Source organism: Rhinichthys klamathensis, unplaced genomic scaffold, assembly GCF_029890125.1.
Source record: "Rhinichthys klamathensis goyatoka isolate OS25496 unplaced genomic scaffold, OSU_Roscu_1.1 h1tg000838l_1, whole genome shotgun sequence".
Lineage (NCBI taxonomy): Eukaryota > Metazoa > Chordata > Actinopteri > Cypriniformes > Leuciscidae > Rhinichthys > Rhinichthys klamathensis.
The window spans coordinates 130,954-203,042 of record NW_026607216.1 but is presented as its reverse complement, the minus strand read 5'-3'; the positions used below and the strand labels follow the sequence as shown (position 1 = coordinate 203,042).

Genomic DNA, 72,089 nt, shown 5'->3' with positions numbered 1-72,089 from the left:
CTTCCACTATAGGTAACACTTCTTTCAATAGTTTAGTTGGTATAGGATCTAATAAACATGTTGTTGTTTTAGATGAAGTGATAAGTTTATTTAACTCTTTTTGTTCTATGGTTGTAAAGCATTGTAATTGTTCTTGCAGGGTGATAATTGCGGCTGAATTATAAGGCGCGAGCAAAGATTGAGCGTTATTGTACCATGGTGCTATACTTTTTTCTCTGACCTTTTTTAATCTAATGGGTGCAACAATATGGTGTGAGCGAGTAGTAAATTCCTCTACGGCACCTGTCAAAATGATTGATGACAGGTGGGCGTGGCTATCCTTTGATCTTCCCCCGCCCCTTCCCGCCCCTTCCTGTCCCGGCCCTTGTCCCGCCCCTTCCGGTTCCTCCCCTTCCGGTTACCTTTGACCTAGTTCCGCCCTTCCTGTTACCTGTGACCTAGTTCCGCCCCTTCCTGTTACAGCTTCTGTCAAAATGATGGATGATGACCTTTATCTAGTTCCGCCCCTTGCAGTTAAAAAGTTTCTGTCAAAATGATGAACTGTTTGAAGTTTGTTTGATCTAGTTCCGCCCCTTCCTGTTACAGCTTCTGTCAAAAATGATGGATTGTTTGAAGTTTGTTTGATCGTTTGAAGCTAGTTTGAGATGTATTGTACTTTGTTGTTACAGTTACAAAGCGATGGATTGTTATTTTTTTAGCGCATCCCCTCGCTATGCCTAAGCTTATCATAGCAGGTGTGTGTGAAAGTGATAAGAAAAACTATGAAAGTTTATCTGACACAAACGTAAAAAATAAATGTATTCAGTGAAGCATTTCCGATTAAAAAACGGAGACATTAAAATTGTATTAGAGTTGAATAATATAAAACATACAGTTTATGTAAAACCTCACCCCAAAAAGTTGAAACAGTTGTTGAACAGTTGTAAACATGTATGAATGATCTCCCTCTGCCTCAAAACATAGGAGCGCGCGTCTGTGTATTTCCCCCTCCCTACCACTCTCACTCCCACATCGCTTGGGACGCTGGAATTTTATCTGACTAAAGTTGAAAAAGCATTGTGTTAATTTTAAATTATATAAAATATATAAAATAAAATATATAATACAAAATAAATGTCTTACTGAACCAATTATTTCAAAATAAATAAATAAATACATCTTACAAGTTTTACAGAGTTGGAAGAAAAATCCCCTGCTAGAGCCGGATCTCTCTGAAAACTATCTCCAATTATATATTTTTTTGGACCGTAGGGAGTTAGGGAGTCGTTTGTGTGTGTGTGTGTGTGTGTGTGTGTGTGTGTGTGTGTGTGCACGTGCACGTATGTTGCAGCGGCAAGGATCTCCTCCCCTCCCTCCACATTGCTGGGGACCTTGAAAGTTTATCTCACACAGAAGTTGAAAAACCATGTTGTTCATTTAAAATCTTACTAAATTACTGAAGTTGAAAAGCATTCTGTTCCTTTAAAAGTGTATAAATTAAAATATATCATATATAAAATAAATAGTTTACTAAATTACTGAAGTTGAAAAGCATTCTGTTTATTTAAAATAAATATTTTACAAATTTACTGTACCAATTATGTTAGATTTAGATAAAAATAAAATCATCTTTTTCATTTTCACCAGGGTTGAAGTAGCTCCTATCACATAGATGTCCATATTGACCATTTAAAGTTGAAAAGAACCCCAGAGTATTTCTCTCTTTCTCACACCAGCGTTTGACAGTTAGAGGGGTGTGTTCAGTGATCAGAATGAGACTGTGAATGTTTTGCTAAATTTATTTTCATAGTGTATAAGCATTAAAAGTTTGAAATAGACCTTTTTAAAAATATGATTTTAATTAAATTCATAAAAAACAAATATGCTATATCGATGGTCTCTGAGGAAAACTTGACTATATTTTTTATTTATCAGGGTGCATGTAAAGAACTTTGAAATTTGCGGCTCTCACAACTTATCACACACATTGTGTGAAATGTTTAATAATTCCTCAAGTAGTATCTGTGAGAAAATCCCCACATATGGCTATAGTGAGAGAGCTACAATGAAGACTTTTAGAAACTGTGATGCCTCAGGCCGAGCCCCATTGATAGCCTGCTTATAAGCTCCTTCCGATCACCAGCACATCTTCAGAGAAATACGTTGCTTTACAATAATGTTAGCTTCAGGATATAGGGTGACAGAGCAGATGAGCCTCTGTGCATCATGTAATGTTAGTCTGCTAACGCCTTTCCAGAGCCAAAGTTTTGTTCGTACTAAATTTCAAAGCATTATCGTAAAAGTTTAAATATGATCTTTTAAAAATGAAAAGATTGTTTAAATTAAATCTTTATAGTTTTAATACATTCGTATGTTTTAGAAGATTACTGTAATGATTTTGTTTAACGGTGACCTAAAGTATAATTGTTATTAATATAGCCATAATGATTTTTGAACTGTAACAGCATATTCTACCCCATACACGACCATCACAGAAAACTACATTTTTACATTGTTTTTTACATACTGTTTTGCACTGGTTCCATAAAATCAAATAAAGTATATAACTCAATGTATAATGACAAATGTATTCAAACAATTTAACCTTAGTTTTAGCTAAATTAATATATATATATATATATATATATATATATATATATATAAATTATATATATAAATATAAAATAACTCGCACTCACAATAGCTTCACACCCTCACAGAGACGAGAGGAGTGACAGTCCAGATGAGCCTCTGGGGTCACAATGCCCCAGCATATGCAATGCTAGTCTGCTTTTCAGAGGTTTATTCATATTAAACTCGTTTAAAAGCATAATCTTAAAAGTTTAAATGAGATCTTTTAAAATTGAAAAAAAACTGTTTAAATCAAATCTTTAAAGTTTTATTAAAATCGTATCTTCTATTTATCTTCTTCGAAGACTTCTGTATGATATAAATTATTTTCATAAAGCTATTATTTTTACTAAACATTGTTTGTTCAAAAAATAAAAAATGTTATAAATCAAGAACTGTGCTTTGGCGTCTTAGATCTTATTTCAAATAGTTTTTGTCCATGCGACATGAAACATGTTGTCAAAGTTTGTCACAAAGTTTTTGTTTTAAAAGAAATCCCAGGACTCTACATTGCTCTTATTTAGATTAAGTTGTATCATTTAGAAAATCACCACACATCTTCAGAGACGCAATGTGCCTCTGTGCTCCATGACGCAGCATAAGTTTGTCTTGAGTGAATATTTAATTTTACTCGTCTTAATTCAAAGCATGTTCTTACTTTTTCTGCGGTAGCTACGACCTATTGTACGTATAAGATATATCATATTTACTTTTCTTGCATCTCTCAAACTATCCTTATTCATTGTGGAAGCACACAGGGTGAAACCCTTCACTGAGAATATACTATCGGTTATCTACTCAAAATATATGTAGAAGTTTAAAATGTTAGCATTTGTTGATGCGACAGGCCACATGAACAGACTTTGGGGAGAGCTGATGATACTATAGCAGGAAACATGCCCCTTTGACCTCCTCCATTTTTGTAGGCTTTTTTGTTAAATACCCCATAGCTTAGTCCTTAAAAGGTACGCTGTGTAGGAATTTCCCCATCTAGCGGTGAAATTGTATTTTGCATTCAAACGCATAGTGCTCTCTAGCGCTTCGCTTTTTCAAATGCATGTTGCAACTACGGTAACCGCTATGTGCCAAGAAGCTACGACATGTCGTCCAATTGCGCTTCATCGAGTTTAACTATACACGTTCTACCGTTATGTTGCCTATATAATGAATTACACAACCACGGAATGAAAAAGCTTGTAATTAAGACCATAACACTGACTTAACTGTCGACGAGAAAGCAGGACTTCAGTGTCCCTTTCAAAGTCTTTCTCCTTCATTACCTCTATCCACCTGGGAAAAGCTATCCCGATATTTACCGTCGTTTTGAATTTGCCGGACACGTTTCACTTTAAATAAATTTTTTAAGCTTTATCATGGCTACGAGGATTGCATTATGAAGTGCCGTGCAATCTTTCAAATTTGCCGGGGGAGTGGCAAGCGCCTCTCACTGACTTTCTTGTGTCCGTTTCAGATGGTTTCAGTCAGCCGGCTCTAAACGAAAACGTGTTGAGGTAGCCTAGTGCTTTTTGTCCCTCTCCGCTATTATAGTTCCCTTTCGAGGGAACTCGAACTGTGACGACACTAGGGGAACGCCCTTCAGCGTAGCGCGTCTGAATTTATGAATGAAACCGAATCCAATCCTATTGGCGTTGCGTGATGACGTAGCGTGTGACGGCATACACGGATGTGTACAAAGGCACGCCGGCACAAGCAAAGTCAGCTCTTTTTGCTATTCAGCAAGCGCTCTGTGTATGTGTGGAACAATCTGTCCTATTTGGTGTTGTATGTCCTGTTTAAGTCTGCATTTCAATACAGAATCTAGTAGCTCGGATCTAGCGTTTGCCGAGGCAACGCTTAGATTACGAGTGTACTTTGCAATAAGATTCTGTATCTGGGATCTCGCGTCTGCCGAGGCAGCGCGTAGGTCTTGGTTTGCCTTGCAACACAGAATCTAGTAGCTCGGGTCTCGCGTTTTGCCGAGGCAACGCTTAGATTACGAGTGTACTTTGCAATAAGATTCTGTGTCTGGGATCTCGCGTTTGCCGAGGCTGTCACGGTATACAAATCCATTTGCTTCCTTCTCGTCTCGTGTTATTGTTGTTGCATGAAAGCACGTGTGTGGTGGGCGTGAGTGAGTGTGTGTCATTCCTTGATCCGCTCCAGCTGGTCATCATCTCATCACCAGCTGCAGCCGATCTCATTCACTATTTATGCTCACAGTGTTCTCATCTCCATTGTCAGATCGTTGTTGGATGTGTCCGTGTTCCAGTCTTGTGTTCCTGAGTCTCTCGTCGTGTGTACCTGTGGATTTCGTCTTGTTCATGGATTATCGTCGGTTGGGGATTATCACCGCTTGTGGATCGTTTCTCATCTGTCTTCACTGCACCACTTGGGATTCACCACGCTGACCATCGACGTCCCTGTGTCATCCTCCACGCCCGTGTCTTTCTGTTTAGACTTCCACTTAATAAAGAGTTATTACCTGCTATTGCTTCCTGTTATTCGTTAAGTCATGACAGAACGATCTGACCCAACCATGGAAGCAGCGGGTACGTCAACATTTAGTTTGGAGGACTTTGTGCAACACAGTATGAGAAGAATGGATTCGCAGGAGAAGAATCTGAATGACACGGGTCGTGCGGTTCAAACTTTGGTGACACAGGTGTCCGAGCTGACCCAGCAGATTCTACTTCTTCGAGCTCCCGCTGCGCCACCCACACCAGCCGTTCCCCCCATTCCACCTGAGATCCAAGCGCACAGCGAACCACGCCTACCTGTTCCAGAGAGCTACGCGGGTGAGTCTGCATACTGTAGAGCATTCCTGACCAGATGTGCCATGCATTTTGCTCTACAGCCCAGAACATTTCAAAATGAGCAGGCGAAAGTGGCGTTTGTGTTGACTCTACTGACCGGTAAAGCAGCGCTGTGGGGGACGGCGGTGTGGGAAAATCAAGATCCCTGCTGTGCCTCGTTCCCGGCACTCTCCGCGGAGATGAGACGGGTATTCGATCGTGCCTTCGCGGGGAGAGAGGCCGCTAGGGTGCTGGCCGACCTCCGTCAAGGTGAGAGGTCGGTCTCGGATTTTTCGATCGAGTTCCGAACCCTGGCGGCCGAATGTCAGTGGAACGAGGAGGCGCAGTGGGACATGTTCCTGCATGGGTTGGCTGACCGTGTCCAGAGGGAGATCTACGCCCTGGACCTACCAACATCTCTCAACGGCCTCATCGAACTGGCTCTACGGGTGGACGCTCGGCTGGCTAGGGTCGGGAGCAGAGCTTTGTCCACCCGTTCTACAGGAGGAGTCGAGGAACAACGGTCCAGCGGCAGGGACACGGTCAGCCCAGTCTTCGATCACGAACCCATGCAGGTGGGTCGAGCTCGGCTTTCCAGGGAGGAGAAGGAAAGGCGGAGATCCCAGGGCCTTTGCCTATACTGTGGAGGCACGGGACACTTCGCTTACAACTGCCCGGTAAAAGGCCAAGCCCGATAGTAAGCATGAGGCTACTATCGGGTGGGATCTCCGCCAAGAAGACCTCATCCACATCTACTCTCCTTCCTGTAAGACTGAGATGGTCAGCTCACCAGCACGATTGTCGAGCACTTTTGGATTCCGGGGCTGAAGGTAACTTCATGGACAGCACTTTTGCACACAGATTTCAGATTCCCCTCAAACCACTCACACAAAGGATTGATGTTCACGCACTCAACGGCCAAGAACTCCCCACCATATCATTTATCACGGAAAACATTACCCTCATCACTTCAGGCAATCACTCCGAGACTATTAGTTTTTACATTCTGGATTCACCCCTGGCACCCATTGTTCTTGGACATCCCTGGCTCATCCATCACAACCCCCGAGTGGACTGGCAACATAAAACTATACTGGAGTGGAGCAAGGAATGTCATAAGTCTTGTCTCGTGTCTGCTTGTCCGTCTGTGCCTGTTTGTGTGTTTCAGGAGGAGGTAGGGGATTTGTCTAACGTGCCCGAGGAGTACCACGATCTGAAGGAAGTGTTCAGTAAGTCTCGTGCTGCTTCTCTTCCTCCTCATCGTCCCTATGACTGTGCCATAGATTTAATGCCAGGTAAGTCTCCGCCTAAAGGCAAGCTATACTCACTTTCTGTTCCTGAAAGGGAGGCTATGGAGAAATATATTTCTGATTCTCTGGCAACCAAGTTCATCCGCCCTTCCTCTTCTCCAGCGGGGGCGGGGTTCTTTTTTGTGGGGAAGAAGGACGGGTCTCTGCGACCTTGTATTGATTACCGGGGGTTGAATAACATCACGGTAAAGAATACTTATCCTTTGCCGTTGATGTCTTCAGCTTTCGAGAGGTTGCAGGGAGCGTCCGTCTTCACGAAATTGGACTTGCGTAACGCTTATCATTTGGTTCGCATCAGGGAGGGGGATGAGTGGAAGACTGCTTTTAACACCCCCAGGGGGCACTTTGAATATTTGGTCATGCCTTTTGGGCTGTCCAACGCTCCAGCAGTCTTCCAGGCACTGGTCAATGACGTGTTACGAGACATGATAGATCAGTTCATATATGTTTACCTGGATGACATATTGATATTTTCCTCGTCTCTCCAGGAACATATGCAACACGTCCGACGAGTGCTTCAGAGGTTGTTAGAGAATGGGCTTTTTGTCAAGGCGGAGAAATGCGATTTTCATGCACAGTCTGTTCCTTTCTTAGGATACATCATCTCGTCTGAGGGAATGCGTGTGGACCCTGAGAAGGTTAAGGCTGTGGTAGAATGGCCAAGTCCAGATTCCCGTAAGGCCCTACAGAGGTTTCTGGGGTTCGCCAATTTCTATCGACGTTTCATTCGTAATTTCAGCCAGCTAGCCGCACCTCTGACTGCCTTGACCTCCCCCAGCACTCCGTTCAGGTGGTCAGATACAGCCGAGGCTGTATTTGCCAAACTCAAGAGCCGCTTTGTTTCAGCTCCCATCCTCGTTGCCCCTGACTATTCACGGCAGTTCGTGGTGGAGGTCGATGCGTCAGAGGTGGGGGTAGGAGCAGTCCTGTCCCAGCGTTCTCCCACAGACGACAGGATGCATCCTTGCGCGTTTTTTTCCCATCGGTTATCCTCAGCTGAACGCAATTACGACATTGGTAACAGGGAGTTGTTGGCAGTCAAGTTAGCGTTGGAGGAATGGCGTCATTGGTTAGAGGGCTCTGGGGTACCCTTTATAGTCTGGACTGATCACAAGAATTTAGAATACATCAGAACTGCCAAAAGATTGAACTCCAGGCAGGCTCGGTGGGCACTTTTTTTCGGACGTTTTGATTTTTCTCTCTCGTACCGCCCGGGGTCTAAAAACATCAAACCCGACTCTTTATCTCGCATTTTTGATCCTTCCGAACGCCCGTCTACTCCCGAGTGCATTTTACCGGAGAGTCTATTTGTCTCCACACTCGTATGGGAGGTCGAATCGAAGGTCAAGACGGCCTTAGAAGGGGTAACGCCTCCGCCCGGTTGCCCACCGAATCGCTTATTCGTGCCGGAGGGATTAAGGTCTGACGTCATTCAGTGGGGTCATTGCTCCAACGTGGCTTGTCATCCAGGAGTTTATCGTACTAAGTTTCTAGTCAAGCAACGATTCTGGTGGCCACTCATGGCTCGTGACATTCACAGTTTTGTTTTGGCTTGTTCGGTTTGTGCCACTGGTAAAACTTCCAATCGACCCCCAGATGGGCTCCTTCAACCGCTGCCAGTTCCTTCGAGACCCTGGTCCCATATCGCTCTCGATTTTATCACCGCCCTCCCACCCTCCCAGGGTAACACAGTCGTTTTGACCGTGGTGGACCGGTTCTCGAAGGCGGCTCATTTCATTCCCTTACCCAAATTACCCTCAGTAAGGAGACAGCGTTGACAGTCATTGACCACGTCTTTCGTTTACATGGCCTCCCGATGGACGTGGTCTCTGACAGAGGACCCCAGTTTGTGTCCAAATTTTGGCAAGAATTTTGTAAATTACTGGGGGCGACGGTTAGTTATCCTCAGGGTTTCATCCCCAGAGCAATGGTCAAACCGAGAGAGCCAACCAAGATCTGGAAAGGGTGTTGCGATGTTTAGTTTCCAAGAATCCTTCCTCATGGAGCCAGCAACTTTCCATGGTGGAGTACGCCCACAACACGTTACCAGTGTCGGCCACGGGCCTATCTCCGTTTGAATGTAGTTTAGGTTACCAGCCACCTATTTTTCCCAGTCTGGAATCCGAAGTCGCGGTTCCCTCCGCACACGCCTTAATCCAGAGGTGTCACCGCACTTGGACTAGAGCCCGTGAGACTTTACTCCAAGTGGGGGCGCGCACCAAGGCGAGGGCCGATCGCCACCGGTCTAAGCCTCCCATATACGTCGTCGGTCAAAAAGTGTGGCTTTCTACTAAGAACATTCCTCTCCGTTCCGTCTCTAATAAGCTTGCTCCCAAATTTATTGGCCCATTCTCTGTCACCAAGATCATTAGTCCGGTGGCAGTCCGCCTTAGTTTACCTCCAGCGTACAGGAGGGTACACCCCGTTTTTCACGTTTCCAAAATTAAGCCTGTGTTTCGTTCACACATTAATCCGCCAGTCCCGGTTCCCCCCCCCGCCGCGTCTCGTAAATGGGGATACCACCTATTCGGTTAATCGTATTCTGGATTCGAGGCGGAGGGGACGCGGATTTCAGTACTTGGTGGACTGGGAAGGTTACGGTCCGGAGGAGAGAAGTTGGGTACCTGCTAGAGACATTCTGGATCACTCTCTGATCGATGATTACAATCGACAGGTAAGGAGTTCTGAGAACGTCAGGAGGCGTTCTTAGGAGAAGGGGTACTGTCACGGTATACAAATCCATTTGCTTCCTTCTCGTCTCGTGTTATTGTTGTTGCATGAAAGCACGTGTGTGGTGGGCGTGAGTGAGTGTGTGTCATTCCTTGATCCGCTCCAGCTGATCATCATCTCATCACCAGCTGCAGCCGATCTCATTCACTATTTATGCTCACAGTGTTCTCATCTCCATTGTCAGATCGTTGTTGGATGTGTCCGTGTTCCAGTCTTGTGTTCCTGAGTCTCTCGTCGTGTGTACCTGTGGATTTCGTCTTGTTCGTGGATTATCGTCGGTTGGGGATTATCACCGCTTGTGGATCGTTTCTCATCTGTCTTCACTGCACCACTTGGGATTCACCACGCTGACCATCGACGTCCCTGTGTCATCCTCCACGCCCGTGTCTTTCTGTTTGGACTTCCACTTAATAAAGAGTTATTACCTGCTATTGCTTCCTGTTATTCTTTAAGTCATGACAGAGGCAGCGCGTAGGTCTAGGTTTGCCTTGCAACACAGAATCTAGTAGCTCGGGTCTCGCGTTTTGCCGAGGCAACGCTTAGATTACGAGTGTACTTTGCAATAAGATTCTGTGTCTGGGATCTCGCGTTTGCTGAGGCAGCGCGTGGGTCTAAGGTTTGCCTTGAAATTCAGAATCTAGTAGCTCGGGTCTCGCGTTTGCCGAGGCAGCGCTTAGATTACGAGTGTATTTTTCATTAAGATTCTGTGGCTGGATCTCGCGTTGCTGAGGCAGCACGTAGGTTTTAAGTTGCCTTGCAATACAGAAACTAGTAGTTCGGATCTCGTGTTTGCCGAGGCAGCATAGGTTACGAGTCTACTTTACAGCTTGCTGTGTGGGTGCGAGGCATGAACGATCAGCTCCTGAGGGTGCTGGCTATGTTCATTAAAAAAAAAAAAAAAAAAAACTCGCCGCACACGTGCGTTTCGGGTGTCTCAGCCTCGCGCCTGTTGACTTTCTTCTCGAGAGATGAAAGGCAAATTTATTGTGTATGACTCGTATCTCGCGTTTGCTAAGGCAAGCGCGTTACGGGTCTGCAATAAAATGGACACACGCGATCTGATAATAATACTGTTGTCTTTCTTCTCGAGGGATGAAAGCCAAATTATAACGTCTCGAATCTCGCGTTTGCTGAGGCAGCGTGTAGGTTACGAGATCGTTAAATTAAATATAAAACAGTATTCAGGTGTTTTTTGGCTGCATTTATTTCCTACAGCCTACCATTCAGACCGTGTTTCACTTATCCAGTGGTATGGCTGCATTTAATTCCGAGGAGTTAAAGAAATTAAAAGTCATATCTGACTTTAAAACTTGGTTAGATATTTTTTAGCCTACCATCTGAAGGAGAGTATCGCTCTAGAGGTCCCCCTTAGGAAATATATATATACACTCACCGGCCACTTTATTAGGTACACCTGTCCAACTGCTCGTTAACACTTAATTTCTAAGCAGCCAATCACATGGCGGCAACTCAGTGCATTTAGGCATGTAGACATGGTCAAGACAATCTCCTGCAGTTCAAACCGAGCATCAGTATGGGGAAGAAAGTTGATTTGAGTGACTTTGAACGTGGCATGATTGTTGGTGCCAGAAGGGCTGGTCTGAGTATTTCAGAAACTGCTAATCTACTGGGATTTTCACGCACAACCATCTCTAGGGTTTACAGAGAATGGTCCGAAAAAGAAAAAACATCCAGTGAGCGGCAGTTCTGTGGGCGGAAATGCCTTGTTGATGCCAGAGGTCAGAGGAGAATGGCCAGACTGGTTCGAGCTGATAGAAGGGCAACAGTGACTGAAATAACCACTCGTTACAACCGAGGTATGCAGCAAAGCATTTGTGAAGCCACAACACGCACAACCTTGAGGCGGATGGGCTACAACAGCAGAAGACTCCACCGGGTACCACTCATCTCCACTACAAATAGGAAAAAGAGGCTACAATTTGCAAGAGCTCACCAAAATTGAACAGTTGAAGACTGGAAAAATGTTGCCTGGTCTGATGAGTCTCGATTTCTGTTGAGACATTCAGATGTTAGAGTCAGAATTTGGCGTAAACAGAATGAGAACATGGAACCATCATGCCTTGTTACCACTGTGCAGGCTGGTGGTGGTGGTGTAATGGTGTGGGGGATGTTTTCCTGGCACACTTTAGGCCCCTTAGTGCCAATTGGGCATCGTTTAAATGCCACGGCCTACCTGAGCATTGTTTCTGACCATGTCCATCCCTTTATGGCCACCATGTACCCATCCTCTGATGGCTACTTCCACCATGTCACAAAGCTCTAATCATTTCAAATTGGTTTCTTGAACATGACAATGAGTTCACTGTACTAAAATGGCCTCCACAGTCACCAGATCTCAACCCAATAGAGCATCTTTGGGATGTGGTGGAACGGGAGATTCGCATCATGGATGTGCAGCCGACAAATCTGCGGCAACTGTGTGATGCCATCATGTCAATATGGACCAAACTCCCTGAGGAATGCTTCCAGCACCTTGTTGAATCTATGCCACGAAGAATTGAGGCAGTTCTGAAGGCAAAAGGGGGTCCAACCCGTTACTAGCATGGGGTACCTAATAAAGTGGCCGGTGAGTGTATATATATATATATATATATATATATATTTATATGTGTATATGTATATATTTATATATATTAATATCTGAGCTTGGGACTCTAGGCGGTGCTCTTGCCCAGAGCCTCCTGAGAAGACGGATCTGAGGACCATCCTTCAGTCCAGGAAGGCTAAGGGAAAGAGGTCCTAACGTATATGAGACCTCAGAGGGCGCCCCCCCGAGAGAGAGCGATTGTGGTCCCCTCTCTCGCCGGGCCCTCAGGGAGCTGGCGTCAGTATCCCGCCGTCTTTGACGCTTCGGGACACGCTAGCTCCCAGCGAGCACACACCGGTCTGTCTGCCCCAAAGGCTTGCAGTCAGTCAGTGTTCGGGTTCGCACACTGTGGGTCGTTGCCTTCACCTATGGCCGTGAGGGCTCACTCCACCAGAGGCATGGCGTCCTCTAGAGCCCTCCTTTCAGGTTTTACAGTCTGGACCTTCCCTCTACACCCGGTGCACGAGTGCTTTCGTCCTAGGTTGTGCCTGAAGTCAGTTCACACTAGGATGAGCAGGGTTCGTTGTGGTATAGTGGGTATCTCGTTCCCCTAGTGTCATCACCGACGCAGTTCGAGTTCCCTCGAAAGGGAACGTCTCGGGTTACGTATGTAACCCTTGTTCCCTGAGAAAGGGAACGAGACACTGCGTCGGTTCGCCACACCTCACCCTGCTTGGAGCACTTGCTTCATAGCAAAGAGCTGACTTTGCTTGTGCCGGCGTGCCTTTGTACACATCCGTGTATGCCGTCACACGCTACGTCATCACGCAACGCCAATAGGATTGGATTCGGTTTCATTCATAAATTCAGACGCGCTACGCTGAAGGGCGTTCCCCTAGTGTCGTCACCGACGCAGTTCGAGTTCCCTCGAAAGGGAACTATAATAGCGGAGAGGGACAAAAAGCACTAGGCTACCTTAACACGTTTTCGTTTAGAGCCGGCTGACTGAAACCATCTGAAACGGACACAAGAAGGTCAGTGAGAGGCGCTTGCCACTCCCCCGGCATATTTGAAAGATTGCACGGCACTTCATAATGCAATCCTCGTAGCCATGATAAAGCTTAAAAAATTAATTTAAAGTGAAACGTGTCCGGCAAATTCAAAACGACGGTAAATATCGGGATAGCTTTTCCCAGGTGGATAGAGGTAATGAAGGAGAAAGACTTTGAAAGGGACACTGAAGTCCTGCTTTCTCGTCGACAGTTAAGTCAGTGTTATGGTCTTAATTACAAGCTTTTTCATTCCGTGGTTGTGTAATTCATTATATAGGCAACATAACGGTAGAATGTGTATAGTTAAACTCGATGAAGCGCAATTGGACGACATGTCGTAGCTTCTTGGCACATAGCGGTTACCGTAGTTGCAACATGCATTTGAAAAAGCGAAGCGCTAGAGAGCACTATGCGTTTGAATGCAAAATACAATTTCACCGCTAGATGGGGAAATTCCTACACAGCGTACCTTTTAAGGACTAAGCTATGGGGTATTTAACAAAAAAGCCTACAAAAATGGAGGAGGTCAAAGGGGCATGTTTCCTGCTATAGTATCATCAGCTCTCCCCAAAGTCTGTTCATGTGGCCTGTCGCATCAACAAATGCTAACATTTTAAACTTCTACATATATTTTGAGTAAATAACCGATAGTATATTCTCAGTGAAGGGTTTCACCCTGTGTGCTTCCACAATGAATAAGGATAGTTTGAGAGATGCAAGAAAAGTAAATATGATATATCTTATACGTACAATAGGTCGTAGCTACCGCAGAAAAAGTAAGAACATGCTTTGAATTAAGACGAGTAAAATTAAATATTCACTCAAGACAAACTTATGCTGCGTCATGGAGCACAGAGGCACATTGCGTCTCTGAAGATGTGTGGTGATTTTCTAAATGATACAACTTAATCTAAATAAGAGCAATGTAGAGTCCTGGGATTTCTTTTAAAACAAAAACTTTGTGACAAACTTTGACAACATGTTTCATGTCGCATGGACAAAAACTATTTGAAATAAGATCTAAGACGCCAAAGCACAGTTCTTGATTTATAAAAATTTTAATTTTTGAACAAACAATGTTTAGTAAAAATAATAGCTTTATGAAAATAATTTATATCATACAGAAGTCTTCGAAGAAGATAAATAGAAGATACGATTTTAATAAAACTTTAAAGATTTGATTTAAACAGTTTTTTTTTCAATTTTAAAAGATCTCATTTAAACTTTTAAGATTATGCTTTTAAACGAGTTTAATATGAATAAACCTCTGAAAAGCAGACTAGCATTGCATATGCTGGGGCATTGTGACCCCAGAGGCTCATCTGGACTGTCACTCCTCTCGTCTCTGTGAGGGTGTGAAGCTATTGTGAGTGCGAGTTATTTTATATTTATATATATAATTTTTATATATATATATATATATATATATATATATATTAATTTAGCTAAAACTAAGGTTAAATTGTTTGAATACATTTGTCATTATACATTGAGTTATATACTTTATTTGATTTTATGGAACCAGTGCAAAACAGTATGTAAAAAACAATGTAAAAATGTAGTTTTCTGTGATGGTCGTGTATGGGGTAGAATATGCTGTTACAGTTCAAAAATCATTATGGCTATATTAATAACAATTATACTTTAGGTCACCGTTAAACAAAATCATTACAGTAATCTTCTAAAACATACGAATGTATTAAAACTATAAAGATTTAATTTAAACAATCTTTTCATTTTTAAAAGATCATATTTAAACTTTTACGATTATGCTTTGAAATAAATTTAGTACAAACAAAACTTTGGCTCTGGAAAGGCGTTAGCAGACTAACATTACATGATGCACAGAGGCTCATCTGCTCTGTCACCCTATATCCTGAAGCTAACATTATTGTAAAGCAACGTATTTCTCTGAAGATGTGCTGGTGATCGGAAGGAGCTTATAAGCAGGCTATCAATGGGGCTCGGCCTGAGGCATCACAGTTTCTAAAAGTCTTCATTGTAGCTCTCTCACTATAGCCATATGTGGGGATTTTCTCACAGATACTACTTGAGGAATTATTAAACATTTCACACAATGTGTGTGATAAGTTGTGAGAGCCGCAAACTTCAAAGTTCTTTACATGCACCCTGATAAATAAAAAATATAGTCAAGTTTTCCTCAGAGACCATCGATATAGCATATTTGTTTTTTATGAATTTAATTAAAATCATATTTTTAAAAAGGTCTATTTCAAACTTTTAATGCTTATACACTATGAAAATAAATTTAGCAAAACATTCACAGTCTCATTCTGATCACTGAACACACCCCTCTAACTGTCAAACGCTGGTGTGAGAAAGAGAGAAATACTCTGGGGTTCTTTTCAACTTTAAATGGTCAATATGGACATCTATGTGATAGGAGCTACTTCAACCCTGGTGAAAATGAAAAAGATGATTTTATTTTTATCTAAATCTAACATAATTGGTACAGTACATTTGTAAAATATTTATTTTAAATAAACAGAATGCTTTTCAACTTCAGTAATTTAGTAAACTATTTATTTTATATATGATATATTTTAATTTATACACTTTTAAAGGAACAGAATGCTTTTCAACTTCAGTAATTTAGTAAGATTTTAAATGAACAACATGGTTTTTCAACTTCTGTGTGAGATAAACTTTCAAGGTCCCCAGCAATGTGGAGGGAGGGGAGGAGATCCATGCCGCTGCAACATACGTGCACACACACACACACACACACACACACACACACACACACACACACACACACAAACGACTCCCTAACTCCCTACGGTCCAAAAAAATATATAATTGGAGATAGTTTTCAGAGAGATCCGGCTCTAGCGGGGGATTTTTCTTCCAACTCTGTAAAACTTGTAAGATGTATTTATTTATTTATTTTGAAATAATTGGTTCAGTAAGACATTTATTTTGTATTATATATTTTATTTTATATATTTTATATAATTTAAAATTAACACAATGCTTTTTCAACTTTAGTCAGATAAAATTCCAGCGTCCCAAGCGATGTGGGAGTGAGAGTGGTAGGGAGGGGGAAATACACAGACGCGCGCTCCTATGTTTTGAGGCAGAGGGAGATCATTCATACATGTTTACAACTGTTCAACAACTGTTTCAACTTTTTGGGGTGAGGTTTTACATAAACTGTATGTTTTATATTATTCAACTCTAATACAATTTTAATGTCTCCGTTTTTTAATCGGAAATGCTTCACTGAATACATTTATTTTTTACGTTTGTGTCAGATAAACTTTCATAGTTTTTCTTATCACTTTCACACACACCTGCTATGATAAGCTTAGGCATAGCGAGGGGATGCGCTAAAAAAATAACAATCCATCGCTTTGTAACTGTAACAACAAAGTACAACACATCTCAAACTAGCTTCAAACGATCAAACAAACTTCAAACAATCCATCATTTTTGACAGAAGCTGTAACAGGAAGGGGCGGAACTAGATCAAACAAACTTCAAACAGTTCATCATTTTGACAGAAACTTTTTAACTGCAAGGGGCGGAACTAGATAAAGGTCATCATCCATCATTTTGACAGAAGCTGTAACAGGAAGGGGCGGAACTAGGTCACAGGTAACAGGAAGGGGCGGAACTAGGTCAAAGGTAACCGGAAGGGGAGGAACCGGAAGGGGCGGGACAGGAAGGGGCGGGAAGGGGCGGGGGAAGATCAAAGGATAGCCACGCCCACCTGTCATCAATCATTTTGACAGGTGCCGTAGGGTATTTACTACTTGAGCGATCTAATGTTTAGAAGACCTAGCTTTAGAAATTGTTTTTGTTCACTAATAGCGAGGTTTTTTGTTTTGATAACAATTAGATTTTTTCTTGATCCCGCGGTAGATTTATTATTTGATCTCAGTAAACGAGGAATAGACACAGTTTCTATGCAATGTTTTACACTAGTATTAATATCAATTAAATTGGTGCAGTAGAGACTGTGATTTGGATTTTTGGTTACTAGTCAAACGGTATTTAATATCTTGGAGATGTTATCCGACAGAAGATCTGCCCCGATTCTACTTGGGTGTAAGCCATCAGCGCGGAAGAACCTCGGTCGCTCCCAAAACAGATTCCAATTGAAGCTCTCTAGGCACTGTTCTTGAGCTAATCTGAAGGCCACACGAAGTTTGGAGGTCTGTACCTATTGACTCAAAGTTGGCGACTTCTGCCCACTGTGCGCCTCAGCATGCGCTGACCCCGCTCTGTGATTTTACGTGGCCTATCACTTTGTAGCTGAGTTGCTGTTGTTCCCAATTGCTTCCACTTTGTTATAATAACACTAACAGTTAACTGTGGAATATTTAGTAGTGAGGAAATTTCACGAATGGACTTATTGCACAGGTGGCAACCTATCACGGTACCACCCTTGAATTCACTGAGCTCCTGAGAGCGACTTATTCTTTCACAAATGTTTGTAGAAGCAGTCTGCATGCCTAGGTGCTTGATTTTATACAACTGTGGCCATGGAAGTGATTGAAACACTTGAATTCAATGATTTGGAGGGGTGTCCCAATACTTTTGGCAATATAGTGTAGTTTGCCATGTTTTACATGATCTTATAATTTTTTTAGAGTGTAATGTCATGATTGGTATAGCATTCGATTTATTTATTTATATGAAATGTATAATGTCATGTTTGGTATTGCACATTTATTTATGTATATGAAATGTATAATGCCAGTATTGGTATTGCACATTTATTTACTTATATGAAATGTATAATGTCGTGTTTGTACTGCACTTTTATTTATGTATTTTTTCAATTTTTTTATGAAATGTATATTGCCATAATTGGTATTGCTCTTTTATTTATTCATTTATTTATAATGTCATAATTGATGTTGCACTTTATACATTTCATTAAAATAAATAAATAAATAATATCATTATTGGTATTGTATTTTTATTTTTTTAACTATAAAATGTAATTCCATATTTGGTATTGCACGTTTATTTATTTATTTACTTGTTTATGAAATGTATAATTTCATAATTACTATAGCATATTTTTTTATGAAATGTCTCAATTGGTAACAGCGAATTATATGTTTTTGTGTTTTTTTTATCTCAGCAAAAGAACCACCCACGATGCACCACCAGCTCCTGATGTTGCCACCATTTTTTCCAGAGCAACAGATGTTTGTAGCAGCTCTGCGGGAGTAATTATCCATCCCAGTCATCCTCTCTGTGTAGTACGTGCACGTGTGTGTTGAACTTTCTGTTATGCTTTGACTCAACAACGGTAGGATTTACCAGTAATTATCCAGAAACACACCCCTCTTGCCTCAGCCATTGTCTTGATGTCTCTGCAACATAGCTGTCATTAATCAAACGATTCAACGCAGGCCTGAACTGGTTAACCTGCACCGCCCAGCCCTGGTTACTGAGGAAGTTTTCAATTCCCTCTGGTCAATCACAAGGACACAAGAGTGCAACAATGGGATGGTTCTGAATGGATATTAAAATAAGATGCAACAATTCAGTGGAATCCAGCATGCAATTTTAACTTTTGGTAGGTCTGGACAAAGACTTAAATTCGCTGAGTAGGAAGGCTGGAATTGGAAATTAGACATCACATTAGCTTTAAAGCTGTCACTGAATCCTACACAAGCATAGCACATTGCTATTTTTTTACATCTGACCTAGAGCAAGAGGTCAGACAGTTCCGAAAGGGGCAGCCCATGTTGCATTTGTGTATGAATAGCTGTCTATTCAGTGACTCTTTTACAGTCTCTTGAATACAAGTGTTGGCTCCCTTCTGGACAGCCAGAATGCTGAGTGCTTGCACTTTTGGCAGGCTTGTTAGGCATCTGTGGTCTCCTTTTTTAGAAAGAGGACATTTATTTGTAGATGTCTTGAAAAAAGTGTTACCATTTTACTCACTCTTCAAATTTCAGAGTATACAAATTTATTAAAATCAAATCATTTTAAAGTAAAAATATTTGTAAAAAAAAAAAAAAAAAAATCTGTATTTGTATAGTTATTCAGTCCCCACATTTATAAAGCGTTTTTCAGCAATAACTGTATACTTGGGTCCTTTGTGCTATGAAACATTTCATTAATTTAGATGTGTTTCGGGTCCATTCACTCAGGTGTATATGCTTCAGGTTGCTCGGGTAAGCCAATTTTTAAATAGCACAGTTTCTGAATTGGTGGGGATCAGGGCAGAAACCTGCTCAATATTATGCTTTTTGAAAACTCCAGATGAGTTTTCACATGGAAAAAAAAAGGTGCTGCCTCAAATTTTTAAGTACAATCAACTTGGGTGTTTAAGTCATTTCAGCTTAAATTACATTAAACACTTAAAAATTAGTATACTTGTATAACTTGTTAAAAAAAGTTGAAAATTGTTTAACTTATTTTGATTTGATTTTTTGAGTTAAAGCAAAGAAAAAACATATGTTGTCATAACGTATTGATCATATAATTTGTACAGTGTGGTTCTGGCTTCCTTTGTGTCTTTAGTTCTTTGCACAGGGTGTTGAACATTTTTAGGGACCACTAGGCACCTAATTTACTACATGAATTTACTTATTGATATTATTGTGTACCTTTATTTGTAACAAATTATTTTCAATTGAATAATTCTAATTGATCTTCTTTTAAATGAACTTTAGTTTCATTTTCACAGCTGTCCCAACCCCAAAGATATATAGGCTAATGTGGTACTTACTGTATTTTATTGTTTGCAGAGGTTAATGCCTGTGTGCTCCCTGTCCTTTTTAACACAATGTTGCATTTAAAAAAGTTGTATTAATTGTATCACTTGTATAATATTTATAACCTATTGATTAATAATATTAGTATTTGATAACTAATTTGATTCAGTGCCTTAAAATAATAATAAATAAATCATTATTTGAAACATTTTATTATGCCATTTCATTTACTTTCATTTTATTTATATTGGAGAGAGTAGATTTCAGTCTGAAAAAATGAAACGATGTTAAAAACGTCATCTAACTATTTTAATTTCTGATTGAATGAAAAGCCGCTGACAGCAAGAATGTGCTGGGGATTCACACAATTGCAACTTTTTTTCATCAAATAGCACTTTTGAGCTGTTGGAGACAAATAAATGTAACACTGAATTACCATCACAGGTTACTTCAAAATATATGCCATTTATTTTTCTTTCCAGAAACGAAAGAAAATAAAGGCAGATCTTTTTATTATCTGTTCTGCTGTGTAAACTCTACCACTGTTAATGATTGACAAGTAGAAGCCTAATAATTGACCTTTATCTTCCTAATGAACTGAGATTAATTATAACCTCAAGGTCTTTTCTGGGAACTCACTGACAGTGCTGAGAGCATGAACAGACTTCCCATGAGAAAAACGGTTTGAAAAACAAATAGCTGATAATTAAATTGTTTAGACGACTTAAAACAGCAGTCTCCAGGTGTGAAAGCCATGACTTTGAGCTACTGAATAATATTGGCATGTTTCTCGTTTTTGAATCAATGATTTTTTTTCTTTCAAATTACGTAGCCTACTCCTTTCTTCCGTGTTGGCACGCTATACTGTCAGATCGTTATTGTCTCCAAACGTCTCAGCAGCTCAGTTGTTTCGACATTATAGTTAGGCTACTGGAAAAACAAGCAGCAAATTCCCGGCAAATAATGTCAGAACATCACAACTGCAGCATGAACGTTTGCGTGTCATGCTTGTCGATTTATTTGTGCATTAGTATATGTTTGCACCCGATAAGAAGAAATAGGGGTGAGCGGGTGGTCATGCAAACACACCGCATTACTAGTGTGTGTGAGAAAAGTAAGGCGGCATCGCACCTGCGAGCGCGCGGAGTGGAAAAGGTCAACGTGTTCGCCATTGTCCATTTGACAAGGTTAGTGTGAGTTAGCAATGTATTTGAACCTTTAAGTAGGCTATTTAGTAGGCCTACACCATTCAGGAAAAAACTTAAACTTAATTTCTGTAAGAGTGGAATTTATGTTTAATTCCTCCTCTGTGCACTATGAAGTCCTCTTCAATGCTCTAAATAAGCTACTTTAGTCAAGTAGCCTAGTAAAATTTGAATTACCATCTGAATGTGACATAACAAGAGCATAACCTATAGCCTATTGGGCTTTATCAGATAAACGACTGGCTATTCAGAACCAATATATTTCAGATTACAAGATTTGTGCACGTCATTTGACATTCATCTCTTTATAATTTGCATAAAAAAACACTAGGTTTCGATTCTATTCTTTCAAATGATTTTTTTTTAAAATGGCTATAAGCCTATTTGAAATATTTCTAACGTTGCCATTTTAATTAATAATTGGACTCTGTTATTACTGATATTCAATAAGGCTTACTTGCTAACATAAATCTTAAACATTTTGTTCCTCTAAGAATTTAATTATGCTACATGAGGAAAATCACGTTTAATAAAATAAAATTAAATTATTGTCATAACACGCCGTGTAAACCCAATCTTTATACAGTGAAATAAGAAACCAGTCGAAATCATATCGATAATGTTCGAATGAATAGCTATGTAAACTATTTGTGGGATATTTTGATTGCTGATGCTAGGCTGTAAAAATCCTTTTTCTGTAGGCTATACATTTGATTTCCCTAATCGCTTATTGTTGTTTTTTACGTTGCTGTTTTATTTATATTGTATATTGCCTAGCCGATTGCAAATATTTCGGTAGACACAAATTATTTTTATTAATCCAATTGTTGTGAACACATGTTTGTGGGGCCAATTTGTAATATTTCATATGTGTATCAATCGACCGATAAGTCGTAAGAGATGTGAATTGTATGGCTTGATGTTAAAATAAATTCCTGTGTAGTGAATTAATTAGAATGTATTGGAAGACTCTCAACTATAAGGGCATCCAAATTAACCAATCAGAGAGTGTTTAGGAGGAGCGTGCTAGAGCGCGAGACAGTCAAAAACTGATGCCTGCTCGCGCTCCAAGCAATAGCGTTGCGTCACGGGTATAGAGATGAAAACACTCAGTCATAGTAACAAAATATCCACAACTGTCTTAAAAAAATAGATAATATTATCGACGGACAAAGTAAAAGTTAATTGTAAATGCAGGCCTAGTGTGAAGGAAAAAAAAGGAACTCTTAAACTCATAACCATATTTTTAGCTCCTACCGTACTTTACACTTAAAGTTCGGCTCCATGGATAAGTCGAAGAACTTTCGAATAGACGCTCTGTTGTCAGAGAGCTCTCATCGGATAGTTTGCGAGGATTCCCCGGGACTGTGCAATGAAGACATTGACATCGAGCCCGCAACATGCAAACGGGCACAAAACTCTCCTACTCGCGCTTTTCAGCTTCAGACAGGGGTCATCCCCAAACCAGGCATGCTAAACATTTCTCACCCAGGATTTACGTCACTTTCTCAAGGGTCTATGCAAGGAATGTATCCCTCACCTATGTACTCCATCACGGCTTTTGGAGCGCAACATCCTACCTTCGCGTATTCTGGTTTTGCGCATCCGTACCCGGAGCACCTGAAAGCAGCAGCCGTGGCCGGTTCATTTCCGTTAGAACACTGGCTCCGGGCAGGACTCATAATGCCTCGCCTTGCAGACTACAGCGGTATGTGTGTCCCTTCTGCAGAATTCTTATTAGGATTACTTTCTAAATTGCCTATACTTTAAAAGTATTGTCGAGCCATTGAAAATGTCTAAATTATGCCTCTATAATGTAGCACTATAATGTAATTTTAAAGCATTTTTTTTTCAAGTTTGCTACAAGTTTTTTTTATTATTATTATTTTTTTTTTTAGTTTTCATAGTAAATAATATTACAAATACATTGATAAACCTTTATATATGCAAACATATATTCATGTTCTCTCTGCAAAAAGTGCACTCGCATGCCATAAATATTCTCTAGCATAATTGAATCAGTATTTACTGCTAACGGAACTATAATGTAAGCTTTTTTTTATTTTCAGTCTTTTCATAGCATCATAAATGACAACTCCAATAAAACAGCCTTCATCGAAACGAAAACTATAAAGAAACACTTAAAACAGCCTGAGCTTCATCAATAAAGTTATCTGGTAGCATTTATTGAATTTTCATTAAGTTAATGGTACTCTCTGGTGTTTTATTGTCCCGCTAAAGCAATATCTCCCAGCCCTGTCATCCACAATAAACTGAAGTAAAGCTGTTATCATTATCTATTAGGGGGGAGCAAGAGGTGAATATGTTGTTTGCTGCGTCTGCTTGGTGTCTTCACCGTATGTCTTTGTTTTTTTTTTTTGGCACAAGTCTTACACCTCTTTTATAAACAAACTCTCTTTTCAGGGGCACCTCAATCTGGTTTGATTGGAAAGTGCCGGAGACCACGCACAGCTTTCACCAGCCAGCAACTGCTAGAGCTGGAAAACCAGTTCAAACTCAACAAGTACCTATCACGACCCAAACGCTTCGAGGTGGCCACGTCTCTCATGCTGACTGAGACGCAGGTGAGAAGAAAGCAACACACTCACATGTCTATTCATAACAATTTTCTGTTTTAGTGAATTGATAGCTAATTTATATGAAATCGTACAATCTCAATTGTACGTTTTTGTACAATCTGCTTACGCCCCACTGCTGGTTAGGTTTAGGGGTAGACCTTCATATACTTTTTTTTCTAAAAAAATCATACATTTCATACAAATCACATTGTACGGATTCATATGAAATCGGTAATTCGTAAAATAGTTGTCTAATGAAATTGGATTGGGAGAAATAAGGGATCTGTGGCCACGTCTCTCATGTTGACTGATACACAAGTGAGGAGAAAGCAACACACTCTCACACTGAAAAGTTGCTGCCTTAAATTTTCAAGTACAATCAACTTGGATGTTTAAGTAATTTCAAATTTAATTACATTGAACTGACTTTAAAATTGTTGAATCATGTGTAATTGCTTAACTTATTTTGTTGAGTTAAAGCAATGTAAAAACATATGTTGTCATAACTTATTGATCATATCATTTTTTTTATAGTGCATGGCAATTCAGAACTATTTTATGTTTTAACGAAATGGTAGCAAATTTGTATGAATTTGAATATGTTTCGTACAACATGCCCGGTTAGGTTTAAGGGCTGGACCTTCATGCTTTTAAAAAAAAAAGAAAAACATGCATTTCCATACAAATCACACTGTACGAATCACCACCTTGTAAAATAGTTACACTTTCTCGTGAAATCAGGTTGTAAGAAAGAAGGGATAAGGTGAAAAAACATATTGCGAAGAAAGAAACAACTAAATAATTTTGATAATCATTCCAATAAAAAGCTCTTGAATATTCCCAAAAGCTAATACCAATGGATCAACTTTTATGCAAACGATTTTGATGTTTGTTATGTATTTTCCAGGTGAAGATTTGGTTCCAGAACCGACGGATGAAGTGGAAGCGCAGCCGTAAAGCTAAAGAGCAGGCTGCGCAGCAGGAAACAGATGGCTGTAAGTCAGGAAAACGAGGAAACAAGCCCAAAGACCTCAGTGGCTGCAGTGCACACGATGACGATGAGGATCTGGATGCAGAGGAGGAAGATGAAGAAGAAGAGGAAGAGTTCAGAAAATCCATTAACGTCGGTGTAAGCCTACCTCACCCTTCGGACTTCCTGCAGCACAGCTCCGCGCTGAGCTACAGCTCTCATGGCTCTTACTCTGATGACGACCTGGATGAGATCGGAGGAGACCGAAAGATCAGGCTTGGGTTATGAGGGATTAATGGCAGCTGTATAGTTGCATGTCCATTCATGAATTGGACTGCTAACTACATCAAGGTTTAAAATACAACACCTCAAGACTGAAAGTTAAGTTCATTGACGTTTATAGTCGAAAAGTCTTAAATAATTCATGAAAATGGTCTTCCAGTTTATTTGCACTTAATATTTTTTCTTGAAGGCTCCTTGTAAACTGCAACTGTACACTATTTCAAACTAACTTGTTTTTCTTATGCGATCAAACTCTTTACTATGTATGTTAATATGGACATTTTGGTTGAAAAAAAAAAAAACAAAAAAAAACAAAGCAGCTGTTGAACCAAATGAGGAGGCCTTTCCACTGAAAGTCACAGGCTGACTTGGTCTCTTAAACACATTTCGTTCGAGTGGATGCTGAGGAACAGAAGATTGTCCAGAGGTCATCAGTGTCAGCTTTCTTCCAGTAACCATTGACTAAGAAACACAGAGGAACTGCTAAATCCTCAGCAAATATTGAACAAGGGCAAACTGTGAACGGTTCATTAGTTAGTCCATTAGTTTATGTCATGTTGTTGCTGTTGGTGTCTTTAATGTTATTTAACTGTTATAGATTATATATCTAATTTATTCAACGTGATATCAGGACTCCGTTTGAAGGATTGTGTGACCTTCAAAGATTGCTGGTAAAATATGTACTTGGAGACAAAGGGAAATAAACAAAATTGAAGATGAGTTTCAGGCATTCTCTCACTTGCTGTCATTGAACCCATTTTGTTCTTTGAGGATGTGAAAATGCTGGAGTGCATACAAAAATAAATGTATAGGCTATCTTTATGCATCTGGCACATGAGCAAAAGGTTTAAAACTAAATGAATATTACCCGCATCCTATATTCATCGTCCCACTCTCCTCTCCCTTTTAACCTCTAGCTGACAGAGATGGTGATTAAAGCGCAGATGAATCTACAGTGCATTATAAACAACGAGGGCCCTGATATTTATGGCCACAGCCTCTCAAATATGAATTACTCAGGGGGGTTTACTGATAGGCAAATAATTAAGTTAATGAAGGAAAAGTAAAATAATCTACTCCTTATGCTGATGTCACCGGGCCATTTAATTTAAAAAGATGAATTACCTCAATGACCAAAAGAGCATTTTTACAGGGGTGTGGTGTTAGGCCAACAATTAAATATTAAAGCAGAGAAGGTGCAGTCAAGCTAGAATTGGACATATTTATATGTTGATTAAATGCATTGCAGTGACGGGAATAAATACCCTGCAAAACCAAAGGAAACTCGAGCACTCAAAGTGGCAAACTGTGAACATTTATCACGCATTTGGAAAATTGCACCTGCATTTCGATCTCACCTGAGGCTACTGTTGAAGTTTGAGAGAAAAAAAACGTCTCGCTGTATGTAAATGTCCCTTAGCTGTTTCCGTCGGCGTTGTCATGGAGCTCGAACACAACTGAACTGGGAGTAAAACTTTCAGCATGGCGAAACAAATAAATCGACACATTTCTATTCAGTTTTGGCGTCTTGTTTGAGATATAACTGCTTAAAATAAATCTACTGTGGTAAGTTATATTTTAGTAGGCTACAAAATGTAAAATAACGCGAGTTTTGCTATCGTATTAGTAGAAGGAACAAACGTACTAATAACGTGTGACTGTACTCGTAACATTAATAGTAATACTCGTAATAATATAAGTTGTTTTTATTGTTTAGCAATCGATTTTATGATTGATTTTAACAGAATTATAGAATTTATGCAATTTTAACGCCTTGTCGAGTTTTAAGTAATTTTATAAATCTAAAACAGAAAACCCACTGTATCTTTATCAATAATAACAATAATAATATCCTCTGAGTCAGTCACCTTTGCTGTCTCTGATTTTTATAAAGCAAATCACTTAAGCTAATAGAGAGGTAAAGAATTGAGTGACAGGGTCACATTTACACCAGCCTCGGTTAACCTCAGAGTCAGACAGGCATATAACAGATCCTGCTTTTGCAATAAATGTAAATCTATCACTTTAGCATGCAGCTGTTTAGAGTAATACAGATATTGCATAATGCAGTATGGACTTTATATGTTCATAATATCACTCAAGAAATTAAGGTTAATCTCTCTGATAAAGTCCCAAATCCTCCAAGTACTACAGCCATGTCTGATTAATCTAATTTGATACAAAAGCTGTGTGAAATAGTTTAATCCCCCGAATACAGCACCATTGACCTCTGTTGGTTTGTTTTAGTTGCAATGTTGACGGATAATCCAGTGAATCCTCTGAACTCAGGCATTCCCTTTGGAGGTGCACACAACCCACATAGAAAGGTAAGATGTGTTTTGAAAGTCAAAAAAGTCCACTTTATTTGTGCAGAAAAAAAGATGTCACACTCTATAGTTTAGCAGGTTGTCACACAGTTTACAATGGAACCTTTTAGACTGTGTGAAACAATTATAATTTAACACAACACATACGCATAAAACCATTGTAATTTTCCACAATAAAAATTACCTTTACAACTTGACAGCTAGCTCCTATTTCTTATTCATTCCATCCTCAGTTCTTATTTTTTGTTCATTATTACTCTTTTATGTCAACTATTTCATTTCTTCTGCTATTGTTTGCCACTGGTTTTAATAAGTTGAATGATTTTGCATTTGCTTTTTGCTATCAGTCTACTTTGCTGAAATACAATGCCCTCTGCCGGTGTAAAAATACAATAGACATTATGATGTGCCTACTTTGTTTTCAGAGGGTCTCAAGCCTCAGGTCAGGGGGCCTTCAGAAGAGAACCCAAAACTGCTTCTTTGGGGTGGAGACCTGTGCTGAGCTGGTCTGGGGAGACTGGGAGCCAGGGCTAGAATATACCAAATCTCTGTTCCTTAGAAGCGTACATGGAAAACTCCAGAAACTCACCGTCAGGTCAGTCCACTTAAAATATTAGCCTAACTCAAACAAGCATTCAAGGCTAAGTGTACTAGCAAGTACGCTACCTTAATTAGTTTGGGGTAATTTTACTTTTTAGTTTAAAGCTTGCATTTAATATTGTAAAATGTTATTTCACTTTAAAATAACTGTTTTTTATTTGAATATACAGTACCGGTCAAAAGTTTGGAAACATTAGTATTTTTAATCTTTTTGAAATAAGTCTCTTATGCTCTAGCCTGCATTTATTTGATCAAAAAAAAAAAAAACGGTAATGTGAATTTCTTTTACAATATAAATAATGGTTTTCTATTTTAATGTACTTCAAAAAATAATTTATTTCTGTGATTTTTCAGCCTCATTACTCCAGTCTTCAGTGTCACATGATCGATCCTTCAGAAATCATTCTAATATGCTTATTTTATACTCAGTTATTGTCAATGTTGAAAACTGTTGTGCTTCTTAATATTTTTTTGGGAACCTGTGATAGTTTTTTCAGGATTCATTGATGAATAAAATGTTAAAAAGAACAGTATTTATTCCAAATAGAAATCTTTTCTAATATAAATCTTTACTATCAACATCATTTAACACATCCTTGTGAATAAAAGTATTAATTTCTTTAAAAAAAGAAAAGAAACGGCACCTTTGAACGGCAGTGTATATTTTTACACAAGCTTTCTATTTTAAATAAATGCTGTTCTTTTTTTTAAACTTTTAATTCATCAAAGAATCCTGAAAAAAGTATCACAGGTAATACAAAAATATTAAGCAGCTCAACTGTTTCCAACATTATTAATAAATCAGCATATTAGAATTATTTCTGATGGATCATGTGACAATGAAGCCTGAAGTAATGGCTGATGAAAATTCAGCTTTCCATCACATACATTATATTTTAAAACATATTCAAATAGAAAAAGTATTTAAAATTGTAATAATATTTTACAATATTACATTTTTTTCTGTATTTTTGATCAAATGCATGTAGGCTTGAAGAGCATAAGAGACTTCTTTCAAAAACATTAAAAATAGTAATTTTAAACTTTTTACTGTATTTTAAAATACAATTTATTCATGTTATGCAAAGCTGAATTTTCAGCATCATTACTCCAGTCTTCAGTGTCACATGATCCTTCAGAAATCATTCTAATATGATGATTTGATACTCAAGAAACATTTCTTATTATTATCAATGTTGAAAACAGTTGTGCTGCTTAATATTGTTGTGGGAACCGTATTACATTTTTGTACAGGATTCTTTGATGAATAGTAAGTTCAAATCAACAGCTTTTATTAGAAACAGGCAGTGCTGGACGAAGTACACATACCATGTACTTGAGTAAAAGTAAAGATACTCAAGGTAAAATATTACTCAAGTAAAAGTAGAAGTGCTGCCTTTAAACATTCACTTGAGTAAAAGTACAAAAGTATTTGCCTTCAAATGTACTTAAGTATCCAAGTACTTTGATTTTTTTACGGCTATAATGTCCTATTATAATTTGTCACAAGACTCTTGCTTAATTCAGTCTAAGTGAAGACTAATGTCACTCTAAAAAACTGAAAAACTATTAAAACTGCATTTCGTGACACAATAACAGTAGTATTTTTAAATTTAACCTCTGAACGTTACTATTACTAATTAAATCATGACCAAATACAACCAAAAACAAACGTTCAGTCTTGCTTGTGAAAGGTAATTCCTCGAAAGCTGTTTTCAATTGTGTGGCGATTTGTACAGCCCCAAGCAGCGCACAAAACAGGCATTTTCTCAATTCCCGGTATGAGAGGTATGGGAAAGTTGCCATCCCCAACATGGCGGCGCCGTTGACGTACGCTGCAGCGGCCAATAGGGCGTCTATGTATTTATTATGTGTATGGTCACAACCATCTATGTTCGCAAATCTCATATTTAACGGCTCTGGTTCGCGCTTAGTAGATACCGCCAAGGCAAGTTCAAAACAAAGCGTGCGCGCTGTACTGTGATTGGTGGCTCGTTTGACCAGTTACGTTTTTATCCACTCATAAATAAAAAGGAACGACTGATTTTGAAAATGTAGTAGAGTAAAAAGTAAGATATTTGACTTTGAAAAGTAGTGGAGTTAAAGTAAAAGTCTCCCAAAATTTAAATACTTGAGTAAAGTACAGATACGCAAAAAAGCTACTTAAGTACAGTAACGAATTACATTTACTTCGTTACTGTCCACCACTGGAAACAGGAATTTATATTATAAATATCATATTATAATTTCCTGTCACTTTTGACCAATTTTATGCATCCTTGATAAATAAAAGTATTACATTTAACTTAATCTTTACGAAAATATTTCTGACATTGGTCAGGATTATACTGACGGATTTGTTTTATTTTGTCAATTTCAGACCTCCTGGGTCCAAGTTCTTCAACACACCATATCCTCAGACCATCCTTCTGAGCCCAGGAACATCTTTTTCACTCCCAGTTACTTTTCAACCTCTTGAGAAAGTAAAGTTTAATTCGTTTTCTTATCTGTTATATCATTTTAAATTTGTTATATCAATAATCCTGTGACTGTAATTAATTACGATTAATTGTATAATCAATATTCACAGCAAGTAAATACAGATCTTATTTGCATGACTAGAAGACCTGTAATGTATTGACTTTAATATGCACATCAATTGATTATGCAAAAAATATATTTGGGATTTGTGTATATACTTCTTTCTTGCCCTGCTCTTTCCAGTGTGAGTATGTGGACACTATAGAGTTTCAGGGTAAGGAAGGCACGTTCCAGGTGTCTCTGCGAGCTGTGATTCCTCATCATGACCTGAAGGTTCCAGACACGGTGATCCTGCCACCCTGTGCTGCCCGCCACAGCTCCCAAACCAGCTTCCTCTTTCGTAATTCCAGGTAAAGATGTGTTTGCATGGTTAAAGAGTTGCCACCTAAAGAATGTTTCAACTACTCTGTGTCTCACAGTATTGTACTTTGGGTATTATTTTGTGGGAAACTAGGTTGTCACAAAGGCAGCTGAGTTATGGAGAAAGTGTGAAAAAAATGAATTTTAAAACATTCGAATGCACATTTTCCCACTAGTAAGCTGCAGACAGGATTCAGGTGGTTTGTGGATCCTCCGTTCCAGCTGTCCCCTGAGACTGGACAGTTAAAGCCTGGAGAAGAATGCAGGGTTACAGTAGAATTCAAGCCCCAGCAGGCTGTAGTGTGCCAGGCCGAGGCCTGCTGTGCTTTCGGAGACGATGGGGAGAGCAGCTGTACTGTACTTCTGCGTGGGCTGTGTGAGTACACTAAGCTTTTGTTGGACTCTAAATGTCAATTAAATGTCAAAGAAGATAATGATGCTTAAAATTTGGTTGTGCAACATTTTAAGAATTTCAAAAAGCACATTTAGGGTTTTTACACTTGTAGATCGGTTCTCTCAGTTCTTTTGGTCCGGACCAACAAAGAAAATGATACATTTAATCCTGGTATGCTTAGCGTTCACTCTGTCAGCAACTTTAGCTGCAACTTTTTGTTTTTGCAGTGCTAGCAATCACACCAGAATTGGTTTTAATCGAACCAAACCTAGGGTATATTGTGGTCTTTTCTAACATTTCTCAGTTGTAAAATCATTCATTTTCTACATACAGTCGAGAAATAAATATTTAACAATTCTTTATAATCCTTTAAAGGCAGACCTACAATGAGCTCAGAAGTTGTTAATCTATGATATAGGATTTTAGAAGTGAAATTTCAACTTTATTAAAAATAGTCGTTTTTAAAAGCCAAATTCCAGAAAAATGACCCTACCCATAAGCCCACAGCAAACAAAACAGGACAAAACAGTGTACTCCCATAAACCATTGTAAATGACTAACTGAGTTAGTTTCCCTACACTCCCAAAATGAATATATATTTTAATATTTTGCATACATTTAAAATATATTGTTTTTTAATACTTGTATTTACTATAATCAAAAGTTTTAAATTTTTCATCCAATTATGTAATTTCAAGTGCTTTATGGGATTATAGTTTATTGTCTCTTAAAGTATACAGTAAACAAAAATGTTTACAAAGCTATGATTCATATCAGAGGTTGGTTTGGTTCATGGCGTAGAAATGTTAATTGTTGAAAAAAATTGTAAACAAAAAATTGTTTAATCCAAGGCCGCTAAAATGTGGGTGTCACTGTTATTACAAAAATAATGACTATTCATTGGTTAGACAAATAATCCTGCTCCAAATTCGATGCATTGGTTGAGTCATTGTTGCTATGCAGGAGGAATGTTAGTACTGCAGAGCCATAGTGTTGCATTTTTGTCGCTGCATGTTAAACTGGGAATAAGTATTTTAATATCAAAACTATCTCACATCACATTTAACTTCCTTTCCACAGCCAAGTACCCCCGCCTCCAAATCAGCTGCATGGGACAGGAGGAAGAATGTAAGGTGCTTGAGTTTGGCAGTGTGGCAGTAGGAGACTCTCATGAAAAGCACTTTGAGATCTACAACCTCTCCACTGTATGTTTCCCTCCACCCTGCTTTCTTTGCTCATTGAATATTTAGACATTACTCAGATATTTCTCTCTCAGAGTCACTCACTTTCTCCGTTAGGTGAGCACAACATTTAGTCTGTCCTGGCTGAGACGACCCCCTCTCATGGAGTCTGTGTTCAGCTGTGAGGTGCATGAGGGGAAGATCGCCCCACATTCAGTGTTGAAAGTCCCTGTCTGCTTCTCCCCACTCACAGTGGACCGCATAAGTGTGGATTACCTCTGTCTTACCTGTCCTGGAGCTGTAAGCGAAGACCTGCTCAAAGTGTTAGGCACCAGCATAGGTACAATGCATATCCAAACATCTGCTAATAAACATATCCAACGTGGTTTGATCGTCTTCTTCTGTCCACTATAGGTCCAATAGTGTCTCTAAGTACCTCTGTACTAGACTTTGGCTGTATTGAGGAGGGCACAGAGGTCACACACAATATTCAGATCATCAACTCCTCTGCAGTATTGGCTCATTACCAGTTTGATGTGGACACTGGCAGCCATAGTGTGTTCAGTGTTGATAAGCCTTGTGGGTCTCTGCCAGGCAGCAGCAAACTCACCCTGCGTGTGAAGTTCCGACCACAAAACCCTATAGCTTACCACAAGACAATGATCTGTTTGCTGCTGCACAGGGTAGGTATATCTATCTATTTATCTATCTATCTATCTATCTATCTATCTATCTATCTATCTATCTATCTATCTATCTATCTATCTATCTATCTATCTATCTATCTATCTATCTACCCATCTATCTCTATCTGTCTGTCAGTCTGTTTTTCGGCTTCTTGGTTGAATATCTACTCTTTCTTAACTTGTTTTCATTTGATTGATAGTGTAGTTCTGCTTTTCTTATTAAAGGAGCCACTGTTTATGGATTTGATTGGCACCTGTCACTCAGAGCAATTGAAGCCAGCCATTTTAAAGCCCAGACACCTGAGTGTCTACAGATTAAATCTGCTACGAGGGCTCACCTGTTACCCTCCTGACTTACTGAGTGCGTTGCTGAAAGAAGACCGATTAAAACTGGATGATAGCGGAGCATTGCAAATGCAGGAGGTGTGTGTTTGTCCATCTGCACTGTGGTGTAACATACAAATGCTCTGACATCTAAGAGTTAAGTCAGATTTCCTTTCATTTCTTTTAAATTCTTAGGCCAAAATCCTAACCTCATACTCCAAATCATACTCAATTCACAAAAAATAGGGTGTACCACAGCTATAAAAAAAAAGTTGAAATCTTCCTGGCAAATAAACCATGGATGTTACATCACATAACCTTGCATCTAACTTTTATTAGATTCCAGCAGAGGACACTGGCAACTCCACACCTCCCTTTAACCCACGAAGTCCTCTGGAGGAGTATTTCCATGTAAATTCTGCTCCTGAAGCGGAAACAGAACTTTACAACACCTCAAACTCCACCCGATTCCCCGTCCCCCATGTTACAGTTCAGCCCTCTGAGCTCCTTTTTTATGACGGCCCAGCATCTAAGTCAGTCTCTATCACCAACCATACCAAGGGCAAGATCTGTCTGACGTGGTCCAGTGAAGCAGAGTCCCCTTTCTCCATCTCTCCTCTCTCCTGTGAGCTGGGCCCTCTAAAGACCACAGCCTTCAGAGTGACATACAGTCCCAACCAGCAGAACATCTTTCATGCAGCACAGCTTGAGTGTTTCACTTTTTACAAGGTAATGTGAGACTAAAGAGACGTTCACACCGATAGTGATCCACAGTGAAAGAGGGACCTAAAGTCATTAATTTTCAACTAGCCGAATGACAAAATGTCTTGAAACTCGACCAAGTTCAGAGAAGTTTAACTATATGCAGTTAAGATGTGGCCCCGCCTACCAATAGACAATGTAGACAATGAGAAATGTCATGGTTCTATATAAATGGTCTCTGTCCACAACATACAGTGATAGAATTTAAAAATTGTGCATAGAAGTTTTCAGCATTCTGAGTCAATCTGATTCATGATAGAAGTTCTTCTTGTGCGTGATATGATGCATTATGTATGACTGCAATTTATATACGAATGGTTTCCCCTCATTTTAACCAGCAAGAATTTCTTTTCACAGTAGAACAACATCTTATTTTTACCATCAATATTAGTAATAATAAGGAATATTAGTTTGTGCTCAGATTTTCAAAAGCCATGATCAGTTGCACAACGCATCGTTAATGTTAAACTATTTGCAACCAACAGTATACCCTGTAGAAAAATCCAGCATAAACCAGCATGAATTCCATCTTAGTCTAGACTGGTTTATAGTGGTTAGAGTGGGTGTAGTGCTGATCTAGCTGGTGGACTAGTATGGTCATGCTGTTTTCAAGCTAAACTAAGCTGGTGTATCTGGTCCACCAGCACTCCTGCTTCCCATGCTGGTCACATCATGCAAAAATTATGCTGGATTTTTCAGCAGGGTAGTATATAGATTTGGTGACCTCCAGCAATTAAATCCCAGTCAGTTTAAATGGGACATAATGTGAACTTGAGTTCTGAGCATGAAGGTTTAATTGACTTGAATTTTGCTTTTGTCATCCCCAGGTTCTGAGGGATCAGAGAAATGTGGAGGATCAGACTTTGTGTCCACCCTGGTGCCTTACAGTCAGGGTGAGCGGTCACTCGTTTCAGCCTGGAAAAGAGCACTTCACCCCCAACATCTCTCTTCAACACCCTCAAGTAGTAAGTCTGACAATGGTGACATCTTTCAAAATAATGTCCAAAATCTGAAAAACAGGCAGCATACTAATGTAGGAAGGCACATCTGAATTCAATGCTCATACCATATCCTGTTTACTGACATTTCTTCATCTGGTTGATTTCAGAAGGCAGCACAGATGTATCCTTTGCTGCCTATGATATCCCACAATTCTGTGCTTTCAATCCTGAGAAAGTTGTGCAAAAAAAAAAAAAAAATACGGCATCTGAAAGTTGCAGTTGGTGGTCAGATTGTGCGTAAATGTACATTTTGTGTTTTGATGTAATTTCTACTGAGAAGTTACTATTGTAGTAATTAAATATTGGCTTAGCTGTCACCTAAGCTCTCTCTATTTTTTTGTAGATTATTAAATCGTTATGCTGCCCCATAAGCTTGCTTACACAAAGGCTGCTTGCAAAGTCATTTCCTGATAGGGCAGTGAGGCAACAACCAATATGTAGTGAGAGAGCATAAATGGAAAGAGACTGTATGTAAATATACTTATAAGGTTTTAACACCATCCATTTCCCTGCAGGTATTCCCTGCCCTGAAACAGTTAGCATACCGCAGTATTCTCCTGCAGAATACAGGAGACCTGCCAGTGATCTTCAGACTGGACCCAGACGAGTGTCCATCAGTATGTGTGCTGCCATCCAGTGGTCTGGTGCCACCTGGAAGCCACCAGATCCTCACATTCAGATGCACTCCATCTCCGGATCACTCTTCCGGCATCCCTTTGACATTACAGCTGAATGCCACCCCCAATCACGCACAGGTTAACACTATAATGTTTACAAAAAATAACATAATGTGTTGAGTTGCGGGAGTGAGTGGTTAAAGCCAACTGGATGAGTGATGAAACGTTTTGAACGACAGAGGAGAACGTTCAGTTGACTAGAATAATCTAGAATCATGAAAACTTCCCTAAATCTTCACATAATTTTTCTGTGGTGTCATTTGCCAAATGGCGTTTTCATGGTCCATTTTAGGCTACAAATGAATCTTTTGTAGGTACTGAATGTGGTTGCTGTAGCAGAGAAGCTTTCCATGAGTGTGGAGGAGGGTGGCAGTCTGTTCTTTCAGCCCACAGCAGTGGGCTCCTGCTCTGAGCGAACGCTGTGGGTGAAGAATCTGAGCAGGGTGCCAGTGGAGTTCAAGTGGAGGCTTTGTGGATCTGACCGAAGGGTTCTGACTGTACTGCCAAACACAGACATTCTCCAGCCCAATGAATCCAAGGTAAGGCTGCAGCATGAGTGTGGTGTTTTGGGGCATAGTAGTTTCGATCTTATTGATTGAAAGCATTTGTTTGTTTTCAGGTACAGAAGTGGTCCTTTGCTCCAAAGGAGGAGATGATGTACAACATGAAGCCTAGTCTCACGTTCTGGCCTGTCCAAACACCACAATGCAAGAAGTCCCGCCTTACCATTGAAGCTGTTGGATTGGCATCCAAAGGCTCTCTCCAGGTGTGTTACATTAGATTACATTCGCACAAAGCTGAAGATCATCATCATACATCTCTGAAGGTAGGGACACACCAAAGCGACGCCAAAGAACTAGCGCTGATGAAAGCCGACTGTGTTATCGCCTCGCGTCGCGGGAAAAAACTGCACTTAAAGGACAACTCCGGCGCAAAATGAACCTCGGGTGTAATAACACATTGGTACAGACTAAATCGTTCCCTGAGATTTGTTTTCATGATAATCGAATATAAAGAGTTTTATCTCTAAAAACAGTTTAGCTTATAACGCTAGTATATTGGGCATCGAGTAAGCAAAAAGAGATCGCTAGTTAATACCATTAACAAGGCTCAAATTAGCCCCACACTAACACGGCAGCATAATGAGTGTCCTTACATGCAAACCGAAGCATTGAGAACTTTGTAAGTGTATAGACAGTTTAATAAGAAGATACTTTACACAGACAGTACAATTAGCGCATACAGACAGCAGCCATCTTGGAAAACAGTCTCGATCAATCGAACCACGAAGGTGAGCGAACAGTACGTGTAGATATTGAAGATAAGATAAATTATATTTATTTTTTTATTTTCTCTGTTGCGTTCAGTGCTTCTCTTATGCGCTCAGTGCTTTCTTCCGGAAACAACGGACCATATGAGATTCCAAGTCACAGTTCAGCTCACGTATCACCGTGTTCGTGGTTTGACTGATCGAGACTGTTTTCCAAGATGGGTCCTGTCTGTATGTGCTAGCTGTACTGTCTGTGTAAAGTATCTTCTTATTAAACTGTCTGTACACTTACAAAGTTCTCAATGCTTCGATTTGCATGTAAGGACACTCATAATGCTGCCGTGTTAGTGTGGGGCTAATTTGAGCCTTGTTAATGGTATTAACTAGCGATCTCTTTTTGCTTACTCGATGCCCAATATACTAGCGTTATAAGCTAAACTGTTTTTAGAGATAAAACTCTTTACATTCGATTATCATGAAAACAAATCTCAGGGAACGATTTAGTCTGTACCAATGTGTTATTACACCCGAGGTTCATTTTGCACCGGAGTTGTCCTTTAAACACACCGAGAGAACTAGAGGCGACTGTCAGCTAAAATGCGCGTTCTGCGCCTGCGTGTAAATGAGACAACGGTCTATTTCTGCAGATTTATTCATCTATATTCGTCATTAAAAAAGGGAAACCGACGCTGCCGGCTGCAGATACACAAACCATAAACAAAGCAGTGTGTGGTTACCGTTTTGAATATCAATCCTGCTGTTCACTTTCTTTATTCCACTCTGCTCATGTTAATATTGAAATATTCGCCAAGGAACACTCAGGTAAGATGACGTAACATTAGAAAAGCCTTCTATCTGTACCGTTTTGACTTCTTTGCTGGCTGTTTTGCTATTATTCTCATGCACTAACTCGTTCACTAAGCTGAACTGCCAATCAGAGTCCCCTCTTTCACCCGACGCATGTTCAACATGTTGAATCGGCCCAAAAAAAAACGACGGTGTCTGACTAGAGCCAACGGTGTGGAACACACCGGAAAAACTTCGTCGCTCAAAAATGACCCGATGTTACCCGACGGCCGATCGTCAGCTTGGTGTGTCCCGGGCTTAAGACGTCAGTTAAAGAACGCTTCATCTGGAAGACATCTGTTGTGTACAAACATCTGATAAACAGCAGTTTTACATACAAACGGCCTAAAAAGACATCTTCTAGATGAAAATGCACGTTGCAAAATCTCTCCAATGTATGTGTGCTATCATGAGATAATCTAAAGATGATGATCTAAGGATCTAAAGAGCATCTTGTGCTTGAATGGAAATAAGAACATCTGACCATCTGTACAACAGAGTTTACATTATCAATGACAAAGATTTTCTTACATTTGATTAGTGACCTAGTGACTGGGTTGGACATTCTATAAGAAAATTATTGTCATAACTGTTTGTTACTTTGTAAAATGTTTTTTTTTTTTTCCAGGCAGAGCATCCTGTTATAGATCTGGGTGAGGTGCTGGTGGAAAGCTGTAAGTCATTTGAAGTTCCTCTACTGAACGACAGCCCTTGTGCCGTCAGTTACTCTCTGACCACACAGCAAAGTGTCACTGATACAGGCCTTCTTGAAGACATGACTCAAGATCCTTTGGGTAGGACTCAGTAACTCACTATTCTTATCCTACAAATATGTTTACTGGCATGTCAAGGACTCTGTGTCTCACTTTAAATGATTCACTTTCTACAGTATATTCAGCTATATACAAATAATGTGGGGGTTTTTTTATGGTGTACGAAATTTATACTTTTATTCATCAAGGATGTTAAATTGAATAAGTGACAGTAAAGACTTACAATTTATTTCAATAAATACTGTTCTTTTGATCTTTCTATTCATCAAAGAATCCTGAAAAAAATGTATCACGGTTTCCACAAAAATGTTAAGCAGCAAAAATATTATGGAATTGTTTTCAACAAATTAGAAAGATTTCTGAAGGATCATGTAACACTGAAGACTGAATTAATGGCTGCTGAAAATTCAGCTTTGCCATCACAGAGACAAATTACATTTTAAAATAGAATAGTTATATTATGAATTATAATATTATCCCACAATATTACTGTTTTTACTGTATTATTGATCAAATAAATGCAGCCTTGGTGAGAGACTTCTTTCAAAGACACAAAAATGTACAGACCCCAAACTTTTGAACGGTAGTGTAGATGTTTTATGTTGTACATATGATGATTGTTTGGTCTGTCAAGTCAATTAAGCTTTAATTTTTCAGTTCTGGAGATGGAGAATGTAAAGGGAACCATACCTGCCGACTGCAGGCTACCGATCCGCTGCACAGTGAGACCGGCTCGCAGAGCCCATTACTGCTGGACAATCAGTTACCATATCCTCAATGCCTCTGGTAGCGTACTAAAAAAAGCATCGCTTCAAACTGCAATTCCTGTGTGTGTATTAGACAATATTGAAACACCTTGCATACTACAACCTTCCAAAAGTTAGTCCAGTATTGGCCACCACTAACCAGCATAAACCAAACTGGACCATGCTGGTATTTTCAGATATGCCATTTTGCACATTTGAGAGAATATGACATTTTATCACAATGTAAAATTTGTTTTTCTGGTGGCCAGGCTCTGTGGGAGGAGAGCCCCAACCTATATGCCATGTACAGGCTGAGGGAGTGTATCCCACCATGGAGGTGATGGATATCCGTAGCTGTGGCAATGTGGAGGGGCTGAGTAAACTTCAGCTCTGGCGCCTCTTCAACCTGGATACACTCAACACTTATCTACGCAGAGATCCCAGCCCATCTGAGCTCACCTTCAGGGTGCCCACTAGACACAGGTAATACTTTAAACAGATTTTTTTTTTTTTTTTTTTTTTGCTTCAATTAAAACAGTTATAAAACGTTCTTTTGATATCTATTATATCCTTCTGCAGTTTTAGACATCGTCCCTCTATCTTTACGTCAGCCACGATGGATTTTAGCTTCAGCGCTGCTCCCCTGGGCTCAGACCCCACCAGTATTCTGCTTCTGTTTGAAAACCCAGGAAGCATTCCTGTAGAGTGGTGAGCATCCATAACTTGGTCTGCCAATAGTTTACGGTAGCAAATAAAGTCACACCGACAATATAAAGAAGTTATCAAAATGGTCTCCCTTTAGGTCATTCTTGTTCCCAGAGGACCAACAGATTGAGTTGGAGTACTGGGCTGAGACTGGAGATTTCAGTCCATCTGAGATCCACCTGATGAAGATTCAGGAGCACAGGCTTTTCTCCATCTTCCCACGGTCTGGTAAACTCCAACCTGGCCGACAGAGGACAGTGCAATTCACATACAGGTCAGGAAATAAAAGCACTGTAATGATTCTGCACTGAAGTGTTGTTTTATGATGCACAGCATATGCTTCTCTCCCAGACACGAATTTGTGGGGACAGATCGTCTTCCTGTCTTGTTGAAAATTTCACGTGGAAGAGAGATACTGGTGAGACAAATGATTCTTTTCATTACAGCACATGCATAGTTTTTTTAACAAACGTTGTATGATGATAATTCTCGAATCTTTTAGCTGAATTTTACAGGAATAACTGTGGAAAGAGATAGACGCTACATTCACCTTTCCTCCAATCGGCACATCTTTGCCCCAATGGCAATTGGTGGGTTCAGCCCCCCTAAACAGGTTGGTATAGGTTACCTGAATTGACGTTTTTTCCCGAAAGCTCTTTTTTTTATACACAAGGAAGTCTATATAATAAACTTTTTTCTTTTTATAATAGAATCTTACATACTGTATAAGCATTTATATTATATTATATTATATTATATTATATTATATTATATTATATTATATTATATTATTATATTATATTATATTATATTATATTATATTATATTATATTACTTTACGTTACGTTGACAAAACATCAACTAAACTATAATATTTGTTTTATTATTATTGATTTATATATTGCTTGCCAAAAATTTCCTCAGAATATATATTTAGTATATTTTGAAGTATCTACCAGCAGGGGCTAACAGGGTCATTCTAACCAACCAATAGGGCCTCAAGATTACTTAAAATTATATGAAATAAGACAAAACAGGTATTATAGTGAGCTAAACAACTAAAAATCTAAAGTAAAAAAAAAAAAGTCCAGTAAATCACAAACAACTGGAAGTTTATTGGTTAAAAAGAGTGGGATCCCTGAAGAACATTTAGCACTTAAACCGTCTGGAATCCTGAAATTTAATGTATATAAACTGTTGCATAGAGTTGCATAAAGACTTTTGCAGAAGAATTGACCCCAGCCTGGTGTCCCATTTTTCACCAATCAGTAGGCACTCACACTGTTCCCAGCCTGTGGAAAAAATCTTTTATCATACCTGTCCCAAAGAAATCATGCCCGATGGATAATAATGATTACAGACCAATAGCATTAACATCAGTTGTAATGAAATGTCTGGAAAAAATTCTGGTATCCCTTCTTAGAGCCGATACTGATCCGCTGCAGGATCATCTACAGTTTGCTTACAGGCACAGGAAAGGTACTGATGATGCTGTCAACAGTATTACGCACTTGATTATAAAACATCTAGAAGACAGCAAAGCTTATGCACGTCTGCTCTTCGTAGACTTCAGTTCTGCTTTTAATACAGTTCAACCTCACCTTCTGATCCAGAAAATGAGCCAGTTGAATGTTAACCCTTTCCTGATCAAATGGTATTATTCGTGTTTAACTAGCCGTACCCAGGCTGTGAGGATTAATAATATCCTATCTGACTCAAAAATAACACGCATAGGTGCTCCTCAGGGCTGTGTGAGCTCACCTGTGCTTTTTACACTTTACACTAATGACTGCACAAGTTCACACATGGGAAATTTCATCTTTAAATTCTCAGACGACACAGCAATCCTGGGTCTACTGCACAAAGACAGTGAGCATCCTCCTACCACTCTGAGATAAGGAACTTTGAACAGTGGTGTGATGCCAACAAATTTATTTTAAATGTTTAAAAAACAGAAGAGATGGTGTTTGATCCCAGAGCAGTCGGTGCTCACAGTCCTGTTGTCATTCACGATACTCAAATCAAACAGGTGTGCTCTTACAAATACCTCGGCATCTACATTGATAACATGCTCACATGGCAGGTTCATGTTGACAAATTATGTTCTAAACTCCAACAAAGATTGTACTTTCTGAGGAGACTCAGATTGTATGGTGTCAACAAAAAAATCATGACTGTGTTTTATCAGGCAGTTCTGGAAAGTCTAATCAGGTATGGGATCCAAGCCTGGTATGCTAATCTCTCTGTAAAATTAAAAAACAGACTTTACAACATTATCAAGACTGCATTGAAAATTGTGGGATGGAAAGACTATCCATCGCTCCAAACATTATATGAGCAGTCTGTGTAAAGAGGTGCACAAAGTATACTAGCTGACCCTTTTCACATCCTTCATCCTGAATATGTGCTTCTGCCTTCAGGAAGAAGGTACAGAGTGCCCAAATGTCGATTGAACCGGTTTAAAAACTCTTTTGTTCCCGTTTCTATTGGACTTTTGAATGACAAGGACAAAGGCCTATGATTGTCTCTGGTTTGGACTGATTACTTAACATTATTTATTGCTCTATATTATAATTTTTATTTAGATTGATCTATTCTGTGATTGATTTAGAATTTATTTTAATTGAATTTATTTTTTCTTTTTAATGTCTTATTTTTATTCTGGAAATGCAGCATACACTGTGCCCAAGACAAATTTCCATAAGGGGACAATAAAGTATACAATAATAAATAATAGATTAAGGGGGTCTCCAAATATATTGTTGTGGATGGGGTCCTTGAAGTCAAAAAGGTTGAGAACCTTTGTGGATAAAGTGAATAAAAAACAACATTTAATTGTATTCATTGTTTAATAATATTGGCAGATTCTTACAGTCATCTGCTAGATACCATTTGTTTATATTTAATAGTCACAAATATGCTAAATGTTTCATCTGCACAGGTGTATGAACTGTATAATGCAGGCACTCTCCCACTGAGGTACCACTTCGACACCACTCCACTGGAGGAGCTGATGGAGGAGAACTTCAGTCACCCGATCTTACAGTGTATGAACCCTGGCGGAGAGATCGAGCCAGGCCACACCGCCCTTGTGGAGTGGATCTTCTCCCCACTGGAGGCTAAAACATACAGTGTTAGTTACCACAATAACATCCTCTTAAAGTTGCCATGAAATGGAAGTTGCAAAAACAGTCCATGTAGTAACAATAGTTTTTATCTGAAAAGTAAACTTGGCAACTTTAATATGCACAACATTAAGTGCTGAGTTTGGTACACAACTCCATGTTTTACAGGTGGACATTCCAATTCATGTGGTGGAGGGGGACAGCATGTTTGTAACATTTGAGGGCCAAGGCTTTGACGAAAGAGAGTCAGAACCCATTCAAGTACAGGATGGACGTATTACTGTGCCTTGCACTCAAAGAATCCCAGTACCTGGACAAGTAAGAGTGCTTGATGATACAAGCCATATATAAGAAGTGTTCCACAATAAATGGAACCAGGAATATTCTCTCTCTCTCTCTCTCTCTCTCTCTCTCTCTCTCTCTCTCTCTCTCTCTCTCTCTCTCTCTCTCTCTCTCTCTCTCTCTCTCTCTCTCTCTCTCTCTGTGTAGGTGGTGTTCCTGTCTGAAGATAGAGTGTGTTTTGGTGATATCCCAGTGTGCTCTCGAAGTACACGCATTCTTTTTTTGACCAATGTCTCATACACAGACCAAGTGTTGTATAAGTGGAACGTAACAAGCACAGAATGCCAGCAGGTGTGTAGATTTTAGGTATTAGATCATGCAAAAATGAAAATTCTGATGACATTCCAAACCCATATACTGTTTGTTTGTGCAAAAGTCTTATGAGACACTTTTATAGTTCTTCCCTGGTGTTTTTTGGAGCTTGACAGAAATTAACTGTCACCATGGAACTATAAATTGTCATTGCGTGCAAAAGAGGTGCATGATTCTTCAGAAATGTTCCTTTTGTGCTCCACAGAAAAATTTGTATTGATCAGATAACATGGCCAGTCTACTCAGTATATTGACTATTGATCGTGTTTGTTTGTAATGTTGACCATAGACTGTAACGATCTGTCCTATGAGTGGTCGTCTTGCACCAGGGGAAAGTGTTCTCTGCATCGTGACAATACAGGCCTCAGGCAGCCCCGCTTTCTACCAACAAGACCTCCTCTGTGAGGTGACAAATACAAAGATACACCAGTGAACACATTCACATATAGACACATACAGTATGCTTATTTGATAAGGTTCCGTTCAAAAGTTTGGGGTCGGTATGATTTTTTTTTTTTTTTCGTTTATGAAAGAAATATTTTATGTTTACCGAGGCTGCATTTATTTAACCATAAATACTGTAAAAAATAAATAAAACAGTGATATTGTGAAATATTTTTTGCAATTTAAAATAACCATTTTGTATTGTAATACATTTTGAAATGTAATTTATTCCTGGATGACAAAGCTAAATTTCCAGCATCATTTCTCCAGTCTTCAGAGTGTCACATGATCCTTCAGAAATCATTCTAATATGATGATTTGGTATTATTAATAAGTATTTTTAATGTCATTGTTGAAAACAATTGCGATGCTTAATATTTTTGTGGTACATCAGTATTCTTTGATGAATAGAAAGTTTAAAAGAACAGGATTTATTTGTAATATAAATATTTTGTAACAATGTAGTCTTTAATTTCACTTTTGATTAGTTTAATGCATTCTTGCTGAATAAAAGTATAAATATCTTTTAAAAAAAAAATCTTACTGACACCAAACAGTAGTAGTTATGTAACACAATCATGACTACACTTTCAATGTTGAGTCAAGGCCACTTGTTTGAACTTTGGAGGAGAACTGACTTCATATAATATCCACATACATTATTTTGGGGCCACTGTATACTGGAAACACATTTAAATGTTTGTGGCTCTCTTTGACAGATAACACTTGTGAATATGCTAGCACAGTATCACAAAGACCTGCGACAGTGGGAGGAGGAGACAGAGAGACAGAAATATGAGTTTACTCTCACTGAGAAAGACCTGCTACAGACAAAGCAACTGGATAAATGCACTCAGGTCAGAAATCACACATCTTTAACGCTGACAAGTAGCCATTCACCATATCAAAACATGTTAAAAAACGAATTATCCTCCTCAGGAAGGTGCAGTGCTTGAACAGAAAACTGGCAAAAGAAAATATAAGGTAAACCACAAAGACAAGACAGTTAAGTTATGATTCACCCAAATTTTGAGTTTAATTTACATGGTACATTTTGTTTCTAAATGAGAGACTAATGATTTGTTCCCCATGTGGCAGGCCCTTCCGCCCATTCGTAGCAGTTATCACGCTGTGGGCGGTCCCTCAGCGAGACCCAGTCGGGCTGAACAGCGGGTCCCGCAGCAGACAGGCCAGGAAAGGAGGAGACGCCCCGAGCCTCCCTGTCCTACACTGCTCCACTTGGGTGTTACTGCACGCTCTCACAGCCTCATGGAGTACCAGACACATTTCCCCACTCAGTTCAACACTCATTACATCAACAGGTACAATGGGGTACAAAAGTCAGCATTGATCATTGAAACCTGGAGGATTTAGTTTGAGGATTAAAAGTAAATAAAGTCTGATGTCTATTATTATATTTCTTTCAGATCTACGCAGTCCAAGCATTCTCAGTCTGGCACAGGCGAGGGCTGCCATCTTCCTGCAAACCTGCCCCCTCTCACTCTTGACGTCATCACACACGTGCTCAATTCTTTACTACAGTATGTCTTACATTGTCTAATTTATAGACTACCAATCAAACGTTTTTTTTTAAAAGAAGTCAATACTGTTATTAATCAAAAATGATGCACTTAATTGATCAAAAGTAGACATGCTTTATAATTGTATAATGTTATAAAAGATTTTTGTTTTTAAAAATGCTGTTCTTTTGAAGAATCCTGAAAAGAATGTATCACGGTTTCCACAAAAACATTAAAGGTAGGGTAGGCAATTTCAGAGAGGCTAGCAATAGCAAGCTAGCGTTGAACGCATGAGATCCCACCCTCCCTTCAGTGTGCTCTCCAAAGCCACGCCTCCTTCAAAAGTCTGCAAAGCGTCACGAGAGACGACGTAAAATTGCATTGTGTCTCAAAGCACATAACATTAATGAACAAATAAAACAATTTCCAGAGCTCTAGTAGTACCACCTGACTGATGCAGATTCATGTCGGAGTTTATAGTGTTGCCAGAGAAACGCATAAATCAGAGTCCGAGGACCGAATGCAATGATTGGATGAAAATGTTTTGTCCTGAGACTTTCACAGAAGATGTACATGTTTTAATATTTAGGGCTCTTATATTATTGATTGCTATCAAGATGTGAAGAGAGTTTCAACCAGTATAGCAAAAAGTGTTTTGCCTATTGCCTAAAACGAATTGCCTACCCTACCTTTAAGCAGTACAACTGTTTTCAACATTGATGATAATAATAAGAAAAGCTTGTTGAGCATCAAATCAGCATATTAGAATGATTTCTAATGGATCATGTGACACTGAAGACTGGAGTAATGATGCTGAAAATTCAGCTTTGCTATCACAGGAATAAATTAAATTTAAAATAGAAATATTTGACTAATGTTACGCAATTTTACTGTTTTTACTGTATTTGTCATCAAATAAATATAGCCTCAAGAGCATGTGACTTTTTTCAAAAACACAAAAGTAACCTGATCCCGATTTTTTTGAATGGTAATGCACACTTCTGTCGTTTTAAATGGAATAATTGTCATTCCTAGACTTCCTCAATGTGAGGTCACACCGTTCACTGTGTTCCACAGGAGTCTTTTAGATGAGCCTCAGTTCCAGCAGTCTCTGGTAGAGGGTGACACTGAGCAGGTGCTGTACTTCACACAGCTGCGACCCGCTCCTGCTCCTGGCCTCCCCGCACAAACTCTACCCCGCTCTGCTGCAGGCTGCCAGGATCCTGTAGAAATGTCTGGTGTGTCCAGTGCCGCTCCAGCAAAGACTTACACCAGAAACTGTAGCACTGCAGACCGACCCAGGAGTGAGTGTGATCTGGAGTCTCTGAAAGAACTACCGGAGGAGACAAAGCTGAAGGTCCAGGAGTCCATTCGCAGGTGTGCTGTTTTAAAGCAGTCAACATTAGTTTTGCAATTCTACATGGTGATGGGAGTCTGCAGTGGTTCACTGCTTGGCCCCCCCTGTCCAAGACCATATTTGATGTGTATATTTCTGCTGTACTTCTGACAAAGCTGCTTGTTTTTAAACTTTTGTATGGCAGTATAGTAAAATAATTAAATTTAATTATTATAAATTTTGTCGTTCAAAGTTGTCGTTCAACCATGTTGATTAATGATGTCACGCAGGTGGTGGACATCTATTAATTAAACAATCTGTTTGAGATCGAATCAATGCGATTTTTTTTATTTTTTTTTTGCTATGAATTACGGACATGAAATCTAAGGACTGCTTTTCTTTTTTGACAGCTTTCTTATTTTGCTCAAGATAGTTATTTATCAAGTCCACATGTCATACAAACAAGAAACTATGCTTCCAACCATATAACTTTGCGATGCTATTTGCTAATGTTCGTTAGAACTATGGTTTCGGGAAACACAGACTTGTTGAACTATGTTGATAATGACGGAACTTGCAACCATAGTTGGCTAAGGATGTTTTGGGGAAAAGCTCTCCTGATAAACTTCTTTATCTAGTTAAAATGATCAGTATCAGTTCAATTCCATACTTACAGGCGTTCTGGCCAATAAACTTATTATTGGTGTTTTACATTTTTTATAGCAATTTCTGCCAAATAAAAAATTTCAGAGCTAGACAACAAAAAAACAATTTCCATGACTATTCCATGTCTGGGAATCACACTTTTAAAAAAATGCCCTCATATACTGTACAGTAACCAGATTTCCCTAGACAGTGGGTTTAAGTTCTTAAATAAAAAATGACAGTTCTTGAAAGAACAAATAAGAACACCTTGGAAGTGTGGTGAGCCGAATGCCCATTAGTGAGTCCTAGTGAGTTCTCTCTTTTTTTTCTGCAGGTTTCCTGAGTTTTGTGACCTGCTGGAGGGCATTTTGCTCAACACCTTGCAGAACTTAATGATGGAGGCTTTCTTGGGTGAGCTGGTGCTGACGACACGACCACGAATCATCGCTCTTCCGCCTTCCTCTTCCAGGTTACTGGCATCTACATTTTATTTTAATCTCACTTTATCTGGATCAGATAAAAAAAAAATGTTTTTTAAATCTTACAAAAACTTTGTAAGAAATGCACTCAAGTGGCATTGACTCTTGTTTGAATAGCTTAAGAGATATTAGCCAAGACTTTACTTTCTCATTCTCTTATGTATGTGTACTGTAGGAAAAACAGCCTTGGCTCCAACAGACAGTCCAGTGCTGAATCTAATAAGAGAAAGGAGCTGTTGCGCCCCCTAGTGACCAGCCCAAGCCCGTACATGTCTACCCAGGCCAAAGTCTCAAACCTGGAGCCAGAGCAGTAATGAGCCATAACGCACTTTTAACTTAACACTCAATATCACTGTATGACATGCATGAGACTGATTCGTATTAAACTGTATTCAAAATGACAATCCTGGTGTAATTTATCTGAGTCTTTCCCACCTCCAACAACTGTATCTATTAACTAATGCTGACTGTTGTTGCGCAATATGAGTCCATTGAATTCTGAAGCAATTTGGTTACAAAGAAAGTCCACAGATGTGGCTCACATGAAGTACAGTATGTCATTTAAACATATACTGAATATATATATACAGTATATACAGACATAAATGTATACATTTTAAATAAGCCGCAGATGTTTGCAGATCTGTGCTAGACCTGACTACTTTGCCTGTAGTTAGTCCCAAGGGCATTTAAACAGTGCAGTCACATGGCCAGAGTGGCCCATTATCAAGTTAAGGACATCGTCTGTGAGAAATAACTTCAGCAGCACAAATTTCTGTCCTAGTGCATGGAGGATGTCTGCTCTACTATAACAATGACCATGAGTATGATGATGCACTGAATTTTAGCTCATTTTAGGGGGAACATTTTTTTGTTGCTCTAAATGGGCGCCTTTTATTCTGGCTGCTGTCCTATTCATGGAACTACTGAGGAGAAAGATTGCATTTTAAGGTAAGTGACCAAATGTTGGTGTTTTCTGTTTTGTATATAGTGTACATAATTAAAGAATAATTTGTTATGAAAAAATAATAGAAATTAATACCACAAGCGGTGAGTGATTTTTTTTATTTTTTATTTATTTATAAAAGATAGATAAATTATTATTATGGTTGAATATTTTAATTATATTTAATAATATAAGATTACATATTGTTATTAATATACAAATAAATATCGTTATATATGTGTAAAAACATACAGTAAATGTGTTATTATATGTGTTTTTTTCTGGTATAGAGTACATAATTTATTATCAATTAATTTATTATCAATAAAAAAAATGAATACTATAAGCATTCATTATTCATTTGATTCCTTTTTTTTTATATAAATGGTTAATAGTGGTTTTGAATATTTACAAAGGAAAATAAATACATAAAAATAATTATTATGGTTGAATATTTTAATTATATTTAAGAATAAATATTGTTATATATTTGTAAAAATTACAACTATAAAATGTGTTATTATATAGGTGTTCCCTTTCGAAAGGGAACTTGCACTGCGTCGATGACACTATTGGGGAACGCCCTGCACGTGTCTGAAAAGCTATCCAATCATGGCACGTCACATGACGTCACTACTAGTGCGACCCGGAAGTATAAAAGGGGCGCCTAGAGAACATGTCATCCTCTTTTCGTCTTCAGGGACTGTTTTGTTTGTAAGCTACAACCTGAAAACTTCAAAAGGTAATCATGGCTTGTGAAAAATGCTTCAGGAAATGTGTGGATCCGTGTCTAAGATATTGACACTTGATGACACACACAACTTGTGCGTTTACTGTTTGGGCTCAGAGCAAGCACGATCAGTTCTTGAGGGAACTGCTTGTGCTAACTGAGTTTTTCCCTTGAGAAAACTTCGCTCTCGTCTGGCCCTCTTCTCGAGGCAAGAGGGCCAGACATCTGTGCCAGGTGATTCAGGTTCTGCTCGCGCTGAGGCAGAGCAGAGACTAGAACCGTGGGGTTTCATAGGGAGCTCGCGGAGGAGTTTGAGAGAGTTGTTTATCTCTCACGCCCCTCGGAGGCTCGCGAGTTTAGGCTGCCGGATGAGGATGTGTTGTCACTAACATCCTCTGATCTGACAGCGAGTGCTCTGCTGGTAGCCCAAGAAAGCTGGAGATGGCTGATGAGGGTGAAGAGGTTTTACAACTCGAACCCTCACAGCCATCCTGCCCCGCGTATGATGAGTGCATGAGGGAAGAGACCGCTCGTGGCAGACTTTACTAACGGTTTATTTCTAGCCATAACGCTCAACTCCCATGAGCCTTTCATTCCTGATCGATCTATACAATGAGATCGAAAAGGCATGGAAGAACCCGTGTTCTGGGATGCGCGAACACTGGTATGTGTCGATGCCTCAATTGACGAGAGGTTCGCAAATTATCTCGCGGTTGGAGAGGCATCAACACTAAGTGCTCTGGCCCTGCCTTTTAAACAAACATTGCGCTTAAATGGCAGGGCATACTCGATGGCCGGTCTGGCTGGTGATGCCTTGCACACAATGGCTGTGCTGAAAGCATACCACACTGATCTGCTGAAAGATTTGGACCGAGGTCGGGGTCTTTCCCCTGACACAGTGGACGAGCTGCGCAGCACTACAGATTAGCTCGCCGGGGCCAGGCCAGGGATAGGCATCTGTGGTTGAACTTGGATGATACTAGGGAGAAAGAAAGCTTTTCTTCTCGATGCATCAGTGTCGCCTTCTGAACTTTTCGGCACCTCCGTCGAGACGGTGATGGGAAAGTTCAGAGAGGCGAAGGTGCGCTCGGCTGCATTAAATCTTGCATAACACGCGGTCCGAATCTGCACCCCAGGCGCTTCTTGCATCAGCCCTGAGGCTGGACCCGTGATGAGTGATTCCTTCAATGTGGAACCCGTCTGTAGGTCTGGCGTCGGGTTTGGTAGTAAGTAAGCTTTTATGCTCTTTATGGTGATAGGCCTCCATTTGTGAATGTCGTTTAGGCCATCACTCTACGGGCAGCAGGTTGAGCTCTGTAGATCTCCTCCCTTTACAAGAGTTTTTTAGTAAGGTTGCACAGTAGACCTCGGTTCCCTGTTAGAATGTATTAAGGGCTGTGTTAGGTTAGGGTTTTTTATAGGGGTAGAAATATGGCCCTGAAGTTCCCTTATATAGGTAGGCTATGCATACCCTTCCCATAGGCCTCCTCTGATTTAGAGTCGTCAGGCTTATATAGTGGGTAGTGCCAATCTGTGGTAGTGAACAGGTTGGCTGTATTATACGAAAAATTTCTAGTCAGGCCACCGTTCTTTCGAGCTTAAAACAGACATTTCTGTGTGAGATGGCTTCCTCCCTATCGGGAGTTTTTCTACCGAGGCCACCGCTCTGTCAAGCTACAAAATCAACCGTTGGCCCTCATCAGGCCACCTTGATGGCCACCTTATACTAGAGCAGTAGTTTTCCTCTCACTTTGGAGAGTCGTTTTTGAGATTATAGCTCTGAACTTCAGACATATAATATTTGTGTGTCGGCCCTCATGGGGCCGCCTCGATATCTGGCTTAGGCTAAGTATCTAGGTTTTTGGTGGTGGTCTGCTAAGCATTCTCGCCTCGAGCCTCTCAGTATCTGAGTGTAGGTTCCTTAGACCATCAGGAGATTTTTTTCCTGTAATCTAGTTTTTCCTAGTACTAGCCTCCTCTTACTCAAGAGTCGTCTGGCCAAGGCCTGCCTTTTGCATTAGGTGTAAATGCTAGTGGTGTAACAGGGTAGATAGCAGCATAGGTAGCAGGCTACCTTCAAAAAGCCTCCCATGCAGATATCTATGGGTGTTGTCAGGTCTTTCTCTCTAGAGAGTAAGAAGCAGTGTGCTCAGGCCTCCGCCCTACTGCATCGAGTGTGGTAGCTGGCAGCAAGGCTTTAAGTTAAAAAGGATTTTTCCTTTGAGCCCCTTGAATATAAGGTCATAAGGTCGAATGTCGTTGGCCACTTACTGAGGCCTCCATTCCCTTGGGTTTAGTAGAGAATATAAAATCTGTCTTGTGAAATTACAAGATAATAGGCCTCAACCCTGATACATCCTTTAGGGTCATGCTGATAGTGCTCCCCTTGTTAGGGTCATTAATTAGAGTACTTTGCTACCCATAGCTCGTATGTTATTATCACCCTTCACAACCCAGGCTCAGGTAGAGACAGATTAGTGACTCCCTCCCACTTGGGATGGTTGTGTATGCTCCCTTAGAGCCGAAGCACTGCCTGAGCTGACCCCTGTGACTTTCGAAGCTGTAGGCCTTACAGTAGGCCTCCTCGATACTCTGGTAGTGTAAGATTGTACTCTCCTTGCTTTAAAGGATTGATAGCACTTCTGCTGAGTACACGGCCTGTTGGCAATGTTAAATAAGTATAACCAGGCCCACAGAAATGTCTGTGAGAGCACCTAGGCTTCTGATGGCTCTGCATACATCCTCGCTATCAAGTAGTTAGGCCTTAACAGGCCTCCTTGAAGGCGGCTCCCCTACGAGTTGGATGCTTAGCATTGCAAAGGCATTAAATATCACGTTGCAGGCCCCATGGAGCCTCCCTGATTTTAGCCTAGAGCCTGGTCAGTACTTATCAGGTTGAGCATAGTGTTTCAGAATCTATCTGAGGATCGCTCTGTTTGAATACTTAACTCTCTAAGTCTGGTCGGAAGGTCGAAGGATTCTCACGAGGCCTCCCTGTTAGATCAGCCCTAGAGCTGGAGGCGCCCCCCTTATTAGGGTCCCTTCAGAGTACCCATCCTCCACAGGGCTTTGAAGCACTGTGTAGATCCAGGATCGAGTAGAGTTACTCCCCTCGTTTGTAAGGGTTAACAAGCGCTTTGCTGAGTTCTACTCTCCAGGATGCCCGTCTCTATGATCCGGTTTTTGAGTGAACTATTGCCATAATTACAGTTTTTCCCTATTGGATTTTGTGAGAGACTCTGTTTAGGAAACAGACATGTTGTTGGCAAGACTAGGTCAGTAAATTTGACCAAGTCAGCCTCCCTGGTGGCATGTGGGGTTGACTTTATGTTCCCCTCAGAAAGTGACTGGACGGGACTCATTTCGGACCCCCTGGCCATGTTCCCTTAAAGCAGGGGTCGGGAACCTTTTTTGACCAAAGAGCCATTTTTTCATTTTTGGTTAAAGCATTTTTCCAAAAGACCCACAGTAAAATAATTATATAATATTATTATTATTAAAGACGTGCTTTTTATCAATAAAATTTCAACAGCATTAGGCTAAAAACAAACAAATATTTAGCAAAGTTTCAATATTAATTGTGAAGGGCTTTCACTGTGAGGTTGAGTTATCAACTGATGAGCATAAATCCTCTCTGTCTGTGTATGTGTATGTGTATGAGAGAGAGAGAGAGAGAGAGAGAGAGAGAGAGAGAGAGAGAGAGAGAGAGAGAGAGAGAGAGAGAGAGAGAGAGAGAGAGAGAGAGAGAGAGAGAGAGAGAGAGAGAGAGAGAGAGAGAGAGAGAGAGAGAGAGAGAGAGAGAGAGAGAGAGAGAGAGAGAGAGAACACAGTACTTACATTTACTGTGTTTACGTGAATACTCGACTTGCCATTTTTATATATTTCTGTATTTATTTGGCCGTTTAGGTGCGCAACCGAAGACAAAGGCTATGCTTTTCCGTGTTGCGCGCGCACACAGCATCCTGCCAGTACTTCCGTTCTCTTTCGCGACTTATCGCGCTTTTAATATTTCTTTTCAATATGAAGCACATCCTTCTCTTTTTTGTTATTAATAACTTAAAACAGAATCGTCAACTGAAATCTGCGTGGATTATCAAAAATACGACCCATTTGTCATAAAGGGTCTCAGCAGCAAAAGTGAAAGTATTAAAGTTTATAGCCTTCTTTTACATTTTTGCTGATTTTCGCCATTATGCCTACCTTAAACAAGCTGCAGCTGCTTGAATCCCAGTGCAGGAGCTGTAGGTTATCACAGAGACAAGTTGATTGCTCTGATGACTCGTAACACTCGCGAGCGCGACCAGCACTGAATAGGCTACGCACTTTTGCCAGTACAACATGAATATACTTATTATCATAAACGTTTAACTAACTTCGGTAGACTGTGCTACAAGGGAATTGTAACTGGCAGATTTTTCTGCAGAGAGCCGATCTCTATTGATGTGTCTTTTTTTTTTGTTTCGCTCGTTTGTTGGTAAAGGGTGAGAGACCTCGCGAGCCACATGATTTTTGCCAAAGAGCCAGGTATGGCTCGCGAGCCATAGGTTCCCGACCGCTGCCTTAAAGGATCCCCTTCCATGGAAGCTGTTGGTTCCAAGCCTTTGAGCGGCCTTGGTAGGCCTTCCTTTGTTCGGAGGCCTCTTTGAGGCTTATAGCTTGGGCAGTGACTGTTGGGAATAATGTCACTGACAGCCTGTATGTGACCTGAAGGGGGAGTGTGTTCTTGGCATTTCAGGTTGAAACTGCCAGTTCTGATGTTTTTGTCACGAGCCATAATTGGCATGCACTCCCCTCAGCATGGTGGGATTGTACATCGTTACCCAATAGCATCATCAATGCAGTGCGAGTTCCCTTTCGAAATGGAACGTCTAGGTTACGACTGTAACCTCTGTTCCCTAAGAACAAGGAACGAGACACTGCGTCGTTAGCCATGCCTCGGGGATGCCTGCTGAACAGTCCCTTCAGACGAAAGTGGATGACATGTTCTCTATGCGCCCCTTTTATACTTCCGGGTCGCACTAGTAGTGACGTCATAGGCTGTCGCCGGTCAATATCGATTGCCGTGATTGGATAGCTTTTCAGACACCGGATCACGTGGAGGGTGTTCCCCAATAGCCTCATCAACACAGTGTCTCGTTCCCTGTTCTCAGGGAACAGACGTTACAGTCGTAACCTTGACATTTTTCCTTGTATAGAGTACATAGTTAAAGAAAATATTTATCATGGAAAAAAAACATAAACGAATTTCAACAAGCAGTGAGTGATAAAATTGTTTTGTTATAAGTATTTAAAAAGGAAAAAATAATTAAGTACATTAGAATTATTATTGTTGGATATTTTAATTATATTTAATAATTTTAAGAATAATTATTGTTATATTGTAAAAATAACAAATATAAAATGTGTCTTTTTCTTGTATGGAGTATAAATAATTGAAAGATAATTTATCATGACAAAAATAAGAAATTAAAAATATTTAATATCATTTAAAATTATATAAAAATGGTTAATAATGGTTTTTAGTATTTAATAATGAAAAATAAATACATAATACTAATTTATATTGTTAAATGTCTTAATTATATTTAATAATTATAAGAATAATGATATATATTATAATAATTATATATAGTTATATATTTGTAGAAATGACGAGTTCATTAATATCATTTTTAACAGAACTTTATCCAGATGTGTTTGTGCAGTGTTGTTTAATAAAGTCTTTTAATGCAGGACCAGTATGTCCAGGGACAGTGAGACAGCAGAGGGTCATGAGCTGCAGGACAGCAGATCTCGAGCAGAGAAGGAGAGGAGGACCTGGAGCAGCACTCAAACCTCCATCTCCATTACTGAGGGGGAATCAGATGCTGAATTAAACACGTTCATCAAGATGAGGAACAAAGCGGAAAGGGATACTGAGGTAAGGAACAAATACACATGCACTTTGAGATACAGTAAGAACGAAGTGCGAAAACAAATACAGAACTAAGCAAGCGAATATATTTTACTGCATTTATATCCAAGTTAATTCTTAAATTCTTTGTGAGTCGCACTTAAATATGGGCATATGAATGACAGCTTACACAATTCTTGAAAATTAATTCTGGGAAATGTCAAGTGTGACGATAATCTAGGGCAGTTTGTGTGTAATTTAGGTCGCATTTTTTTAGTTTAATGATCAATGAGCCCACAGTTGCCTCTTATATTCAGACAGGATCCCTCTCTACCATTACATGTCATATTTACCACATTCAAATGCATGCATTCAAACATCAGCTCACAAATTTTCAGATTATCTTATATATTTATGCATGAACCAATTCAAAATCAAGTACTACTTCGTGTTTTAGAGAAGATGCTATTTTTACTTTTTTGTATTATAGTTTGGCTACAAGTGAATACATTGGAATTTAGGACGATGCAATTTGCCAATTTTCTCAAATTGAATTCGGTTCACTCAACTGTGCCAGAAAGACAAGTGATGAAGAGTTCACTTCAGACACAACGCTAAGGTGAGGACAGCAGGACACTGATCTGGCTCGCTACATTTTAATCATTTTAACTGTAAACCAAAATCACATGAGCACAGCAGACATTCTTACTCAGTCGGAATGAAACAGAAGTTGTCTTTTCTTCCCCATTGTGACGAATATCCAAGTGAAACGGCTTCTCGAACAAGAAAAAATGTAGGACAGGACTTGGTTTTGTCCTTCGGGAATTGATTGGATGGTTGTGGTTTCCTATTGCTGTGATGTCACGTGAGTGACAGGTTTTCCCGCCCTCGCGCCAGTAAACGTCATCAGAGAAGAGAAGAAATGTCACAGCAGGAAGGACGGGAAGTTATTTTGATTAAAGATTATAAGGACACATTAATTTAAAAAAATAATGATGTACATGGATAAATATTTATCATTTCTGAAGTTAGTCTCCACTTCATACAGGATCAGTAAGCTTTTCTCATGTTTGTCTCTGGGCAGTTGGAAGAGCACGTGGTCCATAATGCTCTTAGGAACTTGTTAGAGTCAATTGACAGTAACTCAATAGTGATGTTCTGCCACGCAAACTACGTCTCCGTCCACAAAGCTCTTCACAGCATTCTCTCGGTCTTGCTCTTTGACCGCTCTTCTTATTTTTGTTAATTTCGGTTGCATGGGCACAGATTCGTTGATTCATAGACTAGATATCAGTGTTGGGCAAGCTACTTAGAAAATGTAGTGAGCTAAGCTAGCAGTTACTCTACATTAAATGTAGCTTCACTACACTGAAGCTACCACCCTGGGAAATGTAGCAAGCTAATGCTGCGTTCCAGGCAGGTTTTTGAGCACGTAAATCACGACTTCAAACCACGACTCACGACTTTGTAGCATTCCAGGCCAGTCACGCCAAACTACCTGAGCGCAATATACATACTTATTTTTTCAGACACATAACATTGTAATACATAATCGTGTGTGTGTATATACATACTTATTGTTTCAGACACATAACATTGTAATACATAATCTTGTGTGTATTATTATCATTATTATTATATTATTATTAATTTGACTGCAACGTTATATTGTCCTAAAGTGTATTCTCACTGTGTACTGCCTGCAGAAACACGGCATCCGTAGGGGCTGCCATTGTTGTTTTGTATGGTTTTGCGGGCTATGTGACGTCAGAACTCGTAACTGGGAGTACATCGATCTAGTACGAGTTCAAGGGTGGGAAGTCACGGGTTTGACTGCCGTTCCAGTGCACTTTCACGGGTATAAGGTTGGAAAAACACGGGTTACAGGTTGCCTGGAACGCGGCATCAGCTACAGCGATATGGCAAAAGTAGTTTACTACATGTAAGCTTTTTTTTTTTTTTACATTTTATAAAATGTTTTATTTTTATACTTCATTCCAAGTCAATATGTGATCTCAGTGATCAATAAAACTGTCAATCAAATATAGACAGGCAGAATTTGTCAGTTCAATTGTTTATTCAACAACTGTTCCAAACCAATTTGGCACAAAAAAAACAACAACAAAAAACATAACATAACATAAAACCATATAACTATATAAAACTATAACAAAACCAGGTGTCAAGAGCGGGTGCATCTTTTTCCATTAAGTACATTTCTCACGTGTCAGCCCAAGGATTGATATTGGTACGTGATGTCACACCATACGGAGCAGAAGGTGGTGGTAATGCACCAAAAAGCTGGTTTGTAGAGCCCTATGAAATTTTCATTTTTTTTAAAAATGTTTTTAAAAATAGAATAAATTTTTTCCCCCACATTCCAAATTCAGTTTTATTTCGTTTTCATTTTTCTGGACTCCCATTTTAATGGTTAAATAAAAATTTTGTAATCAAAAACGTGTAATTAATTGAAATTATGAAACGTATACAATTTAATACTAATGTATTAAAATTTTTAAATAAATGACATTTTAAGAGAGCTATGAAATGTTTTTTTTTTAATGGTTTAAATTGTAATGACCAATTTATTTAAAATGTAGGCCTAATGATTTAAGCAAAACTTTCTTCAAAGGTTAAACCAACCTTTTATTTTGACAGGTTGCCATGTAGACCTTTGAGTCTCTCTGTGTTTTTTTGATATGACGATAGTTTTTCTCAAATCAAGCTAAAATGCTTCTAAAGTGACTCTCAGAGCGGCTGTGTAGATGAAGTGCACGTATGAATGTCCTCATATAGGCTGAAAACATCGCGAGCGTGCTTCAGTGTGTGTGTGTGTGTGTGTGGTAAATGAATCCGCGCGTCTGAGCCATTCATTCACAGAGACACGCAGAACATGCATGATTCCTTTTTAAATCGTCTTTATGCATCAGTGATACTTAGTAGTTGTATTTCCGATTTGAGCTTGAGCTTTAGAAATGCTTGGGGAAATGTAGCTTGTGTGGACGCTACCGCACTACTTAATCAAAAAAAGAGCTTCGCTACTGGAAAGCTATTTGATTCAGAAAACAACGACGCTACCACCACGCTACTGAGAAATGTAGTTAAACTAGTAGCGTCACTACTTGTAGCGACGCTACTGCCCAACACTGCTAGATATGAATAGTGCTATACAAACATATTTGTGTGTGTGTGGTCCCCAGTAAACCATATGCTGTGGGGACCAAATGTGCCCACAATGTTAGTAATACCAGTCATTTTTTATGTTTTGTATAGAAGATGTACAGTGTGTGCGTGTGTGCGTGCGTGCGTGTGTGTGTGTTAGGAATGGGAGAAGCTGAACTATGATATCCACAGTCTGAGGTGTGCTCGTAAAGAAGTTGGAACACGTTGGAAGAAGATCTTGCTTCAGCTGGGTGAGGTGGACCATATATTTATATTTTATATTCAGTTTTTTCTTTCATTTTTTCAAAATGTAATATATATATATATATATATATATATATATATATATATATATATTATTTTTATATGTTTCGTTTATATACAGTATGTTCAAAAGTTTGAGGTCAGTAAGATTTTTTTTAAAGAAATTGATACTTTTTTTCAGGAAGGACACATCAAATTGATCTAAAGTGACAGGCATTGTTACAAAATATTTATATTTCAAATAAATGCTGTTCTTTTGAACTTTCTGCTCATCAAATAACCCTGAAAAATGTATTACAGTTGCTACAAAAATATTAAGCAGCACAACTGTTTTCAACATTGATAATAATAAGGAAATGTTTCTTGAGTATCAAATCAGAATATTAGAATGATTTCTGAAGGATCATGTGACACTGAAGACTGGAGTAATGATGCTGGAAATTCAGCTTTGCATCATAGGAATAAATTACATTTTAAAATATATTCAAAAAGAAAATATCTATTTTAAATTGTAATAATATCTTACAATATTACAGTTTTTACAGTATTTTTGATCAAATGCAGCCTGGGCGAGCATAAGAGATTCAGACTTACTGACCTCAAACCATTGGGTGGTAGGCCTAGTGTATGTATTTTTATATACAGTATATTTTTGTTTTATTTACATTATATTTATTCTTTATTTTCACATTTCTCTGTCTTATTAAATTCTCTTGCTTACTTTTCCATCTCTTGTCACAGCGAGAACAATGTTCATTTTGTGCTTAAAACAGTTCATTATTTAACCTTAAATGCACAATGCCAGCGGATAATAGCAATAGAATACCAAGTCAAACATGACCCTTATTTGCCCATGTAATGGCTGTGTGGAGTGTAAGCATGCCTTGGTGTCTGAAGACGTGCATTCATGTAAAGGTATCTGTTGATCCAGGTTACCAGAGGGAGGTGGACTTCTTACTGACAGTGAACAGACAAACCGTTCGGAGTGACTGGGACAATGTGGAGAAGGCCAGAGAACTGCTGCACATAGTGTCAAAGGAGACAAGCCTCTTCCCCTGTGGGCTCAGCAACAATGAAAGATACGTCTTCGTCATGGTAAATTAATGTCTGCATAATAAATTACAGTCCTAATCTTTAGCCTCAAGTATGTGTACATTACATGGACTCTCATCATGATGAGCTATCTACAGTGGAGCTATCTACATTATTATGTTTGGCTTGATCACGGTTGTCCCAGTTTTGCAAGCAGTTCAGTCGGTTTGAAATATTTTAATTATAATGATCATTTCCTAGGATCGCCTGGTGTCTTTGGACAGTGCTGAAGACTTTGTGCGGTTGGCCAAAAAGAAATATCCAAAAATGTAGTCTTAAGATGGAAAGGAAGTTTTGCGTTTGGACTCATTTGCTACTCATTAACTATTTCAATCAATAAACTCACTGATGTTTAGAATGAATGAATTAAGAATGAATGGCATTAAAGTCATCATGAAACATAACCTGTGATAGTCATTTCTTCCCTATTGTGACAAATATCTGAGTGAAATGGCTTTTTCTTTTTAACTGTGTATTTATTGAACTTAAAAAAACAAAAAACAAAAAAAACACTGTTACATAACATTTACTTATAACATTAATAATGAAAAGTAAGTAAATAAATAACATAAATAAACATAAAAAAGTGAATAAAAAATACAAAGTTAAAATAAATACAAAATGTTGTGAAAAGGCTTTTTGAACTCGAAAGAAATTTAGGGCATGGCTGTTCTTTGAATTCTTCAAATAAATAATATAAAATTGCATAAACTGTTCTTGAACTGACCAAAGTATTTAAAGGCAGAAGGTTATAATAAAAATATACATTTTATCATTAGATGTTATATTTGGATGTTAAAGCTTTTTTGGGTTAAAAATGATCCAAAATAAATGTTTGAGCAAGTACATAACCAGCCAGTGTTCAAAACTATCTGCTTGCCTTTAGCACTATTCAAAACGGAAAGCTTGTAATAATGTTTTTAATTCCAGTGGTACTGGTGGATTTCCGCGGGAGATTCGCGCAAGTCTTTGCGTCATTACGTCACATCTGTACACATAAAGAAGGAGTCTCGGCTAGTAGGCTATGTTGAGTGTGAGGATGCTGGAGGTGGAGATTTATAGCCTTTTGTCGCAGCACTTGATATAATTAAACTTATCAATTTGATGCCGGATCCAGAAAAGTTCAAATGAAAATCACCAGTGACAACTAGAGATTCACCCGCTGTAAAATGCAAAAGAGTTTGGAAAAAGAGACTGCAACTGGCCCATGCGAAAACAAGGATAATATCGGAAGGGCATTAAATGTAGTCACACAATGCTGATGTTGTTAACATTAACAATTTGAGAACAAAGTATAATTTGCACGGTTTGACGTGATATGATAATCGATCGTTAGATTTAATCAGCGTGATTTACTGCAATGGCTTTTTTCCCTTAGTTGGTCAGAAGAACAAAAGTGGATGTTACTTACTTGTTCAGATGACATTTTAGGGTGAAAATTATTATGTTGGTCATACTTCCAAAAAGTAGAATCTGTGATTCCTAATGACAGTATCCACACCGGCGCAGTGACTGACAGCTGCACATTCTCCTCAAAACATTGGATTCATCCGCGCTGTGCCGTGCCGAGGTACAACTCACGTAAAGTTGATAATTCCGCGAATGACTGCAATTGCAGATTTCGAACAGAGATGGCGACAGAGGAAAAATTGCGGACTGCAGCTTTAAATCCAGCATTGTTTTTATATAGAATAGTTCTAAAGAGTATTTAATACTCTATACTCTTTAAATACTCTTCTATACAGTGTTTAATGCATTTACATCAGAAGTAACAATTATTAAATTACAGAAAAAGTAAGAGTAATCCCTTACTTTACATTTTTTCAAGGAAAAAGTAATTAAATTGTAGTAATTAATTACTTAGTAATGCATTACACCCAACAGTGGGCGGGACTATATTTTGTCCATCAGGACTTGATTGGATGGTTGGTGTTGCTGTGATGTCAAGTGACGTGAAGGCCAAGTATGGTGACCCATTCTCGGAATTTGTGCTCTGCATTTAACCCATCCAAGAACACACATTAGGAGGAGTGAGTAGTGAACACACACTTGAATGTCCCCCTTTTGTGATTTTATGTACTTCATCAGATTTGCCTGCAGAGGTCAGTCTAACCTATTTATTTGAAAATAATTTCTTTCCACTCAGCAGTAGTCCAGCATGATCTCACCAATCATTTGAAGAGATGAGAAATCTCATGATGAAGATTGTCTACAGTGTGTTTCGTAACCCTCTGCTTGATGCCACGCATGTCTGTTTAATGTCCTTCTATCAGATAATAAGTGAGTGTGGTCATAGTTTCAGCTGTGCACGTTGACCTATATATTGTTGTCTCCTGGGCCTGATGTGAGGGGCCAAAAAACAGATGTGGAGCAGAGAAAGAGAGAGATTGAGAAAGCAGTGTAAAGAGGAGGAGGAGGGGTTTTATTATAAATCTTCTGAGTCTTCAAGCTTGGCTTTCTCGCAGTGCTGAAGGCCAGCAGAAACACCTTGTTCTGATTATGTGTTTGTGTGTGCGTCTGCTCATGTCAGTGTATGTATGTGCATGAGTGTGATAGTCCTGGCTTTGTTGTCCCGTCCCTCTAGCAATTGCTGGAAATGTTCATCCATGACCAAAAGACAGGTTCCAACTCTCTACAGCTTACATCATCTCAGGATCTGTCTATGAAAAATGATCTGCCCCCATTCGCCTCCTCACAGACAGAGAAAAATAGGAGCATTTTATCCCTATGAAGGATATGTGATTGTATTTCATAATGACTGTAATTACTGCATGAGTCCAACTTCATATCAGCTTTATAACTGGGTCAAAGTAGAGTACTATAGCAAAGCAGGATGCCTGTCCTTTTTTCTTTTGTCTCTTTTTCCACTCTTTTCTCACTTCTACTCTCTCTTTCTGAACTTTATTTCCTTTCAAACCCTGCCACCATTTCTTTAGTACTTTCTTCTTCTATTCACACAATTCTTCAGCTGAGTTGCTCAAGCTTATACTGCTATACGCTGTAAAAAAAAAAAAAATCAAAGTTGTAAATAAAACAGATGTTTCTTTGTAATTGATTGTGAAATTTACTGAGTACTGAAGTGAAAACTTTCTACAATCATTTTTTCAGTGTATCAGTTGTACAAGAAATCATTTTCAAGTTGTCCAAATTAGAAGATCTGCTATACATGCCGCTGCTGCAGAGCAAATGTGTACTTGCTACTGCCATTAAATACACAGACAAGCTGCTGTAAAGCATATGCTGATGATGCATAAATAGACATACATAAGTCCCGTAGCAGATCTAGGCATGTGGAGCTGGGGGAGGTAGAGGGGTTCAGAGGAACTCAGACAGTGCCTGCAGAATCAGCAGAGGTAAGTGAGTGGTATATGATATTGATCCTAAAATTAAAGGTGAGTGACTGTCTCTATTTTTTATTCAGCAACCATCCAGTCTCATTGGAATTATGGTGAATTATTACAGAAATGATAAATTATTTAAAAGGTGAATGCAGTAAGTTGGTTGCTGGCTTTTATTCGTCCTGAACTCATTCAAGCTAAATAATGGAATATATGCAGTGTACCATCTGGCCTCAAATTTTATCACACACCACAACACAGGACATGACTTACATGTGTAATATGCTGAAGTATGACTAACTCTGGAAACTTTATTTTCTTACAGGAAAACAAAATATTAAATTACTAACAGAGTTTACCCATTATCTCAACACTCCTTATGATGTCCAACACCAAAACCAGTGCCTGATTAATCAAATAATAGTGCTGCAGTTCTGTCATTTTACTGGCACTGTCAAATCTCCCAATAATATCAGAAGCACCATCAACAACAAAAGTGTCCAAATACTTTTTGGTGCCACTGTATATGTGTATAATACCATTATGTGCCTATGTAAGTGTGTTTAACAGACTATGGGGGATGTGAGAATGGTTTTCTCATCATAAGAACACTTGGCAAAGAGAGCAGCCAGACCTGTCTCTCTCTCGCTGCTCTGCAGCCCTATGAGGTAAATAGACGTGGAGCCAGACATCTCTCCATTTTCCTTATAATAAGGATGTGGGTGATCATGTGAGTGGCATAATGTGTTAGTTTAAAGGGGTCCTATTATGCTTTTTCAACTTTAGTTAGTGTGTAATGTTGCTGTTTGGGCATATAAAAACATCTGTAAGGTGAAGGGTGCGGATTCAATCACAATAGCCGAATCATTATCATTGGCAGCACATTCATTTTCATAAGCTGCACAGAAAAATTCAACATATTAGGGGTTTCCACAAAGTTTCTGTTTAACTTGAGTCACACTTGTCCAGGGAAATGATCCCCAACCCATAATTTAGGTTACTGATCAAGTTACTCAATTTGTCAGCCATATCTTAGGCCCCATCCACACTACTGCGTTTTAGTTTAGAAACGGATAATTAAAACGAATACGATCTCCGTCCACACCAGCGTTTTAGCTGCGTATTAGAATTGATCTCCGTCCACATTAAAATGACTGAAAACGCGGATCACGTGACCTTTCACCAACACTGGGCATGCGCGCGCCGGTGTAAACACAACTTCATTGATAAAATTATCCCACCATGCTCTGGGTTAACCCCAAACCGACGCTCCATGTACGGTCAACGCCGCCGCTGCACACGGGAATTGTCACAGATCGCTCGAATAATAGCTTGACTCCGGCGCATGTAGGCAGTTATAGCAGTGTAAAATGCAGAATTTACTTGTACAACAGCTGCTAGCAAAGATATACGCCATGACTGATGACACCCAATCATAGAGCCGAGCGTGAGCCTCTACTACGTCATCGTTTCTAAAGTTCTCCGTTTTGTCCCGTCTACACTAAAACGCCCTCCGGAGATTCAAAACGAAAAACGGGTCGGCAGCGTTTCTAAACTTCTCCGTTTTGGGTCTCCGTTTTTGCCGTTTTAGTGTGGACGGGAGGTGCAAACGTAGCAAAAGGTCTCCGTTTTTAAACGAAAACGCAGTAGTGTGGACGGGGCCTTAGTCACGGTTAAAAGTCACCTGAAGTTATAACAGAGATGGAGCCAGCGATCTTTGAACAACACAGCTTGGCTTCCTCTCACCAGAAGCCGCCGGAACCAGCTGGCCTGGTGTATATCCACTCACTCCGGAGCCGCCGGATCTGTGAGTGTAACTATCATTCCCCCTTCTCTCAACCTCTTCCACCCAGACAGTCGTATTAAAATAATAAAATCTTCCTACCTTGTTTTGTTGATTAGCCAGGGATGTCACCGAAGAATAATTGCCCGCATCATCCACCATTAACTTTTAGGGTATTTACAGTTAAACACCCAGGGACCAGGGACCGGTTGCATAAACCACTTAGACTAGTCTTACAAGTTAGTCATACATTTTTTTTCTTTAAGACTGGTCATAACTTTTTTAAGTCAGTTACATAAACGTACATTGGCCTAATTTGATACCGAAAAGTAAGACTAACCGTCCCTCGACCAACTGCTAGAGAGTCATACTAGATCTTAAGACACCATCTTAACATAATGGCTAAGTTTATGCAACTAGCCACAGATATGATTAATTAAGAGTAAGACCAGGAGTTAGAAGTGCAGTCAATTTAAGACAAGAGTCAGAACTATAACAAATTAAAGAAAATTTTACTGAAGATAGTTTGCAGTTTTATCAGGCAGAAGTCAACTTCAAGACTCACAAGTAGTTTGCAGGCCACTCCGCTTACAGTTACAAAGATCACAGCAGTTATACCCTTCACCAAGGTCTAAGCTATGTCATTGTTTCAGGTTGGATGATTCCGATTGGCTAAGAAATAGATAAACACACATTTTCCACACATGGACAAATAGACTGAAGCATATCTCCATCGATTATGCGGCTGACATCCGGATCCTGAATTTAGGCATGTCGTGACCTTCCAGGTCGCAGATCTGGTTTGCTGGGCGCCAACATGTCGAACAAAACAAGTCAGTCAATCTCCAATAATGCCACTTGTTCCTTAACCTGTAACCAAGAATACTAACACACACACACATACACACAGCATCTTCAAGGTTGGATTTGGTCAGGCTCTAACGATTAACAGGAGACTCTTCCCAAAAGGTTGTTGATTGTAGCCAGTGGAATGTTGGTCCACTCCTCTTCAATGGCTGTGCGAAGTTGCTGGATATTGGCAGGACCTGGAACACGCTATCGTATACGCCGATCCAGAGCATCCCAAACACATTCATTCATGCCTACTGCAGGAATGTCCACCAGAGCTGTTGCCCGTGAATTGAATGTTCATTTCTCTACCATAAGCCGTCTCCAAAGGCGTTTCAGAGAATTTGGCAGTACATCCAACCGGCCTCACAACCGCAGACCACGTGTAACCACACCAGCCCAGGACCTCCACATCCAGCATCTCCACCTCCAAGATCGTCTGAGACCAGCCACCCGGACAGCTGCTGCAACAATCTGTTTGCATAACCAAACAATTTCTGCACAAACTGTCAGAAACCATCTCAGGGAAGCTCATCTGCATGCTCGTCGTCCTCATCAGGGTCTCGACCTGACTGCAGTTTGTCGTCGTAACCGACTTGAGTGGGCAAATGCTCACATTTGATGGCGTCTGGCACTTTGGAGAGGTGTTCACTTCACGGATGAATCCCGGTTTTCACTGTACAGGGCAGATGGCAGACAGCGTGTATGGCGTCGTGTTTGCTGATGTCAACGTTGTGGATCGAGTGGCCCATGGTGGCGGTGGGGTTATGGTATGGGCAGGCGTATGTTATGGACAATGAATACAGGTGCGTTTTATTGATGGCATTTTGAATGCACAGAGATACCGTGACGAGATCCTGAGGCCCATTGTTGTGCCATTCGTCCACGACCATCACCTCATGTTGCAGCATGATAATGCACGGCCCCATGTTGCAAGGATCTGTACACAATTCCTGGAAGCTGAAAACATCCCAGTTCTTGCATGGCCAGCATACTCACCGGACATGTCACCCATTGAGCATGTTTGGGATGCTTTGGACTGGCGTATACGACAGCGTGTTCCAGTTCCTGCCAATATCCAGCAACTTCGCACAGCCATTGAAGAGGAGTGGACCAACATTCCACAGGCCACAATCAACAACCCTTTTTTTTTTTTTTTTTTTTTTTTTTTACACTGTATTGGGACCCCCCAATACAGTAAAACTGCACATTTTAGAGTGGCCTTTTAATGTGGCCAGCCTAAGGCACACCTGTGCAATAATCATACTGTCTAATCAGCATCTTGATATGCCACACCTGTGAGGTGGATGGATTATCTCGGCAAAGGAGAAGTGCTCACCAACACAGATTTAGACAGATTTGTGAACAATATTTTAGAGAAATAGGCCTTTTGTGTACATAGAAAAGGTCTTAGATCTTTGAGTTCAGATCATGAAAAATCTGGGCAAAAACAAAAGTTTTGCATTTATAATTTTGTTCAGTGTATATATATATACTTTTTTCATTTTTTTATTTAACATGTTGAAGACCTTTCTCAAACAAAACAAGTCCATATTTCATTTCTGGAAGCCGGGCTAAATGAGAAAGCACTGTTACTGCATTCCTGGCATAGGCCAGACCCTCAGTCACCTCTCAGATAACAAATACAGACATTAGAGAATTCATGAAAATAACATTTCAGTAATCACACTGGTAACTTAGTAAAATCTCATAAGCTTAGAGAAGTCATTCACCTCATGTGATATTTAGAAGGAAAAATATTGATTAATACCTTATTATAATCACTCATTAGATATACATTGAAGCAGCAGTTGATTCCAGAATCCGCCCCCTTCAAAGGTCCTTTACACAGAACAGCAGACAGACAGAGTACAATGCAGGCTATACGCATTAAAGCTTCTCCTGAAACCCATTTTTTCGGGACAATCTGTATGGATCACAACTTGTAAGTATGTCTTATTATTTGTAGTTGTGTTTTCTATTAACAGTTCCAATTATAAGTTTTATATAGTTGCTATAGCTATTATGTAAACAAATGCAAAGCTTTGCCTCCACTAGCCTGCTAATTAACATTTCAGTACTGATGTAGTGTTTACTTTAGCTTTTGTAAGCTTTTGCTTTTGTAAGACTGTTCACTGCCCATTAGGAAAATTATCCATGATTTTGTGATGGATTACTGTTTGTATTACCATAGTTTTCCAACAAATATGATTAAATGGTGGATAACATCGTATCTATAAGAAAATTACAAAAACAACATATCACTCTGAAACGTCCTGTGAAATCTGTCCTTGCAAAGGCTGTGCTTGAAATCCATTCAGCACAACCCACTTGTTCGTTAACATTGTCAGGGTCTGAATCGGACTCAAATTTAATTGAAATTGATGCCATCGTTAATATTTACATCTGAGTAGAGCTGGCGGTTATGAAGGGGAGGGACATTTCCCGAACACGTGCTATACCCTACCAATCACAACACACTGGGCCAGCTAACCAATCACAGAGCATTTCGTATTTCGGAAGGAGGGGCTTCATTGATATCGATGTGTTCAACCCAGACTGGGCAGAGAGGAGCTGTAATAATGTAAAATATGTGAAAAATAATGCATTTTTTGAACAATCAAGCATGTAAACACATTCTAGTACACCCCAAATACATGACTTTGAAAAAGAACATATTAGGACAAGAAAGCAAGTAGAAAATACAAATTTTCAGATGAACAGACAAACCAGGAGCAGGACAGTAGCTGAACCTTTATTTTAAACCTTTAACTTTTAAAATAATTGTCTCCCTAGTATTTTTTTTTTTAGTTAAGTAACTTTTCACATCTAAAATGTCTGATGGCTTGATAAATTTTTTGTAAATAAATTAACGTGAGCTTTTTCCTCTTGCACGTCATTTCAATACAGATTTTTGTGTTTAATTTAAGAAGTTGACTTAGCATAGTAATAGTACTGAACTGAATATAACTGTCAGGTGTGGTGGAGGTGAAAGGAGCGAGGACTCAGGTGCAGAGATAATGGGTTCTTTAATAACAACAAAACCACAAACAAAACTACCCCGTAGGGGAAAACAATTGACTTGGCTTGACACAAGAGGTAACACACCAGGTACATACGACAACGAAACAGCAAAGGACTGCAAACACAGGGAGAATAAATAGGGAGACCAAACAAAGGAGGTAACGAGGGAGGACAGGTGGGGCAGATGATTCAATAATCAGGTAACAAGATGGGAGGGGCTAGACAATCAACAGGAGAGCACATGGCACAAGGAAACATGCATGACAAGCCATGTGCTCACACCAAACGTGACCTGAACACAAGCACATGGCCAGTAAAACCAATCACCAGCCATGTGCTCACACAAAACTAGACATGAACACACAGCTAATGAAAACACTCAGAAACCACGTGTTCACACAAAACATGACAACATGAAAGCACACAGCTAGTGTAAAACACAAGCTGTGTGCTACACAGCACAAGACATGAAAGCACATGAAACAAGGCACAGACAAGATAAAACAGGTGTCAGGGCTCTGTCACAAAACCAAGATATAGACTAGACAGAAGTGACAGAACCCTGACACTACCCCTCCTCTAAAGGACGCCACCTGGCGTCCCTAAGGAGGAGCACAAAAAAAAAAAAAAAAACACAGGAACATGACAACTCACCAACAGACAACAAGACGGATAGATCAAAACACAGAGACAAAGTGGGGAGGGAGGGAGGGGAGCCAAGACAGAGCCAGCATGACAGTCCAGGAAGTCTCTATAAGGGACCAGGGAGGGACGGGAGGGTTGAGCCAGGGAGGCTCAGGCGGGTCTGAAGTCCCAGCAGAGGGCCATGGTGGGACAGACCAGGCAGGCTCCAGCGGATCAGTAGTCCCAGTAGAGGGCCATGGCGGGACAGACCAGGCAGGCTCCAGCGGATCAGGAGTCCCAGCAGAGGGCCATGGCGGGACAGACCAGGCAGGCTCCAGCGGATCAGGAGTCCCAGCAGAGGGCCATGGCGGGACAGACCAGGCAGGCTCCAGCGGATCAGGAGTCCCAGCAGAGGGCCATGGCGGGACAGACCAGGCAGGCTTAGGCGGTTCAGGATTCCAGAAAGAGGGCCAAGGTGGACCAGGCGGATCTGAATACTTGGCAGAAGGCCAGGGTGGGTCAGGCAGCAAAGACTGGGTTGGCAGGACAAGACATTCGGGTGACTCTGGGACGGCCTCCGGACTGGCAACGGGCTCTGGGACAGCCTCCTGGAGCTTGGGCGGAACCAGCCTGACTGGCAGCATGGACGGAGCCGGCAAGGCAAGGCGCTTGGGTGGCGCCAGAAGGGCAAGGCGCTGGGGCGGCGCCGGAAGGGCAAGGCGCTGGGGCGGCGCCGGAAGGGCAAGGCGCTGGAGTGGCGCCGGCAGGGCAATGAGCCTGGGGACGGCCTCTGGGCTGACAGCAGGCTTTGGAACAACCTCCGGGCCCCGTGGTAAGCAGGAAGCCTTCTTCCTTCTCCGTTTCCTTGAGCGAGGCGGCGATGCAGCCTCTTCGGCCAACACTGGGGGCGATGCAGCCTCTTCGGCCAACACTGGGGGCGCTGCAGCCTCTTCGGCCAACACTGGGGGCGCTGCAGCCTCTTCGGCCAACACTGGGGGCGCTGCAGCCTCTTCGGCCAACACTGGGGGCGCTGCAGCCTCTTCGGCCAACACTGGGGGCGCTGCAGCCTCTTCGGCCAACACTGGGGGCGCTGCAGCCTCTTCGGCCAACACTGGGGGCGCTGCAGCCTCTTCGGCCAACACTGGGGGCGCTGCAGCCTCGTCGGCCAACACTGGGGGCGCTGCAGCCTCTACGGCCAACACTGGGGGCGCTGCAGCCTCTTCGGCCAACACTGGGGGCTCGACAGTGAAAGTGGACGGCTCTGGGAGCACCAGACTTGTTACGACAGAGGAAGCCTTCCTTCTCTTCCTCCGCTTACGTCTGCAAGGCGATGGTGTGGAGATTGCTGCCTCTGGGGGAAATGCAGCATTCACGGCCACCTCTGGGGGAAATGCAGCATTCACGGCCACCTCTAGGGGAAATGCAGCATTCACGGCCACCTCTAGGGGAAATGCAGCATTCACGGCCACCTCTGGGGGAAATGCAGCATTCACGGCCACCTCTGGGGGAAATGCAGCATTCACGGCCACCTCTGGGGGAAATGCAGCATTCACGGGCGCTTCAGGATAGGTGGCAGAAGAGGTGGACCCGTTCTTCCTCCCTCTCTCCGAAGGGGTCATCGGAGGACTGGGGACCTGGCAGTTTGTGAGGTAAATGGGAGGTGGGCCAAGAGGCGGAAGACCACCCTCTTCCCCACGGTTGTATACAAACCCCACAAACTGCCAGAAAGACAGTATCCCCAACATTTCCATCTCCCAGGCGCTGACAGGCTCGTTCAGGCTGCTGTTAAAAATGTCTTTAAGCGCAGTGTTGTTAAGGTCGAGCCCCTCGGCAGTGATGATGAACTGGTGGGCAAACTCTTTTACTGTGGAGCCCCCTTGGCGAAGAGAAAAGAGCTTGCCATAGCGTTCCATCGTCTGACGAGTGGAGGGGCAAGGGCTGGGAGATGGAAACAAGATGCCCATTCTCTGCTGAGTCCTCTGATGGCTGTTTCGTTCTGTCAGGTGTGGTGGAGGTGAAAGGAGCGAGGACTCAGGTGCAGAGATAATGGGTTCTTTAATGATAATAACAAAACAAAAACACAAACAAAACTACCCCGTAGGGGAAAACAATTGACTTGGCTTGACTTGACTGGCTTGACTTGACTGTTTAAATCGAACGTATTGTTATCTTTTTGTTAGCATAACCAATAAAATCTTTAAAAAAA

General features: G+C 40.1%; 3 protein-coding genes across 3 annotated transcripts; all 3 read left to right on the top strand.

The window, feature by feature from the left end:
• The first annotated feature begins 22,221 nt into the window (after window positions 1-22,221).
• On the top strand, window positions 22,222-24,877 carry mnx2a (motor neuron and pancreas homeobox 2a). The gene is made up of 3 exons (XM_056243757.1): window positions 22,222-22,659; window positions 23,376-23,536; window positions 24,438-24,877. The coding sequence occupies exons 1-3, from the start codon at window positions 22,236-22,238 to the stop codon at window positions 24,786-24,788; spliced, it is 936 nt and encodes a 311-aa protein (XP_056099732.1). The 5' UTR covers window positions 22,222-22,235; the 3' UTR covers window positions 24,789-24,877.
• A 1,353-nt stretch (window positions 24,878-26,230) lies between these two features.
• cfap65 (cilia and flagella associated protein 65) lies at window positions 26,231-48,582 on the top strand. Its single transcript, XM_056243760.1, has 33 exons — window positions 26,231-26,348; window positions 27,030-27,109; window positions 27,535-27,704; window positions 30,090-30,192; window positions 30,434-30,600; window positions 30,787-30,986; window positions 32,085-32,209; window positions 32,303-32,525; window positions 32,600-32,868; window positions 33,097-33,294; window positions 33,535-33,924; window positions 34,785-34,922; window positions 35,474-35,713; window positions 35,950-36,174; window positions 36,255-36,401; window positions 38,380-38,545; window positions 39,182-39,310; window positions 39,540-39,753; window positions 39,850-39,978; window positions 40,073-40,249; window positions 40,327-40,393; window positions 40,478-40,588; window positions 42,917-43,108; window positions 43,269-43,418; window positions 43,590-43,733; window positions 44,044-44,160; window positions 44,918-45,055; window positions 45,138-45,182; window positions 45,297-45,520; window positions 45,626-45,739; window positions 46,796-47,095; window positions 48,034-48,168; window positions 48,354-48,582. The coding sequence occupies exons 2-33, from the start codon at window positions 27,035-27,037 to the stop codon at window positions 48,490-48,492; spliced, it is 5,361 nt and encodes a 1,786-aa protein (XP_056099735.1). The 5' UTR covers window positions 26,231-26,348; window positions 27,030-27,034; the 3' UTR covers window positions 48,493-48,582.
• A 210-nt stretch (window positions 48,583-48,792) lies between these two features.
• Window positions 48,793-60,669, top strand: LOC130078232 (melanoregulin-like). Its single transcript, XM_056243759.1, has 5 exons — window positions 48,793-49,129; window positions 55,588-55,774; window positions 59,070-59,160; window positions 60,105-60,268; window positions 60,467-60,669. Exons 1-5 carry the CDS (start codon window positions 49,062-49,064, stop codon window positions 60,536-60,538), a joined length of 582 nt encoding a protein of 193 aa, XP_056099734.1. The 5' UTR covers window positions 48,793-49,061; the 3' UTR covers window positions 60,539-60,669.
• Window positions 60,670-72,089: the final 11,420 nt, after the last annotated feature.

Bases quoted from the DNA above. Each gene is read 5' to 3' on its own strand.
- mnx2a (XM_056243757.1), top strand. From the start codon at position 22,236: ATGGATAAGTCGAAGAACTTTCGAATAGACGCTCTGTTGTCAGAGAGC. The intron at 22,660-23,375 runs GTATGTGTGTCC...CTCTCTTTTCAG, and splicing joins TCGCCTTGCAGACTACAGCG to GGGCACCTCAATCTGGTTTG. The intron at 23,537-24,437 runs GTGAGAAGAAAG...TGTATTTTCCAG, and splicing joins TCATGCTGACTGAGACGCAG to GTGAAGATTTGGTTCCAGAA.
- cfap65 (XM_056243760.1), top strand. From the start codon at position 27,035: ATGTTGACGGATAATCCAGTGAATCCTCTGAACTCAGGCATTCCCTTT. The intron at 34,923-35,473 runs GTAAGTCTGACA...ATTTCCCTGCAG, and splicing joins CTCTTCAACACCCTCAAGTA to GTATTCCCTGCCCTGAAACA. The intron at 45,521-45,625 runs GTACAATGGGGT...TATTTCTTTCAG, and splicing joins AACACTCATTACATCAACAG to ATCTACGCAGTCCAAGCATT.
- LOC130078232 (XM_056243759.1), top strand. From the start codon at position 49,062: ATGGGCGCCTTTTATTCTGGCTGCTGTCCTATTCATGGAACTACTGAG. The intron at 55,775-59,069 runs GTAAGGAACAAA...TGTGTGTGTTAG, and splicing joins AAGCGGAAAGGGATACTGAG to GAATGGGAGAAGCTGAACTA. The intron at 59,161-60,104 runs GTGAGGTGGACC...CTGTTGATCCAG, and splicing joins GAAGATCTTGCTTCAGCTGG to GTTACCAGAGGGAGGTGGAC.